The sequence below is a fragment of the Elephas maximus genome, chromosome 8 (assembly GCF_024166365.1).
Source record: "Elephas maximus indicus isolate mEleMax1 chromosome 8, mEleMax1 primary haplotype, whole genome shotgun sequence".
In the NCBI taxonomy this organism is placed as follows: domain Eukaryota; kingdom Metazoa; phylum Chordata; class Mammalia; order Proboscidea; family Elephantidae; genus Elephas; species Elephas maximus.
Window position 1 is genome coordinate 33,150,334 of NC_064826.1, and position 72,089 is coordinate 33,222,422.

Genomic DNA, 72,089 nt, shown 5'->3' on the forward strand with positions numbered 1-72,089 from the left:
GAACTTCAGGGTGAGAGAGATTCCAAGAAGACCCTTTTGTGGAATTTACTTTGGAAGTGGTGAACATACACTTAGTTAAAGACAATAATATACCACTTTGCATGGCAAAATTCAGTGCATTTCCCTCTGAAGCAAATTGTGTCATTTACCAAATGGGAATAATAATATCCATCACACAAGGTTGTTGGAGGCTCAAATTAGAAACTGCTATACAAATCCCTGTTATTATTTATAACTTTTATCTGAAGTAATGCTTGAATGACCTTGGCAGACAGATCCCACCTAAATGATTTATTTAACAGTAATTAAAAAGTGAAAGAACCTCCCCTCCCTGCAAACCCACTGCAAACACATACGTACACACTATGGACATACTTAACACACACACACACACACACACACACACGCACAAATCTGTTTCAGGGAAAAATAAAAAAGCTGACTGCTGAACTGTTAAACATTTTTATTGTGCAGACTTGTAATCTTTACGGGACATGCAGGATGAAAAAAAGGTGAAAAATATATCAGTAAGCCTATAAAATCTCAGCTGTCTTTTGGGCCAGCGGTTGATTTGCATGAGGGACTAAGCATCTATGTGGAACAGACATGTCTTAGGATACACAGTTTACAGATTGAATCAAGCAATTTCCAAAGTGATTTTCTTCCTCTAAAGATAAAAATATCTTTACTTTTAAAAAGTATGTAATATAGTACATTTTCACTTATGTACACAGTTTAAACGTAAAACTATGTCCATGCCAGTGTCTGTCTTAATGCAAAAAATTAAAAGTAGGTAAGGGTTGATAATTAAAGTGCCAGGAAAAATGAAAGAAGCCAAAAAATTCAGCAGAGTTCAAATAAAAAAAAAAAAAAATGCATAACTGAAGGTTAAAAAAATAATCCCCAAGGGCAGAATCACAATACTAACAGAAGGAATAAAAAGCTTTTGAATGTACCAGGCAGCTTTCTATATGACTCAGGTTAACAGGTAAAATTCCTCAGTTTGAGTTTAGAAGAATTTGAACTTATTCCAGCAAAAATTACCTTAATCTTTTATGACTGTCTCCTCCCCCATCTTCTTTCTCTCTGAGCAAAATGATGTTTGGATTAGGTCCAAAGCTCCTGGTGGGGGAGGGGCCGTGTGTCACAGCATAACAGATGGGTTACAAGTGCTTTACTTTGAAAGGGTTACATTTGCAACAACTGACAGTCTCACACAATGGCCTCCATTTTGACAGCCCTTCCCCGGAGGCCCGCTGATCAGCTGAAAAAGGGAACACAATGTTGAGCCACTAAACCACCCCGGTGATGGATTAGTTTGGATTCAGGAAAGGGTGATTATTCTTGAAAACAAACGAAGCTGAATAGACATGCTGATCTCATTCAGCTGATGAGAGGGAGGGGAAGTTGGCTTCTACCCTAGCCAGCCCAGAGAGGGCTCAACCCCATTCGTCTACCGTAATTCATTTTGTGGTGATATTGTGGACCATATTTGATATGGATCAAGATGCTGCATGACCAGGCACAGAAATGCGCTTCACTAGACTCTGTATCTCAGAGTCAGACACAAGCTTGGAGAACTAGGCAATGGGATTTGTAACTTTGGTTTTCAGGAAGGCTGCTGACCTAATGAAAGTTGATGAGTTAGACCGCATTTGAAAAGGCAAATGTGAGAAACAAGAAGGCACTTGGGTCCTTTTTATCTGTATAACAAATATTCAGGCACAGAGAGTATCATAGGTTAAGCTTTCAAGAAGGGTAAGGCATTAGTCGGATCAAGTGAATGCAGAAAATTGTTTGCTAACTTGACAAGGATCATTAGATCCCAGTGGATCGTTATAGTGAATGGCAGCAATCCACTAACTCTTCAGATGGTGAGTGAAGAGTTTGCTTAAAATCTGCCCACATACCTCTGTACCCAGTGGCCGTAGCCTAAGAGTCTTCTCTTATAAAATGATCAACATCTTAGAGTAGGCAGTTGAGGTTTGTTTTGTTTTGTTTTCTCCTCAGTTCTTCATATTTCTCTCAACTTATCTTTCAACAGTATGTCCGTATCTCAGCCGACAAAATACTCCACATGCAAATGAAAAGGCAGGGAAAAAATATAAATGAATTTTTAAAAATTCAGGCAGCCAAAAAAATAGATGAAATAGCTCAGAAGAGACAAATAATAGTTATGAAATCAGAGAAAGTGATTTCTTTGTTCTGAACCCAGATATTCATTCATAAATTGTTGCTGTACTAGCAACTTGAAACCTGAAATTGGCACCAAGAAAATTAAAAGAAAAACAAACAAAAAAAAAGATAGGTATACTTCTTTCCTCGAAATGTCACTTATATTTCTTTCTGCATGTTGATGCGGATACTGCTGAATATTTTGCCAATGGCCTCAAAGAGCGGGTCACAGAAGGTGTGGACGTAGATGGAATAGACACGGCTGATGCACTGGATCTCAATCAGGAAACTCTTAATGCATGGTACGACTGCCCAGATGTGCAGGAAGGAGAGAATGGCGAAGTAAATGCCCCAGATGAGCGCCATCGGGATGCCGAAGAGGGCAGACAGCAAGCGATAAAACCAGTATTTTGTCACAGTGAAGGTGGTGAAGCTGGCCTTCCAGATGCCATCGAAACTGTGTGTCCCTTCTGGTTCTGCAATCACATCTTCAAAATCAATCTAAAAAGAAGAATTGACAGAACATGAGCTTAGAATAGAAAAAAGAAAAAACACTACTCAGTATCCATAAATGTATATTAGCTTTCACATGTGGGTTCTGTATGAGATGCTTGAAGGCAAGGCAACTCAACCACTAGCATCAGCATCACTTGGAACTTGTTGGAAATACAGACGTTTGGGGCCCACGCCAACTACACAACAGTTAAGTGCTTGGCGGCTGCTAAGCAAAAGGTTGGTGGTTCGAACTCACCCAATGGATCCACGGAAGAAAGATCTGGAGATCTGCTCCCATAAAGATTATAGCCTAGAAAATCCTATGGGAAAGTTTTACGCTGTCACATAGGGTTGCTTTAAGTTGAAATCAAGCAACGGTATCCAACAACAGCCAACAATTTTATTGACTTTTGCAGGGTGGAGCCCAGGAGAATTTTTAACATGTTCTCCAGGTTTCTCTACCATGTGAAAGATTAAGAGTCACTGGGCTAGGGGAAACTAAATAGATATGATACAATTCCCTGCCTTAAAGTAATACCTGGCAACACAGATAAGCATACAAGGCACTCAGTTAAATGTAAACAACATGGCATAAGTTAGCTGCATTGGAAGACAGCTACACACAATATCAAAGGGTCGTTAAGTTCGAATCGGTAGCATTACTTCAGGAAATTGGATCATTATGAGGCGTGAGACATCAAGAAGACTCCATGCAGGTGGTGGAACTTGAGCAGGGTTTGAAAATTGGGTATGATTTGGAGAGGAAGGAAGAACGGACCTTGGAAATGGTGTGAGCAAAGTCCTAAGAACAAGGAAGGGGGTCCAGTGAGTGTCACAGGCCAAGTAAATCTGTGTGACCAAGGCTGGAATAACAGGTCAAGGCCAGACTAGATTTTATTCTACATACGTTGTTGTTGGGTGCTACTGTAAAGATGACAGCCTGGGAAACCCTATGAGGCGGTTCTCCTCTGTCTTATAGGGTCACTATGAGTCAGAACAAATTCAACAGCAACAGGTTTGGTAGTTGTGTGTGTGATAGTTGGAGCCCTGGTGGTGCAGTGGTTAAGAGCTATAGCTACTAATCAAAAGGTTGGTAGTTTGAATCTACCAGCCACTCCTTGGAAACCCCATGGGACAGTTCTACTCTATCCTACAGGGTTGCTATGAGTGAAATTTGACTGGATGGCAGTGGGTTTGTTTTTGTGTGTGTGTACATGTGTTATTTAGGGAGCCCTGAAGGGTTTGTTTTGGTTTTTCTGTGTCAGTTTGGAAAACCAGAGACTCCCCATGTAACCTAATGGAAAAGCACCCACGATAAATTACTTATCCAGCTCTCATGGCATAGCGGTTAAGTGCTACAGCTGCTAACCAAATGGACAGCAGTTCAAATCCGCCAGGCACTCCTTGGAAACTCTGTGGGGCAGTTCTACTTTGTCCTATAGGGTTGCTGTGAGTCCGAATCGACTCGACGGCACTGGGTTTGGTTTTGGTTTTGTTTAGCTCTCATGGGTACAGTGTAATAAAACAGATCAGTGGCACCAGAGTGCCACTCACCTCATTGATGGCTTGTATTACCAGATCGTATTTCTTAAAATCCATATTAACCAAAATGAAACCAAACCTGTTGCCATCCAGTGGATTCTGACTCATAGCGACCCTAGAGTACAGAGCAGAACTGCCCCATTGGGTTTCCAAGGAGTGGCTGGTGGATTCAAACTGCTGACCTCTTTGGTTAGCAGCCGAGCCCTTAACCACTGTGCCACGGTATTACCAACCAAAAATTTAAACACACTCAATTGGCAAGCATGCATTCCAATACCGAAAACACATGCCATCCAAAAAAAAAAAAAAAAAAAAAACCCTAAGGAGAAAAAATGTAGTAACTAAAGGGAAAAGGTTCATCTAAAAAATTAATTCTCAGGAGTTTTTATCCCTCTCTCAGGATTTATATAGTGTAAGCTGAAGCGTAGGACTAAAAACAACAACAAAAGGGTTGGACAGAGCCAGCTAAACTGCTTAGCAGCGTTGGCTATATGAAGGGATCCAATAAAATTCCAAATTCAAACAAGTTGATGACATTCCCAAGCTGAGGATCAGGGAATGAGGACTTGGATGCTTCCCTGGAGCCACTCAGTGCCAAGGAACCACCTTTGGTTCAATGCAATAAAACTTCTTTTGGAAAAAGAACACGATGTTACCAATTTTTAAAGTTCATGTTCTAGAACATTCTGTTTTTCCATCTATTGTCCAATGCCCTAATAATGTAATATGTAAAATTGATATGGCTGTAATTATGTAAACAAAGTTAAATAGATTTATTTTTCTTTCCCCTTACCCCCATTTAGATCTAGGCTCAGAGGGTAAACACTTCTGTGTTTTAAAAAGTCTTGCAAAATATGTGACAAATCACATCAATTATTTGATGACTTTTCTGTGCCATATATTTAATATGGGACTGTGTATTGGCATTGCACTCTTTCCCAAACCTATAGAAAATAAGGGCCTGAGGTTTCCCTTGCATTCAACTTGGAGATGCTCCAAGAATTTTATTTTTTAAAGATAGCTTTGTTGTTTGTAGGAGCATTTGGAGAAGTGAAAATTAATACATAGAACAGGCAACCTTAATCTGGAATCAAATGATAGGCAGTGGGTGGTCCATGACACCCTGAAATGGCACATATGTTTTGAGTATATAATGGAAGAAAGACCATCACTTTTCTTAGAAAACAGTCAATTATCAAAGGAGGTTAGGAAGTACTTTATTGGAGACAGGGAGGGATTCTGAGTTCTTTACAGAGCAAACTCTAGGAGCATGTCTGCCTTGAATTTCTTTTCTGAGGTAAGGGATAATTACTAACATCGGTTGACTGGGTACTGTGATCAGATACTGTTTTCATTTAACCCACAGCAACTTTGTAATATATTATTCCCACCTTACAGACAAAAAAAAATTGAGGTTTGAGATATGAAGAAATTGTCCAGGTAAATAAGAGGTAGAGTCAAGGTTTGAGCCCGATCTAGTAACAAGTATTTGCTCAATACTGCACCACTTTTGAAAAATATTTTTCTAATTTTCTATAAGGCGATTACAGTATTTCCTAATTCAAAGACAATTTATAAAAAAAGAACTTGGTGAATTTAACCCTTCTGGTAAATGTAATAATTTCCACAGCATAGTCTCTGAGGACAGTGTTACAGTGATGCCATATACAGAATTAGTCCTTAGTCAAGCTATCTATGAACATGAGACTGTGTGTAAGATTTCTTGACAATATATTTTTCTAAAGAAAAATGTAAATACTTTTGCCAGTGATCATACTGGAAATTCTTAAGCTTTCTTTTAAGTTGCTTAGAAAATTTCTGGTGTGGCTGTTTTTTTAATACTCTCCAGATATTGCCAGTGAGCATGATTTTTCCTGAAACATCCAAGTGAATTTAGAGCAGGTCTCCAGGGGTAGGCAATAATATGACAAAAATAACATGTTGTATAAATATATTCTGCCACTCGCCCATCAGTTCATCGTACTGTGGTGGCTTCTGTGTTGCAGGAAAATATGCCACCTGTATTTCAAATACCAGCAAGGTCACCCATGGTGGACAGGTTTCAGTGGGAGCTTCCAGACTAAGACAGACTAGAAAGAACATGGCAATCTATTTCTAAAAAACTGTCCAGATGAAAAGCAGCGGAACATTGTCTGATATAGTGCCAGAGGATGAGCCCCTCAGGCTAGAAGGCACTCAAAACACAACTGGGGAAGAGCTACCGCCTCAAAGTAGAGTTGACCTTAATGACGTGGATGGAGTAAGCTTTTGGGACCTTCATTTGCTGATGCGGCATGACTCAAAAGAGAAGAAACGTCAGCTGCAAACATCCATTAATAATCAGAAAGTGGGAGGTACAAAGTGTGAACCTAGGAAAATTAGAATTTGCCAGAAATGAAATGGAATGTTGGAAGATCGATATCCTAGGCGTGAGCTGAAATGGACTGGTATAGGCCATTCTGAAGTGGACAGTCATATGGTCTATTATGCCATGAATGACAAACTGAAGAGGAATAGCATCACATTCATTGTCAAAAGGAATATTTCAAGACCCATCCTGAAGCACAATGCTGTCAGTGATAGGATAATATCCATATGCCTACAAGGAAGACCAGTTAATATGACTATTATTCAAATTTACGCACCAACCACTAAGGCCAAAGATGAAAAAATTGAAGATTTTTTCTACCAACTTTGCAGTCTGAAATTGACCAAACATGCAATCAAGATACATTGATAATTACTGGTGATTGGAATGCAGAAGTTGGAACAAAGAAGAAGGATCAGTAGTTGGAAAATATGGCCATGGTGATAGAAATGATGGGGAGATCACATGATAGGATTTTGCAAGACCAATGACCTATTTCCTGGAAATATCTATTTTTCAAAAACATAAATGGCAACTATACATGTAGACCTCACCAGATGGAATACACAGTAATCAAATGGACTACATCTGTGGAAACAGATGATGGAAAAGTTCAGTATCATCAATCAGAACAAGGCCAGGGGCTGATTACAGAACAGATCATCAACTGCTCATATTCCAGTTCAAGTTGAAACTGAAGAAAATTAACACAAGAGCCAAAGTATGACCTTGAGCATATCCCACCTGAATTTAGAGACCATCTCAAGAATAGATTTGACACATTGAACACTAATGAACAAAGATCAGACAAGCTGTGGGATAACATCAAGGACGTCATACATGATGAAAGCAAAAGGTCATTAAAAAGACAGGGAAGAAAGAAAAGACCAAAGCAGATGTCAGAAGAGACTCTGAAACTTGCTCTTGAATGTAGAGTCGCTAAAGTGAATGGAAGAAAATGATGACGTAAAAGAGCTGAACAGAAGATTTCAAAGGCCAGCTCAAGAAGACAAAGTATTATAATGAAATGTGCAAAGACCTGGAGTTAGAAATCCAAAAGGGCAGAAAGAACATGCTTAGCATTTCTCAAGCTAAAAGAACTGAAGAAAAAATTTATGCCTCAAGTTGCAATATTGAAGGATTCTATGGGGAAAATATTGAATGATGCAGGAAGCATCCAAAGAAGATGGAAGGAATACACAGAGTCCTTGTACCAGAAAGAATTGGTAGATATTCAGCCATTTCAGGAGGTAGCATATGATCAAGAACCAATGGTATTGAAGGAAGAAGTCCAAGGTGCACTGGAGGCATTGGTGAAAAACAAGTCTCCGGAAATTTACAGAATACCAATTGAGATGTTGCAACATATGATGCAGCACTGGAAGTGCTCACTCAAGAAATGTGGAAGATAGCTACCTGGCCAGTCGACTTGAAGAGATACATATCTGTGCCCATTCCAAAGGAAGGCGATCCAACAGAATGTGGAAATTATGGAACAATATAATTAATATTACATGCAAGTAAAATTCTGCTGAAGATAATTCAAGAACAGTTGCAGCAGTACGTTGACGGGAAACTGCCAGAAATTCAAGCCAGTTTCAGAAGAGGACTTGGAACAAAGGATATCACTAATGATGTCAGATGGATCTTGGCTGAAACCAGAGAATACCAACAGATACTTACCTGTGTTTTATTGACTATGCAAAGGCATATGACTGTGTGGATCATAACAAATTATGGATAACACTGTGAAGAATGGGAATTCCAGAACACTTAATTGTGCTCATGCAGAACCTATCCTTAGAGCAAGAGGCAGATGTAGGAACAGAACAAGAGGGTACTGCATGGTTTAAAGTCGGAAAAGGTGTGTGTCAGGTTTGTGTCCTTTCATCATACTTATTCAATCTGTAGGCTGAGCAAATAATCCAAGAAGCTGACTATATGAAGAAGAACATGGCATCAGGATTGGAGGAAGACTCAGTAACAACCTGAGATATGCAGATGACACAACCTTGCTTGCTCAAAGTGAAGAGGACTTGAAGCAGTTACTGATGAAGATCAAAGACTACAGCCTTCAGTGTGGATTACACCTCAACATAAGAAAAAAAAAATCTTCACAACTGGACCAAGAAGGAACATAATGATAAACGGAGAAAATATTGAAGTTGCAAAGGATTTTGTTTTTCGTGGATCCACAATCAATGTCCATGGAAGCAGTAGTCAAGAAATCAGATGACGTATTGCATCGAGCAAATCTGCTGCAAAAGACCTCTCTCAAGTGTTAAAAAGCAAAGATGTCACTTTGAGGACTAAGGTGTGCCTGACCCAAGCCATGGTATTTTCAATTGCCTCATAAAAAAAAAAAAAAAAAAAATTTTTTTTTCATATGCGTGTGAAGGCTGGACAATGAATAAGTAAGACCAAAGAAGAATTGATGCCTTTGAATTATGGTATTGGTAAAGAATATTGAATATACCATGGACTGCCAGAAAAACAAACAAATCTGTCTTGGAAGAAGTACAGCCCGAATGCTCCTTAGAAGCAAGGATGGCGAGACTTTAATTCATGTACTTTGGACATGTTATCAGGAGGGACCAGTCCCTAGAGCAGGACATCCAAACCAAAAAACCCATTACAATCCAGTCGATTTTGACTCATAGCGACCCAAACTGCCCCTACAGAATTTCCAAGGGGTGCCTGGTGGATTTGAACTGCTGACCTTTTGTCATCAGGGTTTCATGCTTGGTAAAGTAGAGGGTGAGTGAAAAAGAGGAAGACCCGCAATGAGATGGATTGACACAGTGCCTGCAACAATGGGTTCAACCAAAGCAGCAGTCGTGAGGATGGCTCAGGACCAGGCAGTGTTTCGTTCTGTTGTAGATAGGGTCTATATGAGTTGGAACCAACTCAACGGCACTTAACAACAACAAAAACATAAATATATTCAGTTAGTTGCTACTTTAGTCTTAAAAATTTAAGGTGACTTAAAAGAATTCTCAAGTACAGCAAATTAGGTAACTGAGTCAAAGAAAGCAAGGCAGGTTAAGGACACAAAATGGAGCCAGAAATAAAGCTTTTCTCATCTGTAATAGAAAGAGGGTTTTTGTGAAGATTACCTGAGATAATTCAAGTGAAGTACTTAGTACTTAGCATGGGTCTTGTTAGCTGCCATCAAGCTGGCCCCCGACTCATGCACAATGGGATGGGATCATTGTGATCCACAGGCTTTTCATTGGCTGATTTTTTGCAAGTTGATCATCAGTCCTTTCTTCCTAGTCTGTCTTAGGCTGGAAGCTCTACTAAAACTTGTTTAGCATTCCATAGCAACGTGCAAGCCTCCACTGACAGACAGGTCGTGGCTGCACATCAAGTGCACCGGCCAGGAATCAAACCTGTGTCTCCAGCATGGAAGGTGAGAATTCTACCACTGAACCACCACTGCCCTTAGCATGGTGCTTAGAGAACTGCATATAAGTGCTCAACGAAGAGTAGCATTCAAAAATTCCCTTGCCCTGAGTAACTTAGCTGACAATTGTAATAACGGAAACTGTCAGCTGCATAGCACACAGGGCTGTGAGATCAAACCCCACCAGTGGCTCAAGAGAACTAACTTCCATTTGTAGTCATCTTCACAACCACCCTTTAAGATAAAACCAAAAACCAAACCCATTGCTGTTGAGTCGATTCCGACTCATAGCGACCCTATAGGACAGAGCAGAACTGCCCCAGAGAGTTTCCAAGGAGTGCCTGGTGGATTTGAACTGCTGACCTTTTGGTTAGCAGACATAGCTCTTAACCACTACACCACCAGGGCTTCCACGTCTTTATTTCCATTTTACAGATGAGGGTACTGCAGGAGGTTAATAAATGATCCAAGCTCACACATATACTAAGTGGCAAAGCTGGAGCTCCTTTTACTTTAAGTGTAAGCTCTTTTTGCTGACATACCCCTGGGGCTTACAAACCTTTAAGTAGTCTTATTTGCTTAAATTTCACCTAGACATATATGCTTCTTAAAATATTTGCATTTTGATTATTCAAGGAATTACTCTTGGTAACTTTTTCACTATGTCAGGGCATCTAGTAACTAGGATGTTTTGCTGATTGTATTTTTACGATCCTGCACAGTATGTTCTCACAATCCTGGGCATCTAGCCAAGGACTCTCACTCGAATCAGCAGATAAGGAAACTGAGGCACAGAAAGACTAAATTGGGCCGACATTCTCAAGGTCCCAAGTGAATCAGCGGAAAAGCTGAAATTAGAACTCTAACTTCCTGATTCCCAGGCCTATGTCCAGCCCTGCGCTCCATACTTTTCCCTAGAAACTTCCATCACACTCACTGTGCTCCTTTTCTGCCTACCCCTCTAGGGCTCACCTTAAGTCACTGACTTGAAAGATATTGACTTGAAAGCTATCTCTGTATGAGTTTAGGAGAAATCCTTTTCACAATGTGAACATGGACATTTTTGTACATCTATTTAGAGTGAGGAAATGTAGAGGAAACATTTTTTAAAATATTCTTATTCTACATTTTGGCATGTATTCACACAATGCACTGAACCCAACACAATTCTGCTAAATGCTAAGTCATCCCATTTAAAAGCAGCTCTTAAATTCCACATCAATCAAAGCACAGTTGTTTCAGGAGATTCAATTCCATTTAAAGCTGAAGGAGTCCTTAAAGAAATACAGCCCCATTTGAGATAAAGAAATTGGTGGCCAAAGCTGTCCAATGATGGTCAAGGATATCGTCCCATTTAATGGCAGACACAGGACTGGAACTCAAGCTTAGGAACCTCCTCGTCTCTCCCAGTATGTCTGCTGCCACCATATATCTTCCATCAGTTTGGCTGCTACATTTCGTGGCCAATGCAAAAGGCAGCTGGGGTTGGCTCTGAACTTGAACATCATCTTGCTTACAAGAGGTCCCATATGTCTATTGTCTGAATGGGTGGTGGTGCCTCTCTGTAACTTTCCCCAATGTGCTCAGCGTTCAAATGCATCATCAGTTTGATTTAATCCCTCTTGAAAAGTATCACTTTTGAGTCCCGATTCCTTGGGGAACCACTCTGCTTACCCTTCTTCAAGAGGGCTGGTCTTGCCTAGAATAGCACTTTATCTGTTGGCTTAGATTTGAAGCTGAACAGGAACTAGGTCTTTCTTTAAAATACAAACAAACAAAAAGAGATGCAGGGATGCCTCAGATGAGGTTGAGCTGCTCCTCCAAGGACTGATTTTCTGTTCTGTATCTATGGAAAAGTTGCCCTTCTGGCAAGAATCATTGTGCAGACTTCAAGATCAAAGGCATAAAAATGTGCTCCAGTGATATTTCTGTGTCTTAATAGATGCTTTATAAGGAGTCAACAGTTTACATTACTAGATTTTTATAAATGACATTAAATACCTTTCTGCAACATTGGCTTATGGTGCTATATTTTCAGAAACATAAGTTAACAAAAATCTAGCAGCAGACGTCGAGAAAAGCAATCTGTCTTGTTGTGTTTTGATAATACTTGGCTAGTGCAGTAAATCTCAGTAGATTTCATCCTGTTAAATGTATCTGAAGGCAATATTTTAAAAACAGTTTATATGTGGACAGGATTAAAAAAAAGTATGGGATCATTTATGTCTCAAAATTTGGACATTTTGTTTCGGAATAGGAACTTCCAAGAAGGAAGCTTGAAGTGTAGTTGGGATTTAATAAACAACGATGCTTGTGCAGTTTATTTCTATGAGAAAAATATCTTCTTAGACTGTCAGTGGAAACTGTGATTGTACTGGATATATCCACCACACATCTTGTCAGTTTGTCATACTCTGGTGGCTGGCATGTTGCTGTGATACCGGAAGCTTTGCTACTGGTATTTCAAATACCAACAGGGTCACCCTAGGTGGACAGATTTCAGCAGAGCTTCCAGACTAAGACAGACTAGGAAGGATTTGGCAGCCTCCTTTTGAAAAAATTGACTAGTGAAAACCTTATGAATAGCAGTGGAACATTGTCTGATATAGTGCAGAAAAATGAGCCCCTCAGGTTGAAAGGCACTCAAAATATGACTGAGGAACAGATGTCTCCTCAAAGTACAGTTGACCTTAATGACGTGGAGGAGTCAAGTTTTCGGGACCTTCGTTTGCTGATGTGACATGACTCAAAATGAAAAGAAACAGTTGCAATCATCCATTAATAATTGGAACGTGGAATGTATTAAGTGTGAATCTAGGAATGTTGGAAGTCGTCAAAAATTAAGTAGAATACAGAAATATCAATACCCTGGGTGTTAGTGAGCTGAAATGGACTGGTACTGGTCATTCTGAATTGGGCAATCATATGGACTACTATGCCAAGAATGACAAATTGAAGAGGAATGACATCATGTTCATTGTCAAAAAGAACATTCCAAGATCTATCCTGAAGTACAACACTGTCAATAATAGGACAATATCCATATGCCCTACATGGAAGACCAGTTAATATGACTATTATTCAAATTTATGCACCAACCACTAAGGCCAAATATGAAGAAATTGAAGATTTTTACCAACTCTGCACTCTGAAATTGATCAAACATGCAATCAAGGTGCATTGATAATTACTGGTGATTGGGATGCAAAATTGGAAACAAAGAAGGATTGAGTAGTTGGAAGATATGGCTTTGGTGATAGAAATGATGCTGGAGATCACATAATAGAATTTTGCAAGACCAATGACTTCTTTATTGCAAATACCTTTTTTCAACAACATAAACAGTGACTATACATGCGGACCAGTTAGGATACACAGGAATCAAGTCGACTACATCTGTGGAAGGAGACAATGAAAAGGCTCAATATCATCAGTCAGAACAAGGCCAGGGGCAGACTGTGGAACAGACCATCAATTGCTTATATGCAAGTTTGAGTTGAAGTGAAGAAAATTAGAACAAGTCCATGAGAGCTAAAGTATAACCTTGCATTGTGGAATGATGTCAAGGACATCATACTTGAAGAAAGCAAGTGGTCATTTAAAAAACAGGAGAGAAAGAAAAGACCAAAATGGATATCAGAAGAGACACTGAAAGTTGCTCTTGAACATAGAGTAGCCGACGTGAATGGAAGAAATGATGAAGTAAAAGAGCTGAACAGAAGATTTCAAAGGGTGGCTTAAGAAGACAAAATGAAGTATTATAATAAAACGTGCAAAGACCTGGAGATAGAAAACCAAAAGGGAAGAACACCCTTGACATTTCTCAAGCTGAAAGAACTGAAGAAAAAATTCAAGCCTTCAGTTACAATATTGAAAGATTCTATGGGAAAATATTAAATGACGCAGGAAGCATTAAAAGAAGATGGAAGGAATATACAAAGTCACTGTACCAAAAAGTATTTGTTGACCTTCAACCATTTCGAGGAGGTAGCATATGCTCAAGAACTGGTGGCACTGAAGGATGAGGTCCAAGCTACACTGAAGGCATTGTTGAAAAACAAGGCTCCAGGAAATAACGGAATACCAACTGAGATGTTTCAACAAACAGATGCAGTGCTGGAAGTGCTCAGTCGTCTATGTCAAGAAGTTTGGAAGACCACTACCTGGCCAACTGCCTGGAAGAGATCCATATTTGCACCTATTCCAAAGAAAGGAGATCCAAAAGAATGTGAAGATTATCAAACAATATCATTAATATCACACACAAGTAAAATTTTGCTGAAGATCAGTCAAAAGCGGTTGCAGCAGTACAGCCACAGAGAACTGCCAGAAATTCAAGCCGGATTCAGAAGAGGACTTGAAACAAGGGATATCATTGCTGATGTCAGATGGATACTGGCTGAAAGCAGAAAATACCAGAAGGATGTTTACCTGTGTTTTATTGACCATGCAAAGGCATTCGACTGTGTGGATCTCAGCAAATTATGGATAACATTGTGAAGAATGGGAATTCCAGAACGCTTAATTGTGCTCATGAGGAACCTGTACATAGACCAAGAGGTAGTCGTTTGAAGAGAACAAGGGTATACTGAGTGGTTGAGAGTCAAGAAAGGTGTGCATCAGGGTTGTGTCCTTTCACTGTACTTGTTTAATCTGTATGTGAGCAAATAATCTGAGAAGCTGGACCATATGAAGAAGAACACAGCATCAGGATTGGAGGGAGACTCTTTAATAACCTGAGATATGCAGATGACACCACCTTGCTTGCTGAAAGTGAAAAGGACTTGAAGCAGTTACTGATGAAGATGAAAGACCACAGCCTTCAGTATGGATTACACCTCAACATAAAGAAAACAAAAATCCGCACAACTAGACCAATAAGCAACATCATGATAAATGGAGAAAAGTTTGAAGTTGTAAAGGATTTCATTTTACTTGGATCCGCAATCAATGCCCATAGAAGCAGCCGTCCAGAAATCTAATGGCAAACTACATTGGGCAAATCTGATTCAAAGGATCTCTTTACTTTTTTTTTTTTTTTAAATAATTTTTATTGTGCTTTAAGTGAAGGTTTACAAATCAAGTCAGTTTCTCACACAAAAACCCATATAACCACCTTGCTACACACTCCCAATTACTCTCCCCCTAATGAGACAGCCCACTCTCTCCCTCCACTCTCTCTTTTCGTGTCCATTTCGCCAGCTTCTAACCCCCCCCACCCTCTCATCTCCCCTCCAGGCAGGAGATGCCAACATAGTCTCAAATGTCTATCTGATCCAAGAAGCTCACTCCTCACCAGCATCCCTCTCCAATCCATTGTCCAGTCCAATCCATGTCTGAAGAGTTGGCTTTGGGAATGATTCCTGTCCTGGACCAACAGAAGGTCTGGGGGCCATGACCACCAGGGTCCTTCTAGTCTCAGTCAGACCATTAAGTCTGGGCTTATGAGAATTTGGGGTCTGCATCCCACTGCTCTCCTGCTCCCTCAGGCGTTCGTCAAAAGACCTCTTTAAAGTGTTCAAAAGCAAAGATGTCACTTTGGGGACTAAGGTTTGCCTGACCTAAGCCATGATGTTTTCAATAGCCTCATATGCATGCAAAAACTGGAAGGTGAATAAGGAATACCAAAGAAGAAACTGATGCCTTTGAATTGTGGTGGTGGCGAAGAATACTGAATATACCATTGACTGCCAGAAGAACAAATAAATTTGTCTTGGAAGAAGTACAGCCAGAATACTCATTAGAGTAATGGATGGTGAGACTTTAATTCACATACTTTGGACATGGTATCAGGAGGGACCAGTCCCTGGAGAAGGATACCATGCTTGGTAGAGGGTCAGTGAAAAAGAGGAAGTCCCTCACAGAGATGGATTGACACAGTGGCTGCAACAATGGGCTCAAACATAACAATGATTTTGAGGATGGTGCAGGTCCAGGCAGCGTTTCGTTCTTTTGTATATATGCTACCTATGAGTTGGGACCGACTCAACGGCACCTAACAACAGTAACAACATTGGATTATAGAGTACATAAATAGCAACACTCCACAAATATGTTTACAGAAGACCTGTCTGTTGCCTACCCAATATCCAGAAGCCTTCTTCTTCTCTGCTAACAGAATCCTGATTTGTTCTGGTAATGGCAGTGAGTCTTTGATTTCAGTCATGGTTGGTTTAAATTTGTCATGGTAATATTTGTCTCTTTGGAGAGTGATTGGTTTAATGCAGACATGTGACCCAGTTCTGGCCAATGAGATCTAAGTAGAAGTGCTGGGTGGGACTTCCAGCCAGGATAGAATTAACCAGTAAGCAAGGTACCTAACAGCTTACAGCAAGCAAGGTATGCACGGGCTTACTTGCATTTACTTACTAATCGATAGTGCACAATTTCACACGTTTTTTTCACCACATCAAAGATATGGTGAAACCCATGTGAAATTGTGCACTATCGATTAGTAAGTAAGCACAGGTAAGCCGGCATGTACCTTGCTTGTTGGGTAATCTGTCCCTTCCTCCATCTGAAGGAAGAGCTTCCCCTTTCTTATGAAAAGAAGCAGAGGCCTCTGGTATGGCCCTTTGCCCCTTTCATCCTGCTCAGAATATCATGTGTTGCCTAGATGTAGAGAAGTCATCTTGTGACCATGAGGTGATATGCATGCTTTTTATTAAAAGGCCAAGAGAATAGAAAAGATGCTGCTTTTGCCATTAGCAAGCTATTGAAACAATGCCAATAGCTGCTCATCTCTGAACTTGTCCTTATGTGACACATATATACCTCTATTTTTTAAATAACTACTATTTGGATTTTCTGTTACCTGCAGCAGAAATCATTCCTAAGCTGTACAGTACCTAAAACTCTTTACTGTTGGTTACTGTAATAGGTATACAACTCCTTATTTAGAAACCAAGTTTAATTTCTAACTTCAACATATCTTTCCAATAATACTGGACTTTATTTCCAGAAAACTCTGCTTAACCTGTATCAGAAAATGTTCGCTTTATATTAACATTAAAAACCCACCAAACCCATTGCTGTCAAGTCGATTCCAACTATAGGATGGAGTAGAACTGTCCCATAGGGTTTCCAAAGAGCAACTAGTGGATTCGAACTGCCTACCTTTTGATTAGCTTAACCACTGTGCCACCAGGGCTCCTACATTAACATTAGTTTTAGCAAAACATAAATGAGATGATGTATTGACTATGAATGAAACCAATTAATGCATTCCTGTGATAGACGGCATCTAAGATGGCTTCCAACGATCTCTCCTTGATCCCTCCTCCTGGTATTCATGCCCTTGTGCCCTCCCCTTGAGTGTGGTCTGGACTTAGTGACTTACTCCTAAGTAATAAAACATGGCAAAAGTGATGCTTCTGACATTAGTTACAAAAGACCGTGACATCCATCTTGCTTGCCTCTCTTGCTCTTTCACTTACTTGGCTCTCATGGAAGCCAGTTACCATGTTATGAGCTGCCATATGGAAAGGCCCATTTGGCCTTAAGGACCTATGGGAGGCCTCTGGGCAACTAATGAAAAATGAGAACCTCAGTCCAACAGCCTGGGAGGAACTGAATTCTGTCATTGACCATGTGAGTGAGCTTAGAAGTAGATCCTCTCCCAGTTGTGCCTTGAAATGACTCTAGCTCCAACACCTGGATTGTAGCCTGTGAGAGACCTTGAGCTGGAGCCACTCAGCTAAGCCATACTCAGATTCCTGACAGAAACTGTGAGACGATAACTGTTTGCTGTTTTAAGCCACCTAAGTTTTCGGGTAATTTGTTACACAACAATAGATAACTAACACAGTTTTTTTTTTAAAAAAAAAAGAACACCTTTATTTTAATTATTTTTAATCTTGTATTTTATTGTTCTTTTCTATTATCATTAATTGCTGTCAAGTTAGCTCCTACTTGTGGCGATCTTAATATAGAACAGAATGGAACATTGCCCAGTCCTGCACCATCTTCATGATCGCTGGTATGCTCAAATCCATTGCTGCAAACACTGTCTATTTTGAATGTCTTCCAAGCAAGAGGGCTTATCTTTTAGCGCCATAGTGGACAACATTCCATGGTGACCCACGGAGTGTTTGTTGGCTAGTTTTTGGAAGCACATTACCAGGACTTTCTCCCTAGTTTGTCTGAGTCTGGAAGCTCCATTGAAACCTGTCCACCATGGGTGACCCCGATAGTATTTGAAATACTGGTGGCATAGCTTCCAGAATCATGGTAACATGCAAGCCATCACAGTATGACAAACTGACAAATGGGTGGTGCTTGTTTTCTACTAGATAATTTAATTTTTATGTTTATAGAAAAACAGATACAACGAATATATATAAAATATCCTAGAATTTAGACCTGGGGCAAAGTTCAGAAATAGATGAAAAGAGAGAAAACATTTTCAATTTTCTACAATTCAGCATAAAACAGAATTACATACTAGAAAAATTTTAGGCTATTGATAAGTGTCGGAATTGACTGGATGGCAACAAGTTTATCAGTCCATATAGCTAAAATGGATTGAATTTGCAACTCAGATATGCACTAAAGACTAAGATCCAGCTCCATCTAGAAGACCCCTCACGAAATCTGGACTCATGAATATCATGCCCCTAGAACAGGTATTCTCAATTTGTAGTGTGGCAAAAGAGCCTCGTTGGGAATCAGATCAGCCTCTCTGGGGTGCGACCCGGGAATCTGCATTTTAAACACATACTCCCTTCTTGGTCATACAAAAGACTATGCTTTGAGAAGCTTTAAACTAGAGTATACCATGGCCTTTCGGATTTAGTGGCGGCTCCCTTTTGTCCATACCACTTTTTCCCATCTGTGCTTTGAAGTCCTAGTTGGCTTCCTGCTTCTTTCCCGGAGCTTTTTGCCTGCTGGATGGCATCCAGACACTGGTGGATGCATTAGTGGAAATACTCTTGGAAAGGCCTTTCCTAATCTAACACTAAATATGTATTATTAAAAAAAAAAAAAATTTTTTTCACAAATAAATAATGATAATTTATCCCCATATTATTAGACACGGATAAATTATCATTATTTATCTGTGAAAAACACACACAATGGCAGTAAAGGTCTTGATTTATTTTCATTGTTCTCAACCCAGGATAAGCAATTGCATGTTTTAAAAAATCAATATGCACTCCTAAAATATGTACCAAGCCCAGTCATACGCAGGCCAATTTCAAACTCTCTTCACTCTTCCCACACATATTTCCAACAAGTTGAGCTCCCTTTGAAGTCAACTGAATAAATGTTGTGAGTGTGGGGGTGCAGAGGGGGTTGAGAACTAGCACAATTAAATGTTACCAGAACACAGGAGCTTTGCTCTAATAGTCGTGTTTTCTCAGGGGTGAGCTTTACTGGGCCAGATGGCACCTCTGGGGAGAAGGCTACAGAGCTCTTGCAGCCCCACATGAAACAGGAGCATGGACTGCACTGTAAATGGCTGCAAGTACTTGGATTCTCAGCAGAGTATGTCCACAGCCTGGGAAAAACGTAAACCCCTGGTGGAACTTTGTGTTCTTGGGCTACCTTGGGGTAGCAGGAGGAGAGAAGGGTACATCGCTAACCAGGGTTTCAAGCTGGACCAGGGTAGAAAGGTGGGTACTTTCCTACCTCTGTGAGTGAGTCAAAAGGGCTGGGGTCTGAGGTATGGTCAGGGGAGACCTGCAGCCCCTGACCTTGGCCTCCAGCTCAGATCCTACAGTCTCTCCCTTTGGATTGACCTCCCTGTTTATGCTTCCCAGTTATTATAAGAAGCCTCGGAACAATATGTCTTATTTAGCTTACCTGATTCTTTTCACAAACTTGTGGCATTCTAGGCTATCTTGATAATAAAAATGGTAAATAATCTCCTACCCCGCCCCAACTAAGGGAAGGTCTTGGTGCAGAACGGCATCATTTCGTTCTGTTATACAGAAGGTCTCCATGAGTCAGCATCCATACGATGGCAACTAACAAGAAGAGGCGAATGAACTAATAATGCCTGGACCAAGGCCAGGGCTCGGGACAAAGCCTGGGTCTGTTTCAACTCCATAATACTTAGTAGTTCAATGCACATGTTAATTAGCAAACAAATATTTCCTCAATAAGGATAATATTTTAAAGGAGCCATAAACGTCAATTGAAAGGACATAGGCACATATAATATTTCACTAACCATAGAAGTCTCTCTTAGGAGTTCTTTGCCTGGCATCACAAGTGCGTGCATGCTTGCTTGCTTGCTTATTTATTTATTTCATCTTTTACTCAAGATTATGTTCTTATTAATCATAGCTCCTCATCATGCTGCTTTCAGGCTAAGTCTACACAACTGTAGTTATTTAGATCATTGGGGTAAAACCCAACCAAGCAAAAACATACTTCAATTTATATTTTCTAAATAGTTTTTCTTTAGAGGTAAACACTTCCGAACTAACAGAAAATGCCTTCCGTGACTCAGCAAATAACCATGTCCAAGGAGAGGGCACGTGATGGGAGCAAGAGGGCATGGTGTCAAACCTCCACTTTCAGCATTACCCTTGGCCCGGCAGCAACCCGGGTCCTCTCTGGCCAGTACCCCTGGAACATTTGACTGACTATTGGTTACTGGGGTCCCCACTGCCTTGTCATCTCTCTCTCATTTTTCCTGGTTTATCACTGCATCATGCCTTTCCCTTATTCTAACCCTTCAGGACCTTAATATACTTAAGATTTTTCTGGGGATGCTGGTTGAATGCAGATTCCTGGGGCCTGAGATTCTGAATCAGTAATTTGAGGGTGTCCTAGTGTCTGCACAGCTGTATTTTTTTTTTATTGTACTTTAAGTGAAAGTTTACAAATCATCAGCCTCTCATACAAAAACTTATATACACCTTGCTATGTACTCTTGGAAACCCTTGTGGTGTAATGGTTAAGTGCTACGGCTGCTAACCAAGAGGTTGGCAGTTCGAATCCGCCAGGTGCTCCTTGGAAACTCTGTGGGGCAGTTCTACGCTGTCCTATTGTGTCACTATGAGTTGGAATTGACTTGACAGCAGGGGATTTGTTTTTTTGGTTTTTTATGTACTCCTAGCTGCTCTCCCCCTAATGAGACAACACATTCCTCCTCTCTATCCTGTATTACCTGTGTCCATTCAACCAGCTCCTGTCCCCCTCCACCTTCTCACCTCGCCCCCAGACAGGAACTGCCCACATAGTCTCGTGTGTCTACTGAGCCAAGAAGCTCGCTCCTCACAAGTGTTATTTTCTATCTTATAGTCCAGTCCATTTCAGCTCACTGATGCCTAGGATATCGATGTTTATGCATTCCATTTCATTTTTGACGACTTCCAATTTTCCTAGATTCATACTTCATACATTCCAGGTTCCAATTATTAATGGATGTTTGCAGCTGTTTCTTCTCATTTTGAGTCTTGCCACATCAGCAAATGAAGATCCCGAAAGCTTTACTCCATCCATGTCATTATGGTCGACTCTACTTTGAGGAGGCAGCTCTCCTCCAGTCATCTTTTGAGTGCCTTCCAACCTGGGGGGCTTGTCTTCCAGCACTATATCAGACAATGTTCCGCTGCTATTTCACTAGCTAATGCTTTTCAGAAGTAGACTGCTGGGTCCTTCTTCCTAGTCTGTCTTAGTCTGGAAGCTCGGCTGAAACCTGTCCTCCATGGGTGGCCCTGCTGGTATCTGAATACCGGTGGCATAGCTCCCAGCATCACAGCAACACACGGATTGCCAAAATAATGAACAAATCTGTCTTGGAAGAATTGCGGCCAGAATGCTCCTTAGAGGCAAGGATGGTGAAACTGTGCCTTACACACTTTGGACGTGTTGTCAGGAGGGATCAGTCCCTGGAGAAGGACATCATGCTTGGCAGAATACAGTGTCAGCAGAAAAGAGGAACACCCTCAGCGAGGTGGATTGACACAGTGGCTGCAACAATGAGCTCAAGTATAACAACGATTGTAAGGATGGTGCAGGACCGGGCAGTGTTTTGTTCTGTTGTGCATGGGGTCGCTATGAGTCGGAACCGACTCGACGGCACCTAACAACAACAAAAACAGTCCAGTCTAATCCCAGTCTGAAGAGTTGGCTTCAGGAATAGGTCCAGTATTGGGCTAACAGAAGGTCTGGGGACTATGACCTCTGTCCGGGGTCCCTCTAGTCTCAGTCACTCAGTCAGACCATTAAGTCTGGTCTTTTTTCGAGAATTTGAGGTCTGCATCCCACTGTTCTCCTGCTCTATCAGGAATTCTCTGTTGTGTTCCCTGTCAGGGCAGTTATCGGTGGTAGCTGGGCACCATCTAGTTCTTCCTGTCTCAGACTGCACAGCTGTGTTTTTAAGGAGTACCTCCTACCCCTGATCTTATGCAGGTGGTCTGGTGAGGACTTCTGGAGAAATAAAAGCTGCCTTAGCCTTCTGTGATAGCTAAGATTGTGTGTCAACTTGGCTGGGCCATGACTCTCAGTATTCTCTGCTAAGTGAGAAGATCGGAAAAATTAGACCCTCAGATCTGAGAGAGTGTGATAATAAGTGACTGTGCTGCTCCCCACTTTGGAAAGTCAATAGGGTGCCTTGGTGAATGGCACGGAGGCTGGGATTTGAATCAGTGCTAGTTCACATAAGCTACTACCACTCTGTGCCTTAGCTTCTCATCTGTAAAATGTGGATAATAGTGACACCAACTCAGAGGTAGTAAAAGCACCTACCTTAGAGTAGAAAATGAGTTAACTTATTCAAAATGTTACAACAGTGCTTGCCTGGCACAATAGTCAGTGCTGTATCAGGAACTTCTGGCCCAGGTGTCCTGACCAGGAGGAGTGGGGACACGGCAGGGACTCCATGTCCCTTAGGAGGATGGACGAGATACTTTGAAAAAGGGGAACCTTTTGGCATTGCTGAGACTGTTCCATGCAGGTGGCTGCTTATTTTGCATTCTGCCATGAAGCCAGCAAGAAAGATTAACTGTCTCTAGCAAGTGAGTCAGCCTTCTGGAATTTATTACCATGGGCCACGCTTGGGCCAAATATGCCCTTGGGGAGAAGACTGCCTGACGAGTGCCTGGATGTGTCAGAGAAAGTTGCCCCAGCACCAAGTAAATGGGAACCTCTGCTTTGGATTCATTCCTTCTTATCTTTATTTTTTACTTTCTTTTAAAGGCAAACACCAGGTTTCTTCATCTTTTGCTTTTCTTAGCATGGAGTGTGATTACTCTGAGGTTCTTATATTTCAATAATTTAAAATAAATCTCATGAGGGCAGTGATGGTTCAGTGATAGAATTCTTGCCTTTCATGCCAGAGGCCCGGGTTCGATTTCCAGCCCATACACCTCTTGCACAGCCACCACTTATCTGTCAATGGTGCCTTGCACGTTGTTATGATGCTGAACAGGTTTCAGCTAAGTTTCCAGGCTAACACAGATGAGGAAGAAAGGCCTGGCAATCTAATTCTGAAAATCAGCCAATGAAAACTCTGTGGATCACAATGGTCTGACCCATAGGACAGGGCAGCATTTTGTTCCATTGTGCGTGGGGTCACCATACGCCATTTTGATGGCAGCTAACAACAACACTGTGTTGTAATAGAAAAGATGTACATAGTTTACAGCTCCTTTGAAATTGCTGAAAACTTTCCTCAAGGATAAGATGATCCTGGCTTCCAAAGCATTTCCATATCTCCTCACTTAGACTGTCTACCCTTTCTTACGGGGATCCCAGGCAGGCATCTAAAACCACATTTGGGGTCCTTGAGACTAGTTGGCAATGAGCCTTTGAGAACCTGAAGTCTCTCCTGTCTTCATGGCCTCACATTTTCATCATCACAAAAAACACCTAGTTGTGGATGGCTCAGTACAAAGCAGGCTGCACATCTTTTGATCCTCTTTTTTCCCTCTCAGGCTTCTGGTGTCAATTTGATGGCACTTGTTGATGTTGAGTGTCACCAAACAAGTGACACAGGGCAGGGCACAGTGTAAAAATAGGCCAAGCAAGGGCCAGCGATAGGAGCTTTGAGCCGAGGCAGTGAGTCAGTGAACTTGAATAGAGAGAAGCCTTGGGGTACTTACCCTTGCCACTCTTGAGAAGAAATAACTGCAGATCTTCAAAATAATGGACGTTTTCTTAAAAAAAAATTTTTTCTGCATCGTTCAATGCATGTAAATCTGATTTTATCCAAACACATTATTACAAGGATTCAGCCAGAGGCCTCCCTCACTGAATTCTGTGTTTACACTTGGGAGTTGGTTATTCTTTAACCTGCTGGGCGCGTCATGGAGCAGATACGAACGATCCCCACGCTTAAAAAACAAAAGTGCTTTCTCTTCTAACAAAGACACCAGGATGGGAAATGTCTTCGCCATTTTCAGGCTACCCTTTGGTTCGCATACTCATTTGTTTGAACCACAGCTTTTAAAACACTATTAGCTTCTTTTCAGTTTCTTCAATACACTTCCCGACGGCGGAGGTTGTTTCTTACCATTCATTTAATTCTGACTAGGGTCGCTAATAGCTTTAGTCTTACCTCACTGCCGGAATATTTTTCCCTCCAGTGCTTCGAGTCTGTTTATTAAACAAATAGTATGAATGAAATACATCTCCGCAGGTTTGAGCACTGCTTGGCAAGTGGGGAAAAGGATATGCATTAGGGTTCGGCAAGGTCTAAACAATGATAACCACAGCCCGCTGTATACAGAATGCTTGGTGCTCTACAAAATGTGGTTCGCAAGAGACAGCCACCAACAGGGTTTCTCCACCTCATCACTATTGGCATTTTGAGCTGGTTAATTCTGTGTTGTGGAGGTGCTGTCCTGTGCATTGAGGAATCTTTAGTAGCATCCCTGGCCTCTACCCACCACATACCAGTACCCAAAACAACCAAACCCAGGGCCATTGAGTCAATTCCGACTCATAGGGACCCTACAGGACAGAGTAGAACTGCCCCATAGAGTTTCCAAGGAGCGCCTGGTGGGTTTGAACTGCCGAACCTTTGGTTAGCAGCCATAGCACTTAACCACTAGTAGCACCCTCCAAATTGTGACAACCAAAAATGTCTGCATACATTGCCAAATGTCCCAGTGGGGTGAAGGGGGCGGGAGGCAAAATTGCCCTTCGTTGAGAACCATTGCTCTAAAAAATCAGAATATGATGTGATCAGACGGAATTGGAAGGCTAGAAGTATTTATTGCCTAGAGGAAAAAAAAACAACGAAGACAACAAACCAGTTGCAGTTGAGTAATTTCCAACTCATGGCGACCTCATATGTTTCATGATACAACTATGTTTCATAGGCTTTTCATGACTGTGACCTTTCAAAAGCAGGTCTCCAAGCCTTTTTTCCAAGGCACCTCTGGGGGTCAAATTGCCAACCTTTCAGTTAGTAGTGCAACGCTTAACTGTTTTCGCCATCCAGGGACTCTTTATACCCTAAGGTGCTTGCTTATTTATTGCTTTGTAGGCACTTTTGGTTTGCAGTATTGTGAATAAATGAATAAATTCATTCATTCATTCAATATTTATTAAGCACCTACTTAGTGAGGATGGAAGAGGGGAAATGAGGAAACAGGGCCAGGTCAAGGTCAGTGAGCTGGCTATGGGTCACTGAAAAAGGGAAATGCAAGTAGAATGGCCTCTGCTTGCTAAGGCTGCTCAGAACTCATTATCACAGGCAAGGAGATGTTCTGGGCACTCCCATACTTTTAAGGTAGTACAGGGAGTAACATCCTCGCTCCCTCCTCCAAATCACTAGACTCTTGAATTTCAACTGGAATCTTGAATAATTTTTCCCAGGACAATGCCCCAAGCTCTTTCCTGCCTCGGGCCTTCCCATTTGCTGGTTTCATTTGGAACACTTCTCACCTGGTTAACTCTGAGTTATTCTTAATGTCTTAACTTAAGTGTTCTTTCTTCAAAGAGTTTTTTCTGGCCCCCATCACCCCACTCCCTTTTTCATGGAGCCTCTCACACACTACAGGGTCGCTATGAGTCGGAATCGACTCGGCACTGGGTTTGGTTTGGTTTTTCTCACATGCTCATTTAATGATGTGATTTTGTGTGTGTGTGCTTTTTATTACTCCTGCTTCTCAACTTAAACTCCCTGAAACGTAGTAGATACTAAACTAATATTTGTTGAATAAATGAGTTAATGAATTCTGCTATTTGCTGAATTATATTTCTATCTTCTTCCTGTTTATGAGAGCCCCAGTGCTTAAATCGCCCTTAGGAAGGAAAGTTCTGAATGTGTTATTATCCTGCCCAAGGGTTAGTAATTGTATTCATTGATTGCATTCATGTATTCTAATCCAGCTGTAATTTTGGTGAGAGATTGAACAAAAGATACAAGGTTGAACAGACAGATCAATTTTGCTTTTCCTTATGGAATTTGGGGTCAAGCCTACAGGTTTTGACATAGGTCTGCTTAGGGAGCTAACGAGTTTCCTACGAATGTTATGGTGGTCTGGAATTCAAACAACCTGATGTTTGCCGTCCGAATTATATGAATTACACAGCTTGGGGTGCCGAGTAAAGGGAGTGAAATCATGCAGGGCCCTAAATGCTAAACTTAATGTGGCCACAGAGAAACTCTACAGCTGGGTCATGGGAAAATCTGACACAAAGTAATAATGCTTCTACCCTGTACCTCTTAGTCATCTGATCCGATTGCTCACAGATGGACTGTTAAAGAACTTCAGAAATGTGGCCACATGAACTAGGTGAATTTGACAACTGTCAGCAACCTGGCAAATCTGAGCATTTTCTATTAACCAGGCTTTTTAAGACCGTTGCTCTAACTGAAAACCCAAACTGAAGTGACAAGTAATTAGACATTTCTCTGTTATGCGAACTAAGATGAATTGGCTGCTTGCAAAAAACGAACAAACAAACAAAAAAAAAAAACACTGAAAGTTTTCAACCAACTTTGGAACTGATTTTCTGATCCATCTTGGAACACAGTCAGCCAATTTGGAGGTAAGGGCAATAAAGGGGGAAGACAGCAGTGTTTTGAGTCCAGACCAGAAAGGGAAATGAACTCCAGATCTTTGTCTTCAGCAGCAAATGTTTATTTGTGGTACATTTGCTTTCAGCCTGCCATCTGTTGAGAGCTCAGTATTTCAGAGATGGTTTAATTAAACCCCACACCCTGCATATTAAGAGTGAGGGCGCCAACTGGTAATATCTAGGAAAAGGTAATAAAAATACTATTTATGAGGAGTCTTCCACCATTCTCTCTGAAGTGGGCTTTATGGATTTTTACAGTATTCACCTCTTTTATGAATACCGGCCAACTGGAATCACCGAATTTTAGAAATGAAAGTGACTTAGAGATTATCTCTTGACTGTTATAGATGATGGTACTGCTGACCAGAAAGTTTAAGAGACTTTGCCAAGGCCCAAGTAACCCTGGAGGTCAGTGTCAGAGAAGACTGGAGTTCGGATTTCCTGAGGCTCAGTTTCCCCACCTGCTTTGAGGAGCAGGTAGCATCAGTAAAGCACCTCGCAGTGACTTCGTGTCCCTTCTCTGGGCCAGCCACTGGGCAAATGAGTTATGCCTGCTGGTCCCCATGTCCTGTGACGCCCCCGTGGCCACTGGCAATGCAGGGATTTTGCTGTACCCTTAGGAGAAAAACTGGTGCATGTCATCAGCTCCATCCTTAGTATGCTTGAGCCATAAATCCAGCTATCAGAAAGGGGATGAGGATCACATTCTAACACTCTCTAACCAGCTGATCTTCTTCTTGGGGGAACAGAAAAAATGGCAAAGGAAAGGGAGAAACAACGGAACTGGATAACGTAAGTGATGTAAGATTCATCCTATGTACAAAATATATCTTATGCAGTTGATAATAGCAGAATTAGCACTTTTTGTTAATAGAAATTTGAGTGACAAATATTCTATTCCAATAAAAACACTAAGGACCCCAAAAGACGAGGACTTGGAGAAGTAACAGTTTTCCCACTGTGGCACTTAGGGTTCTTTTGCTCATGGATAATAGTTTTATTATTAAGAAATTCTGAGAGTCTACATCAAACTCAATTCTAGCTGTATATTAGCTCACCTGAGGATCTTAAAAACAAAACAAAACACACACACACAGGTCTGGCCCTGACTGTAGACCAATTAAATCACAATTTCTGGGGATGAGGCATCAACAACAGTATTTTTAAAAAAGTTCACCAGATGATTTGAAACCAGGGTAAAGAACCACTGGTCTAAATTCACAGCAACAGCTACTCTTTGCAGAAGCCACACCCTCTCATGAGCTCAGATCACAATAGGGGTTTATGCGAGCTGCAAAGCTGGGTGAATATGCAATGCGTAGGAGGGAGTGGATGGGATGGCTTGCCATAAAAATAATATTTCATACTGACCTTTTTGGTCCATACAATGCATGCATTTTGCTGTGTTCTACTTTGAGATGTTTACCGCTTGCATTCTCAACCACTGTTTAAAACAATGTCAGGCAACTCCTCTTTGCTCCCCAAACAAACAGGTATCTTGTTTCTAATAGAGAAGTGTGTTGTGTTTATATGTATGTATGCTTGTGTTTAATTACGAGGTTGCCTGTAAAGGCTGTTATACACCAAATTGTAATCGCAGAGGCAGACAGGTTTGAGAAGTTCTAAAAGACAAGGAAGTTTAACACACAGCTGTTACAAAACAACCCTAGTGACACATTTCTGGGATTCAACAATATTATCACTTGGAAGTTAATCTTCCATATAACCCTTTTTTTAAAAAAAAAAAAAAATAAGCATTTCCGGTTGCCACGGAGTCGATGCTGTCTCATGGCAACCCCATGTGTGCCAGAGTAGAACTGCACTTCACAGGGTTTTCAATGGCTGATTTTTAGAAGTAGATCACCAGGCTTTTCTTCTGATGCACTTCTGGGTGAACTTGAACCTCCAACCTTTTGGTTAGCCACTGAGTGTGTTAACCATTTGCGTCACCCAGAATAAGCATGCTTTCCCCTTTTTGTCCCGAATGGTGATTGTGTATGAGCAGTGCTTTACTTCTAAGTCCGAGAATAACCTGGCAATAACCAAAGACAGTCGTCGTTCTGTGTTCCCTTCCAACCTTCACACAAATCTTCCAGACAAAACAGTCCCTACATAGTCTTACGACATGGGTTTCTCTTCACCTGTTACTCCTTTCCTGTTGCTTTTCTCTAGGACCTTTCTGGCATCTCTACTTCCTCCGTAAAATAAAAATGAGAACCAATTCTTAATAAGTCTGAGCAACAGCAAATTAGATAATCTTGTAAGTGATAATCCTTTTGAAATATTTCACCCTGATATTTCCTTTAGGAGATCATTAAATTATTGAGATGTTTAACCCAAACTAAACCCAGTGCTGTCGAGTGGATTTGGACTCCTGGTGACCGCGTAGGATTTCCAAGGCTGTAAATGTTTATGGAAGTAGACTGCCACATCTTTCTCCTGAGCCGTTGCTGGCGGGTTCAAACCACTGACCTTCCGGTTTGCAGTTGAGCGCTTTACCCACTGCACCACCAGGGCTTGAGATGCTTAGGGTTCTGGAAAAACTGACAGACTCAGGTTGGGTCTCCTATTGCCCAAGAGGATTAAAATGTGGATTCACTGAAGATGTGTTTACACGAAGATCTCAGTTCCCTGGGGGCTGTGAACCTACTGCAAGGGGTTTCCATAACCATTATGCTCACTAAGCATTGTAGTTTCCCACATCACAGGCTCCAACAAAAATAACAGCCCTGTCCTGGTATATTCTTATTTTTTGTATGCTTACCTATTTGCTTCACACATGGTGTCTATGCATTTTATTTCTAGTCCTTTAGTATAATCTCATGTTGTATTGGTCTTCTACCTTATTTTGATGTGCTATTTGTAATTTGTCAAAAACACATTGACATTATTTTTGTCACAGCTGTTAACAAGGCCATCGTAATTGTGTGTCATTTGTAAGCTGAGAGTCCTCTTAACTCAGTCATTCCAGTCAGCGATAAAATACCTAATGTACTAGGACTGTGGTCCTAGTTCTATACCAGATAGCAAGCACGCCTAAAATTAATATTACACATTGTCATCCTTTCTTGATGGGTACTTCCTAGTCCTAACTATTCTTAATTGAATAATGATTCTGATATTTAATACTTAGCTTGTTGTCAGGGAAACTATTTGGAGCCAAATTGACAAGTCTTACTTTATACGTATTACTGTAAATCCACCTCCAATCACAGGAGACAAGGGAAAGAAGCATACCTGGGAAAATACGTAACCCGTGTTTCACTCGACAAAGGGATCAATGATGAATGACATCTGACCCCTTCTAGAGTCATTTAAGTGCTCTTCCTATTTTTTTTCTCCTCGGAGACAAGATTTTAAATTGATGAGAGACTACCTCTGAGGTACGTCTGCTTTGGAATAATGAGTAATGGACACCACTTCCCAGCAAGTAAAATTTCACAGCTCTGTGTTTAACATCTACAAGTAGTAAAGCCAAAGAGAAGGAGGCAGAAGCTTCAGTTTCTCAAAACTGTTGGCTTCTCCAGGCGTGGAAGTTTTGGTTTTTTTCTTCAGGGCTGTTGCCTGAACTAGTCATTTCTTTGATTCTCTCCACTATCCAGGGAGAAATGGGGAGCTTGGTCCTCCTCTTTCTTGCAGGGGAGTTCTAGTGTGGCCTGAGCCTCATCCCCAGCTTCCACACTTCTGGCACTAGGGGGCAGTGCTAAGCAGCAGCCGATGGCATCTCTTGGCATTCTGGGAATTTGCCTGCCCTGTGTGCCAGACACTTTAGGAGATTAGTTTTTATCATCCTGGGCCCTGGGAAATCGTCCAGAAGGCTCAGGAGAGATGTAGTTGTGTCCTCCTAAAACTGGAGATTAAAACAAATCTTAATAAAAAATATTTTAAATATATCTGGTGGTGTAATGGTTAAGAGCTTCAGCTGCTAACCAAAAGGATGGCAGTTCGAATCCACCAGACGTTCCTCGGAAACCCTATGGGGCAATTCTACTCTGTCTTATAGGAGTGCTATGAGTTGCAATTGACCTGACAGCAACGGGTTTTGTTTTTTTTTTTTGGTTACATATTAGAACATGTTTTATCTTTACCTTAGTAAATATAGTGAATGTGTTCGATATATTTTAATTTTTAGCTATATTTTTTCTTACAAGGTTTGAAATGTGGCCAATATAGAGAAAGAGAGTAAAGAAAGTCAGTAATGTAATCCTACTGTCTTTTCATTTACCAAAAACAAAACAAAACTGATGAATCAATTCTGACTCAGCAACCCTACACAGTAGACATTAAATAGGAGCCCTGGTGGCACAACAGTTACGCTAATGGTTGTTAAAGTTGGCAGTTCAAACCCACCCAGTGGCTCCACAGGGGAGAGGTCCTGGCGATCTGCTCCCATAAAGATTACAGCCTAGAAAATCCTATGAGGCAGTTCTACTCTGTCCCATGGAGTTGCTGTGAGTAAAAAATCAACTCAACGGCACCCAACAACAACAATAGTAAATTACTTAAAATGAATTTAGAGTGTCAATTGAATCTAGCATTCATTTTCTGCTGGTCTACTCTGTGTGGGGCTGTGGTGGCTACCGGGCAACCACAGAAGCGAGGAGGACACTGTCTTGCTCTGAGGGACTGAGGCATGAAGCAGGGAGCCAGTGGGGAGAGAGGCTGCAGACAGTGAAGCAGAATACTTGGAAGGCTGTGGTAAGTGCTACAATAGAGATAAAAACAAAATGTGGAGGAGCAAAGCAGAGAGATGACTGATTCTGATGATGGCGATCAGGGAAGGTGGGCAGAGGCCAGGATGTCTGCGGTGAGCCCTGGTGTATGGAGTGAGGTTCCGTGGGGCAGGGACACACGGAGTCAGACTCATGACACTTTCCCTGCCTGGTGCACGGTAACCTATCAGTCAGTTGCCTTCCAGTCCACTCCTGATGACCCCTTGTGTGTCAGAGTAGAACTATGCTCCACAGTGTTTTCAATGGTTGATTTTTTGGAAATAGATCGCCAGGCCTTTCTTCCAAGGCACCTCTGGGTGGACTCGAGCCTCCAACCTTTTAGTTAGCACCTGAGTGCGTTAACAGTTTGTGCCACTGAGGCACAACCCTGTGCGTAGTAGGTGCTTTGTAAATATTTGTTCATTTGTTGAATGGTCTTTCTGGGGAGCACATTTATATGTGAATTATATCCTAATCTTTATAACTAGAGAAATGAGGGAATTACAGAAAATATTTTGGTGAATTGGTGGTTATTAACTTTTTTAGACAAGCAATTTTTCTCCCTATTTAAACATCTGACTCTCAGGAATGAGCAAAGAATGATCAGTTGACCTAACCCAAATAATTGGTGAGGGAACCCAATTAACGCAATTACACATCCTTGGCATATTTTGGTAAGCACGTTTCCAGCCAAATATTGTTACTGCTAATAATATAGAAAAGGCAAACTGTGGCCATGACCGATGGAACATTTTAATTGTTCCTTTAAGAGGTTAATGGTGCCTTGTAAAACACACTGTTAAGTTTGTTCTTTATTTCTGGCATTTGTTTTTGAGAACAAGTACGTAATTACTAGGGAGGAAGTCTCAGAGAAACTACGTTCAGAATTAACTGGGCATTTCTCCCACCAGTACAAAACTAATGTTTTTTTCAATTGTTTCCTGTTTTTACAATGTATTGGTGTGGTGGCAACAAAGTCCACAGAAATCAAACGGACAAATTGAGAACCTTTAAAAAAGCTGTTAAATGTAAAGTGCTTGTCAGGACCTGCTTCATTCTTTCTCACAGTTGCTCCTCTCCACACACCCCGGGCAGGATCAGCCCCACCCAGGTTCTGTGGCCAACTTTGGTGATCATGGGTGCTTTAAAAACTCAGATGATTCAACATCAGCCAGCATCGTAGCTTGTCTGGTTCTGAGCACTGGTTCCACTTCCAATAACTGAGGTTCTCTCTTGGCCCTGAGACTATACCCCGCCTTGGGATCCCACCTTTCGTCTTTAGGACTTGACCCACCCTGCCTTGTTGGGCACCTGTCCAATATTTACATTTCTTGAGGCCTGGGGTATTAGTATTACATTGGTCTTGCTCCCCGCCCCCCGCCCTCACCACCTCCGCCAGTATCTAGAGTCCAATCTTAGAACTATAGGCTGTCACCCCAGCACAGATCATGTCTTTTATCCTAGCCATTTGCTGCCACCCACCATCATCTTTTTCTGCACAATGGCAATGCCAACTATCTGCTTAGAATATTATCTATCACCAGAGAGGCACTGCAGCTCAGTGATTAAGGACTCAATCTCTGGAGTCTCACCATCTGGGTTCAAATCCTGACTCTACCACTTTCTATCTGTGCAACTGATGACGAAATTGCTAAGCCTGAGTTTCCTTATCTGCAAAGGGAATATGATGTGATAATAATAATAATAATGGTACCCACCTCCTAGGGCCACTGGAAGATTAAGTGAAATAATTCACTTAACCAAGCCGGCCTGTAGGAAGTGCTGAAGGAGGTATTGCATCCCTGCTCCACTCCCACCTGTACACCTAGCGCCCCTTGGTCCGCCTCATTTCATGGGATTCCATTACTAAAGAATTTCAGGTCACTTCCTGGCCTAAAAGCCCCTTTTCAGGCCCTGCCGATCTGGCTCCTGCTTGTTTCTGCCACTCTGGTCACACTAAACTGTCGCTGGTGTCCAGAGCATGCCAGGCACCCTCACTCCCCTGGACTTCTGCTCCCGCAGCACCCTCTGCTGGGACCCCTTTCCTGCCGCGTGTGCCTGGTAAATATGCGCTCAGCTAAGGAGACTGCTGGGAACTCTGGCCACCTGTGCTTTGTCCCTGAGTTACATGACCTCACTCAGATTTGCCTACATATCTGTGTCCCCATTAAACTCTACACCCTTGGGGCTGTGATTTAACTGCTCAAGTGACTCCTGAGCTTGACTATGTCATCAGACATGGCAGCAGTGTGCAAAACAATGGATGTGGGAGTACTGGAGTTGGGATGGGCACAGCCCAGACCAGCACTGAGGGTGTGGCAGGACAGGGAGAAGGGCCCTTAGGGTACTTCTTTATCTTTGCTTCTTTTCCTCTCAGGCTCCTACTTTCCCACTACTTGGGTTCAGAAATTGACTCCCTTTCCTGTTATTTATTGTAAATGAGAAAGTGTAATTGTGTTTGAGACCTGTAACATAAACCAGATGATCCAGTGCAATCTCTAGACACAATTTCCCTTTTTACACCAAATCTATAATGTCCATTTGAATTGTAGTATCCTCGAGGGGCTAAGGAAAGGTTAACATATTGAATGCAGCTTTTTAAGTTTTCACTTTTAAATTGCTATGGCATAAAAAAGTAAAAACATTGCATATTCCATAAAAATTAAATTTTATCTTAACTATTTAACCAAAACGTAAATATTTAATTAAAATTTAATTAGCTCTTAATTAGCTAAACAGCTAACAGTGGCTAAGGGGAAGCTCCGTTGTGTCTTTTGGAATATGTACTTCCCGTGCCGTGCGAAAAATGACCAAGAGATATCTTCTCAAAGTACAATAAAGAAAACAAGATGCATTTTATATCTGAAACATCAATGTAGTTCCCGTGAGAGGCAGGAAATATGTATTCTGTGCAGGTGTCAATCTTTTCTACCCATTTATTCCCTTGGTAGTTTCATAGTACATGGATCGTGCAGATTTCCTTTAAGACAAAATTAAAAACACTTCCCCACCCTAGACAATAGCTCCTATGAAAGCATACCATTGTATGTTTCCTGGACTAACTGAAAAATAGTTAAAACTATTTTAAACATTTTTATCTTTGAACGAGTAGCTGACAAAATATGTGATAGAAGAATGTCAGTTTTGTTAACCCTGTGTTTTAGGCCGAGAAGTGAAGGTTCTTGGGGCAGAGTAGACTGGAGCTCAAGAGCGCCTCTATCAAGTTATAGTGCAGCTTTATGGCAGTGAGGAAGGACAGGAGATGGTGATACTGGAGAATGAAGGAGAAAGAAAGGCATGGCATGCCTGTCCTGCCAAAAGAGTGTGAGTTGGGACTTCCAGGTATAGGAATCAGCAACAGGAGGTCATCACCAATCCATTTGTGACGATATAATCTATCTTCCAAATTGAGACATTACTGAGTGTGAAAGGGGACACTATTAATAGTTATGCAGGGCTGACCAGTGTTGACTGAGGCTAGATGGAACAACCTAGAGCAGTTGGTCATCTCATTCCTAGGTCACCTTGAAGCTCTAAGCTTGCATTGGCCCTAAGCCCAAGTGGCCTCAATGGATGGAGAACCACGAGTAAGGTTGATTTGGGAACCCTCTGTGGCGTTTCAAAACTCTCTGCCAGGGTTTAATCTGGCCTGACCCTCAAGTATTCTTATGGCAGGAAGGACATCTAGAATCACACAGGGCGACCATCCATTCTCTTAGGGTGGAACCAACCAATGTGTATAACTCTCTAAGCCAACCTTTGGTACAATAATTTCTAAATCTGACTTTCCAATGTAGTCATCCAGAAGCTTTTAAAAATACAGCTTCTCAGGCCACATCCTTAGCTGCACTAATTTACAGGCATTTGTATTTTTAAAAATTCCTCTGGTGAATCTGATACCCAGACAAATTTAGGAGCCTTCTTGGGTTTTTAAAGAGGCTATAGGATTTAATAAAGGCTCCACATTTCAAACTTCCAACAAGAAGATTAGAAGTTAAGAGCCAATATGGGAAGAGAGAATATTAGAGAGAAAATGAAATAGTCCCCATAATTTAATTACAACTTTTCATAGGTCTGAAATGGGCAAATTGTTTTAAAAATCTATGTCCCTTACTTTTCTGAAGCCTTGTCTACAGGCTCAGGAACAGTTTGAGGCATTATATATGAAGGGCTTTTTGAACTAAGACCTGAAGGATGCAAGATTTTAACAGACGGTAGAATTTGGTAAAAGTATTTCAGCAAAAGTTTGCAAAGGTAATTGCATGAAGAAAGACAAGGAGATAGGCTGTAAGCTTAGCATGGGCAGGGCTCATAGCTATCTTGTTATATATCCTATTCCCTGGCCAACAATTAAAGAAAAGAAAAAAAAAAAGCCAAGCCCATTGTATGGAGTCATTCTGACTCATAGCAACCCTATAGAGTAGAGTAGAACTGCCCCATAGGGTTTCCAAGTAGTGACTGGTGGATTCCAACTGCTGACCTTGTGGTTAGCAGCTGAGCTGTTAACCACTGCACCACCAGGGCTCCTGGCCAATAACATTAGATGCATATTAATTATTTATTGAAAGATAAATGGCTTTGGGAGGAGGGACTATTTTATGAGGACTCTCATTTCTTTATAGTTAGAAAAAAACTGAAGCACAGAAACATAAACTAGCATGCCCAAAATCTTTCTAGGGCTAGTGTTTATTAACTGCTTTTAGCCAATCAATTTTGCTCCCTATTTATAAGCCCAACAACTCTCAGGGACTATGGAGGCAGAGAAATTTATTGATCTAACACTCTCTACTGCTTCCATCTTCCTTGGTGGGCTAGTCCCACATTAGTGATAGAAGAGAGATGAGTGCCAGAATCTCTTTTCTCCCCCCTGACACCACATTCTTTCCGCCATATGGTGCCTCTGGACACCTAGGCATTAGGCACAATTCTAGAAACTGAGGGCTTCCTTTTTAGAAACTTCTTTTAAAAGAAGTATGGCATGCAAATCTTGTTCTCCAGATCTTAGAGTACAGTAAGAAAGATAATATATGCAAGGTCTCCAGAGCATGGAAGAAGGAAGAGTATGTGCACCTTGGTGTAAACCATCTTTGTATGAAAACAGCAGCCCCGTGCCCTTTCCCCACTGCAAACCCAGCCAGAAGAATCATGAAAGGGCCCAGAGCTCCAGGGATCAGTGCTCACAGCCTCATTTTTTTTTAGGGACTGGCTCTCTCTGGGCATGTCATCATAGAGAACTTTTGTTCAAAAGTAGGACAAACTAAAAAACAGTTTGATTTGGAATATGAAAGTGTCCTTTATGGACGTGAGTGGGCAGGACGCATAAGCAGGTGGTTTTTGAAATTACTGGACTTTCCAGATGTTGCATACTGTTGCAGCTGTTCGGACTCTAAGCCCCTTAAAAATGTAGCCAAGACTGCTGCTAACTGGAAGGAAACCCACCTCACTAACCTTTTCAAAGTTCAAGAATATTTGGTGTATCTTGTCTTAAGTTTTGATAAATATGAAATCATATTAGGTTAGAAGCAAAGTTGAGATAATTCCTTAATATTTTTTGACCACAGATATGAAATGGAGGGAAAAAAGACTTTCTTTTCATAAGCATTTAAAACATTTATCATTGTTGACTGAACTTGAAAGCATTTCAGATGCTGAAGAATGAGTAACAGCCCCCATTTTTGTATCATTCTTTGCCCAGTTATGTGAAAATAACTTCGCACAAAAGATGACCAAAATGCTATTTTACAAGGAATTCTGAATTCTATGCATGATCTCATACATGGCAGATATTAATCGCCATCTTGTGAAGCTATCTCCTCAACAAACAAACAAGCAAAACTGATAGCAATTCCAACAGGAGACTCTTAACCTGGTGGTGAATGCTTTAAGACAATCTGATCTTTTAAATCTACTTTTTATCACATGTATGTCAAAAAATGTAATTAAAAAATTAATATTGACATTAATCACTAATTGCTGTAGAATGTTTTCCAGTTGAAAGGGAACATAGAGGCATTGAGCTGATCTGATTACTATGTGTTATGGATTGAACGGATCCCTGGTGGTGCAGTGGTTAAAAGCTCAGCTGCTAACCAAAAGGTCAGCAGTTCGAATCCACCAGCTGCTCCTTGGAAACCCGATGAGGCAGTTCTACTCTGTCCTTTCCTATAGGGACGCTATGAGTCGGAATCAACTGGACAGCAATGGAATCTGATTCTTAAGGATTGAATTGTGTCCCCCCAAAATATGTGCTGTAAATCTTAACCTCTGTGCCTGTGGTCATAATCCCATTTAGGAATGGGTTTGCTTTGTTATGTTAATGAGACAGGATTAGTATAGGGTGTGTCTTAAGTCAGTCTCTTTTAAGATATTAAAAAGGCTAAACAAACAAGTGAGAGAAGCAAAGATGGGGGGAGGTAGATGCCACACCACATGAAAATCACCAAGAACAAGGATTTTCCTCCAGAAGCAACAGAGAGAGAAGCCTTCCCCTAGAGCTGGCTCCCTGATTTTGGACTTCTAGCTTCCTAACTGGGAGAAAATAAATTTCTGTTTGTTAAAGCCACCCATTTGTGGTATTTCTGTTATAGCAACACTAGATAGCTAAAACATAATTTGGTACCGAGAAGTGAGAGTACTGCTCTAACAAATACTTGCAATGTGGAAGTGCTTTTGGAATTGGGTAATGTTTTAAGGTGCCTAACAGTAAAAGCCTAGATTGTCTTGAAGAGACTGTTGGTAGAATTATGAATGTCAAAGGCAATTCTGGTGAGGGCTCAGAAGGAAGTGAGGAGAGCTATAGAGGAAGTCTCTATCATCTTTGAGAACACATATGGCATCAGCAACAGAATGTTGCTAGATATATGGACATTAAATGTGCTTTTGATGAAGCTCTAAAAGAAAATGATGAATACGTGATTAGACAATGGAGGGGGGTGATAGTTTTTATGCAGTGGCAAAGAACTTGTCTGAATTATGTTCAAATGTTTGGTGGAAGGTAGAACTTGTAAGTGATGAACTTGGATTTCTGGCTAAGGAGATTTCTAAACAAGGTCTTAAAGGGGCTTCTCCTTGCTGCTTATAGTAAAATGTGGGAGGAAAGAGATGGACGTAAAGATGAACTGTGCAAAAATGAAAACAGAACTTAAAGATTTGGAAAATTCTATTGCACAAACTAAAGACACGTATCCTAGAATTTTCAGCGATGTGGCTACACAATCTTTTGTTAAAGGGATTAAGCCTGTGACTGATGGATCTACCAAACTACTGTAGCAGAAAATCCATCAGCTTAGAGTGAAGGGGACAGAGAAAGAATGAAAAGAGAAAACATTTTCTGCCTCTTGGAAATCTACAGGCAAGAAACAAGCCAAAGGAGCCACATCTGTTGTCCTTCAAGAAAAGAAAAAGGACCATTCCTGGAGCAGCTCAGAGATCAGCAGAGCTGTTGGAAGGAACACAGGAAGCAGAGTTGCCTCAGTCTCAAAAGGTGGGGCCACAGCCTCTGAAGTCTAAAAGGGTGGGCTCATAACCTCTGGGGTGTCAAAGAGTACAGCTACAGGTTTCTAAGTTTCCAAGAGTCAGATCTTCACCAACTCAGTTCCACAGTGTGTGGCTGCCATTTAGTTTGGCCAAGAGGATGGGGCTGCTGCCCCCAGTGGAGGGGGTGGGGCTGCCATGCCCAAGGGGCAGAAGAATCAGGCCATGGAGGTAGGGTCGGCACTCAGATGGAGTAGGAGAATGAGGCCACCCAAAGCCAAAGAAGCAGAGTTGCCATTCCAGTGGGCCTGGACGGCACAGCTAAAGCCCAGGGCTGAGAGAGTGTGGCAACATTAAGAGTCTGGAAGACAGGGCCATTGCCTAGATGGTGTCAGGGAACAGAGGATTGTTTTCAAGCCTTGAGAGCTAATGTAAATTGTTCTGCTGGGTTTTGGATTGCTTGGACCCCATTATCCCCTCTTCCCTCTGATTTCTTCCATTTGTATTGGAAATGTCTACTTTGTGCCTGTTCCACCATTGTACTTTGGAAACAAATAACTCGTGGTTTAGATTTCACAGGGTCAGAGATGAAGAGGAATTTTGCCCCAGGATGAATGTGCCTAAAGTCTCACCCATATCTGATTTAGAAAATTCACAAGATGAGATTTTAGATTTGGAGTTGACTTAAGACTTTTGGGATGTTATGATGGGATGAATGTGTTTTGCCTGTGGCAAGGACATGAATTTTGGGGGGCCAAAGGATGAAATGTTATGGATTGAATTGTGTCCTCCAAAAACGTGTGTTGTAAATCCTAACCTCTACACCAATATCCCATTTGGGAATGGGTTTACTTTGTTATGTTAATGAGACAGGATTAGTGTAGGGTGTGTTTTAAATCAATCTCTTTTGAGATATAAAAGAAATTAAACAAATGACAGAAGCAGAGATGGGGGAAGATAGATGCCACACCACATAAAGATCACCAAGGAGCCCTGATTTTGGACTTCTAGTCTCCTAACTGTGAGAAAATAAATTTCTGTTTGGTTGAGCCATCCATTTGTGGTATTTCTCATAGAGCAGCACCAGATAACTGTGAGACACTATGTGAGTACATTTTCTTGACTACTAAAGAAAAAAAATTATGTCTGTCCATATTTAGTAATCATCACATCCCAGCTGTGGAGAAGAAAGTTATACATGCATATTTTTATTTTCCAATGAAGACCTTCTCCCTAATGTTCTGATTTATCTCAGTCTTAATTTTAGAATCATCTAAACTCATTTCTCCCCTCATGACCATAATCCATGATGCATCATATATCTTGTCTATTCTTCCTTTATGATACATTTTAAAAATATCTGTTTTGGGCCATAACTATGGGTACATTCTTAACCTTCATTAGCTCAAAGCTTCTGCAAATGTTAAAAAAAAAAAAAAAGGAATTGGAAGTTAGCCTAGTTACTGTTATGATCCCTTCCAGTTCTAAAATTTTGCCATTTTGTGCTTACATGGTCCTATTCCCAATGCCCCATACACTGTCCTTCTCGTTTTGTATCTGGACCAACGCAATTCCATCTTAACTGCTGTCTGCTCATCCAGTCTGGCTACCTTCCATCACATCCTGTACCTTTATCAGACTTATCTTCCAAAAAATTCACTTTCATCATGTCATCTCCATGCTTGAAGGCTTCAAGGCTTCCTACAGATTACATGATAAAGTTCAAGCTTTACCATGAATCCTGGATTCAGGACTCTGCCACCTAGCCATGATCAGCCCTTTCATTTTGATCCCCTGACTCTCTTTCTGCATGTGAAAGTTGGACAATGACTAAGGAAGACAGAAGAAGAACTGACTGACGCTTTTGAATTGTGGTGTTGGCGAAGAATATTGAATATACAATGGACTGCCAAAAGAATGAACAAATCTGTCTTACAAGAAGTAAAATCAGAATGCTTCTTAGAAGCAAGGATGGAGAGACTACATCTCACATACTTTGAACATGTTATCAGAAGGGATCAGTCCCTGGAGAAGGATGTAATGCTTGGTAGAGGGTTAGCGAAAAAGAGGAAGACCCTCAACGAGATGGGTTGACACAGTGGCTGCAACAATGGGTTGACACATAGCCACAAGTGTTAGGATGGCGCAGGATTGGGCAGTGTTTCTGTTGTGCATGGGGTTGCTATGAGTCAGAACTGACTCAGTGGCACACAACAACAACAACAACAACACTGTTTCAGAAACCCTGGTGGCGTAGTGGATAAGAGCTACAGCTACTAACCAAAAGGTTGATAGTTCAAATCCACCAGGTGCTCCTTGGAAACCCTATGGGGCAATTCTACTCCGTCCTATAGGGTTGCTATGAGTTGGAATCGACTGGACAGCAACAGGTTAACACTCTTTCATACACAATAAAAACGGGCCACCAAACCTCTGGGACCATTCCCATCTCCATGCTTTTCTTATTTAGAAGGCTCTCTTGTGCTATTTGCACTCCATCTGTCCTTCTGGACCCAACCCAGGTTGCACCTCCTTCATGGCCTTCTGCGTCAGATATCTACAATGCATCCTCATTCTCTGTACCCCATTGTCCTATCCATGGCAGGGTCTCCCTAACACTTAGTATCAATGCTATTCCCTTTCAGAAAACTTTATTACACAACATTCAAGAATATTTACTTTTGATTTGTAAGACCACGTAAAGAGTATGCCAGTAAAAAAGAAAGTGAAAATACAAAACCTTGTGTAGAAAAGAATAAGTAATATGTGTTAACTTAAAATTTAGCTGTAAGTTTCCTTGTCGTCAAGGCACCAAAGGTCCTTTTATCATTTGGCAGTGATTTTACTGTGTGTATGTATGTGTGTGATTTTTTGGTTTGTTTGTTTTTCTTTTTATGTGTATGTATCTTCACTGACCAACTCTATTCTTTGTGATGGCTATAACTCATTTTAGTAATTATCCTTTGTAATACATAGCACAGTGTCTAGTTTAGCATATGGTTAAGGGTTTAATAAATGAATTGACTGATGGTAATGGAGCCCTGGTGTCACAGCGGTTAAGAGCTCAGCTGCTAGCCAAAATGTCGGCAGTTCAAATCCACCAGCCGCTCTTCAGATATCCTATGGGGCAATTCTACTCTGTCCTGTAGGGTCGCTATGAGTCAGAATCAACTTGACGGCAACCGGTTTGGTTTTTGGTTTAATGTTATATCACAAAATTTGAAGCCATTTTCATTATTTAGAAAACCAAAATAGTACATAATAAATGTATGAGTAAAAATGTGAGTATAAGGGGAAGACATACTCTGATGGAGAATGATCCGCCTGAGGTTGTGACCACTTTAACCAGATGAAATTTAAGAAGACATTCATAATCTCCTTAATATTTTTGGATAAATGTCTATAAAATATTTCATAATATGGAGCAGCATAATTTAGTGAGGTAAGAAACCATTTTAGTGCAACTAAAATGTATACTTTATGTCATTATCACTAGTGGAATAGATGATGACCCTCCACCTCCTCAAAATACAAATTCATGGCACACATGGCTTCCGTGTTTTCTCTCCCTCCCTAAGTGACTGTTCTATGGGACTGAAAGAATACTGTGTAGATATACTAACTTTGTTGTTTAGATTTCACACCAGGGCTTCATTTCTTCTTCATCTAGAGTTACTTATTTAGACATGGCATGGGGACTTTTTTTTGTTTGTTTGTTTAATTCAGGGAATACCCTAGTTCAGCGCTGTCCAGTAGGAGTTTCTGCGATGATGGAAGTGTTTTATATCTGCGTTGTCCAATACAGTAGCCACTAGCCTCATGTGCCTAGTGAGTACCTAGTGTGATGGCGGGACTGGATTTTTAATTTTCTTTACTATTAATAATTTGAAATTGAAATAGCCACATGTGGCTAAAGACCACAGTACGGGAGAGAGAAGCTGTATTTTGTAGAGTTGCTTGCTTTTAGAACAGACCTTTCCTTCGGTTGGCCATTGTTTATTATCATGTGGGGTTTTAAAATTACCAGGCATTAACAGTAAAGTTTTGAGTATCTTTATTATTTTAAGAAGCGTATTTTGGAAACCCTGGTGGCGTAATGGTTAAGAGCTACAGCTGCTAGCCAGAAAGGTTGGCAGTTCAAATCCACTAGGCACTCCTTGGAAACTGTATGGGGCAGCTCTACTCTGTCCTATAGGGTCACTATGAGTCAGAATCAACTAGACAGCAACCAGTTTTGCTTTGTTTTGGGTATATTGTCAAAAAGTCCCTGGGTGGTGCAAACAGTTTGCACTGGACTACTAACCTAAAGGTTGGTGGTTCAAACCCACCCAGCGGTACCACAGAAGAAAGGCCTGGTGATCTGCTTCCGTAAAGATTACAGCCAAAACCAACCTTATGGAGCAGTCTCCTCTGTAACCCATTGAATCTCCATGAGTCAGAATCGACTCAGCGGCAATGGGTTTATATTGTCAAAAGTAAAATTTAAGGACATTTATTATTTACTGTCACGGTAACAGGGAGAGGACCATTCCTGTTTCTATCATATTTGTGCTTGGACCCAAAGGAAAAAAATACATAAAATAGGAGTCTTTCTAGTGTGTAGACTCTTTCGCATGCCGTGCTGGGACGCTGGGGCTTTGGGAACCAAATTCCCATTTGCAGCCGCTTTGCCTTGGTCCTGGTCTCACTCTGCAGGGCATTCTCTGAAGTTCTCTCCAGATGGGGCATCTGAGTAAGCGGGCCTGCCAAATTCTACTGAAGGTGGATTTTCTGTTTCAGTCTTGTTTTGCTCACAGTTCTATGAGCAAGTGGGCGGGGTTTGCTTTCTCTAGGCCAGCAGGAGCTTGCTGTGGCTCTTCCTGCTAATTTCTTTAATTTGAGGATCCCAACACTTGCTCTTTGAAATGCTATTTTGTAAACTGCTATTTCCTTGAGCCTGTTATGCGTTTTTTCCATTTGGGTTGAAGTCTCTTTTCCCAGTGAGGCCTCTCTTTCTCAACTTAGTCATGCTATGTGGGGAGACCCAGATCCACACTGCTGGGCCCTCTGACTCATCCCGAGAGGTTGAGTTGCTCCAGGGAATCCCACTCACAGCACAAGGGAACAACAGGGAGGAACCAATTAAGTGAATCCTTTCTGAAATCTGCCTCTTTTCCTGGCAACTCTCCTCCTTGCCCAAAGCTAACTGAGGAGGGAAAAAAGCAAAGATGCCCTTCCCCCTTTAAAATAATGTTTTTAGTAAACCATTTTTAGCAATTCTAATTTCCAGTTTACAAGGTACTTTTGTCATTGCCGTTGCTGCTGCTGCTTTTAAATGTTCCATAATCAGGCTAGTAGAAAAATCTTTTATACTCCAATTTTCCTTTTCCTCCACCAGCAAGCCAAGAGAGTCAATTCTGACAGTTGGGTTTCCCTTCCAGCTACAGATTGAACTGTTTCCCCTTTGGAAATATATTATTCATAAATGTGAGTAGGCTCTGAACTCTAGCTCCTCCCATCTGCAAATAGGAGGCAGGGGATGGATGGAAATTGCTCCATTTCTGACCCCCTTGGCTGCTCTGGGGCTGTGCAGGACGGTGTCTTCATACTCCTACCAAGAGGTCAGGCCTTTCCTTGGCCCTCGATGTCCCTCAAAGAAAGCCCTCTGCCAAGGATGGCTTAGGCCCACGATTTCTCAATTCAGATAGATCCAGACAATAAATTCCTCTGACTAGATTTGCTAAAATGGGTCAAAGTTGAATAACATAATAGTAACCAAAAAACTGACCACTGAGCCAGCTATAAGTTTGCGCATAACTTATTCAATCTATTTTTAGTCTTACTAAACATATCCTGAAATTACAAGAAGGAACCCCAACCCCAGTATCCCCTTAGCTCAGGGCAGGCTGACCTGTTAGCCACTAAAGAAGCATCTTTCCATACCTAACGAGGGGTGTCTAGAGGAGAAATCAAGAGGTGCACAGTAGTTTGTTTTTGTAAAGTTGCTTAGCTGTGCACAGGCGCCATGCTTTTCTAGTTGAAATACCCTTCCCTCAATTATAATTATAAATGTAGTATATACAGAAATATATGTGTATGTTTGTATATATATGTGTGTGGAAACCCTGGCGGCCTAGTGGTTAAGTGGTAGCCAAAGGGTCGGCAGTTTGAATCCACCAGGTGCTCCTTGGAAACTCTATGGGACAGTTCTACTCTGTCCTATAGGGTTGTTATGAGTCGGAATCGACTTGAGGGCACTGGATTATATATGTGTGTTGTGTGTGTATATACGTGTATATATACGCAGTAATATATATATTTATATATGTTTTGTTTTTGGGGGGACCTATTTATATATATATATTTTTTTTTATATATTATTCCACTTTATTATTTTTAAGAAAATCACTTCAGGGTATTTAGCAGTGGGCTGCCCATTCTGTATTCTGCTCTCACCTTTGGCACATGACCTTACACAGTTATCTTACTACCTTAATTCCATGTTCGGTGGGTGTCACCCTTCACTAGATTGCACTAGACTCCGACCTGGAAATCGAGAGGGTCTCTTATAACGTGGCCATCTCACCTTCCCAAATAATCTGAGCCTGTCTGTTGCTGAGGTCAGGAGGCTATTTACCAGAAGAAAAGCGCAGTTATATGGGCTACAAAACTCAAGTTAACTAAATTCCAGCTGAACTAAGCAAGGCGGGGGGTGGTGGGGAGGGGGGCGGGGAGGATGTGACATTTCAACATTTCTAACAACCGCACGCGCTCCCACACATCCAGCCTAGAAAACGGCGTGTGTGGCAAAGCTAGAAAAGAACGCACAGGCTGATTGCCAGGGGTGGGCTGTCCAGGCCCTGACAGCGGCCCCTTAGGGACGTCCCCTCCCCTCTTGCCGCCTCCGCTTACCTTGACCACGTCGTCGTTGAGATGCTTGGGGTCGCGATTGACCAGGTCGATCTCCTTGGTGTGTGCGTCGTACACTTGCTTCTCGTGCATCTCCTCTGCCATGTCCCTGTTGTTGGGCTTGTAGATGTTGCCCTGTTCCCGGATGGGAGCGGTATAGAGATGTCCCTGTGGAGCGCGGACGGCCAGGAGGGAGAGGGTGGCACCAGTGGTGGCAAGAGAATTTAAAAAAGAAAAACAAGCGAGCAGAAGTTAACCTGGCTGTGAGGAAAACCTCGAGGATTGAAATCGAACTAACCGCGTCGGCAGCGGCGGCTCCGCGCAGAGTCAACTCTTTGGCGCCGCAAGCTTTTTAAGAGGATCCAGGCGAGGACACCACACCCCTCAGTACCAGGCAGGGAGCGCCAGCCTCCCCCGCCCGCCGCCAGGGGTCAGGGCGAACCCCACGGCCCGGTCCGCCGTGGCCCCCGCCCCGCGCGCACCCTGCGTGCAGTACCCGGTGGAGACCCCTAGCTGGGAGGGGGCCCCCCAGATCTCTGACTTGGCTCCAGCCCCTCTCCCCGTCACACCACCCTCGCCCCGAAGGCTTCACCTGCTCCAATGCCCTTCCCCAGTCCCTCCATAATCCCCGTCTCTCCATAATCCCTTCCAGTTTCATCCTTAAGAGTTTATCCTCATTTTCGTCTTCGCATTTTCGTTGTTTCCTGACAGCTCGCACCTGCCCACGTGCCCCACCCTACCTCTGCCCTCTGTTGACCCCCCCCCCAAGTTTTCCCCTTCCTTTATAGTGGTTACAGTCCCGTATCCCCTCGTCTCTGGGCCGAGCCACGTGCCGAACCCCCGAAATTCCCCATCCGAGCAACATCTCACTCGCACTCCTCCCCCGACCCACCCTCAGGTAACTCCTAGACCGCAGGCCTGTGACTGAACCGCTTGTGCGTTTGGGAAAACGAATTCTCCACACCCGGGAGGATGCGGGACGTGGGGAGGTGGTTGCAAGCGGTGGTGGTAGTGGCGGAGAGCGCGGTCTGCTCCTCTCCAAACACCCCTGCCGGGCGCCAAGATGCAGGAAGAGTTCTTGAGATAGCCCAAGAGCTTTGGAAAGTGCAAATACGGCAAGCGGTCCGGGCGCCTGGCGGGGACTCTCGGGGACTGTCCCCAGGCCTGCGAGTAAACGACCTCCTCCCGCCCTCTCCATCCTCCCGCCCAGTGCTCCAGCTCCCCGCCTCGCAACAGGTAGGGGCCGGTTCGTGGGGGCCCGAGACAAGGGAGCGTCCCAGACACATCCAGAAAATGCGTTCTCGGGCCGGCAGACTCAACCTCAGGACCCCGACCCTCTTTTCCGCGTTCCCCTAGCTCAGAGGCCCCGCTGCCCCCTGCCCCACAGGAAAACTTTCTTGGCTCCTCTTCGCCTCCCCCGCCCAGGTCCATTCCTTAGCCGTGCCAACGCGCGAGGAGTGCCCCAAAGTCAAGAGAGGGCTGGGGCTGGAAAAGCAGCTGGAATATGTGGAGTAGGACATAGCCGGCACAGGTACTACACGTGCGCCCCGCGCCCAGGACCGCAGCCTACCTCGGAATCTACGTATTTGCCCCCAGACATGCTGGCCGGTGGCTGGATGAAGGCTCTCAGGAGGCTTCCCTGGGCTGCGATTTAAGGGAACTGAGGAAGGAAGATCTTGTATTGTATAGAGGGAAAAAAAGGCACTGGCGGCGGGCGGTGGCTGGGAGCGCGCCTCCTGGCCGCGCGCCAGGAGTTTGTTCTGCTCGCGGTTGGCCAGGACGTGCGCGGCGCTGGGTCTAGGCACATCCCCAAAGTTCTGGCAGCAGAGGGCGGGGAGGGCCCGCAGGGAGCGGAGAGCGAGTGGGAAAGCTTGAGCGCGCGGAGGGCTGTTTGGGCAGATGTTTTAAACCTGGGGCAACATTTTCCTAGCTATGAGCCACCGAGAGGCATCTTGAGGACAGCGAATGCTTTCGCAGTGCATCATCCGAGCAAGGGTGGGGGTGCACGCAGCCGACCGGCCTGCAGAGATGCCCAGAATGGGCACTCGAGCCGTCGGAAGGAATTCTCCCCTCTTCCAAGCCCTTTTTCGCCTTGCCCACTTTTCATCGCCTCCTGAGAAACATGGCTCCACCATTCAGAGGAACGGGTGAAGAGTGGCTCGAAACCTTTAGGTGTATTTCACATCGAGACACAAGAAGGAATTTAAGTGGTGCACGTGTGTGTGCTTTTGGTGACACTTGTTTACGTCTAGGCGGCGTGGATAGCAACTTGGATAAACCGGCACGCGCAATTTGATGTTTCACGACCGCTTCTGAAATGTTTCCCAAATGCTTTGAAATGAATACAAATGTTTGACATTTCTCTAATTTTACTACTGCTCTTTTCTTGAACAAAGAAAATTCATGCCAATAGATTATGCCATATTTACAAAATATATACAATATTTAACGGTAAAGAAATGTTTAAAGCTTGGAATTTATTACCAGACAAGAATTTAAAAAAAAAAAAAAAACGTATCGGGCTGTGAGCTAGGGGGAACTTGGGTTTCCTAGTGTTATGGATTGCATTGTGTCCCCCCCCCCAAAAATGTGTGTCGTTTTGCCTAGACCATGATTCCCAGTATTGTGTGATTATTCACCATTTTGTCATCTGATGTGATCGTCCTTTGTGTTGTAAATCCTACCTCTAAGATTTTAATGAGGCGGGATTAACGGCATTATGTTAATAAGGCAGGACTCAATTTACAAGATCAGATTGGCTCTTAAATCAATCTCTTTTGAGATATAAAAGAGAGACTCCGTCAGAGAGACAGGGGATCTCATACCAACGAGAAGCAAGAGCCAGAGGAGCAGCAGTCCTTTGGACCCCATCCCTGCGCTCAGAAGTTCTAGACCAGGTGAAGACTGCTGACAAGGACCTTCCCCCAGAACCTACACAGAGAGAAAAAGCCTTCTCCTGGAGCTGGCACCCTGAATTCGGACTTGTAGCCTCCTAGACTGTGAGACAATAAACTTCTGTTTGTTGTAGCCGCCCACTTGTGGTATTTCTGTTAGAGCAGCACCAGATAACTGAGACACCTAGTAACTGATACGGGAATTTTTAAAAACTTGTCAGCAATTAAAATATTTTATCTGTCCCCCAATTGCGACTTCTCTTTACCTTATCATAAGCAGCACAAGATGAATTAAACTACTCCTCATTTTACTTTTTGGCTATAATAAGACAGGAAATAAACTATCCAAAAATGGAAAGAACTTTTTCCCTAAGGTTACATATGTAATTAAAAGTCAATTATATACGTGTGTATTTACTTCACGTTATAATTGACGTATACATATATATGTCGATTTTCACTTAAGGTAAAAAAGCTGGGAATACACCTAAAAGGTCACAGGTTAATTAAAAACACTGGCAATCTAGAAAGGTAAAAAAGCTGGGAATACACCTAAAAGGTCACAGGTTAATTAAAAACACTGGCAATCTAGAAAGGGGAATAAAGGAGTGGGCAAAAGGAGGAGGAGAAGGGAAGATACAGAATAGAATCATAACAAAGTAGATTATCTAGTTGGAGAGAAAAAGGTATGAACATATGAAAAGGAAACCATAAAGGACAGGCTATTGATGGTAGCAAAAAGACAACACAATATTTAATTAAAAAGATCTATTTCAACCAGGAATATTAGGCAAAGTGTCACGAATGTTGGCATGACTTTCGGTATGCTGGTTATTCATCACTAGAAGGCTGAAGATCTTTTAAAAGTTGGGTTTTCTTCATTTTATTTCTGCCAAATTGCATTTCTAAATTCTTTGAACAAATCATGTGTTAAAGAACATGATATGCTAGCAAAGGATGGTGCCAGGTTTAATATGCTGTGTAGTGACTAGTCTACCTCTACTGATTACTGTTGGCTTAACTCTTTCTTCATAAATATTTGCTACAAAACAGTTGGGGTTATGGTCTATGGAAAAATGTCCAAAGCATTTCCCATCTATTGTTACTCAGTCTTCAGCTGCGGATGAGTAATTTTGACCGTGGGGGGAAAAAATCAAGAGGAACACGGAGAGAGCTTGTCCTGCATTCCAGCAAGGAAAGGACTTTCTTGGGAGGCTGTTGAGTGAATGCTTAACCAGCACTCCACTGAGGGAAAGCCAAGCCTGCTGGGGTAAGTCCACAGAGACGGTGAATTAACAGCTGCAATCGTGATGATCAGTGAAGCGTTGTCAATGCCAAATGAATTCCTAATGAAAGGAAAAACCACAAACTCCTTATTAACCTGCCTCAACAAGAAGCTGGCACCAGAGAGAAACAGATCTAATTCTGGTTATAATAACAAACTTTGAATAATAGCTCCACCTTTATGAGAAAGAAAAGACGAAGAAGAACATTGTTAGCATGAGAACACCATTTGAAATGACTACATGATATAAAAAATAAAAATATTGTTTCTTTGATACTCACACAGATAACTGTATGCTTGGAGGTAAGTTAATAGCTTTCTCCAAATCATTTACTAAGAATTGGGTAGATGGCAACTCATTTCTCATTACTTTTTTTTTTTTAGAAGTAGGATTAAAGGTCAGTTCATGTATCAAAGTTTACGAGAAAAATGTAAGGGACACAGATCAGCTGGTCCAACCATCCTAGAGATGAGGAAAGTGGTATTGAAATATGTTAAACTGTTTGTTCTTTAGAAGGTTTATTGGGTAATGAAACATTTTAAAGTTGATAAATGACAACAGCAGCAGTTAACTTAAGGGATGTATTTGACTATGTACAGCAGTATAAATTTGATGATATTTAAATAGCACAGTAGTATAAATTTGACTGTATTCAAGTAGTATAGTCAGGGCAAAATTCTGACGTGAACTTAGCTGTTTTTGTGTTCTCTCATCTCCTTCTCTGAGCCCGCTTTCCCCCTGTCACGACTTCCTCTTCCCATCCTTCCCATCCTGAGTTCTTTTTTACTTTCCAATCAGTTTCCCTGGAGTTGGCTCCTACTCATGGTGACCCCAGGTGTGTCAGAGTAGAACTGTGCTCCACAGGGTTTTCAATGGCTGATTTTTTGGAAGTAGATCACCAGGCCTTTCTTCCAAGGCTAACCTCGGGGTGGCCTGAAATTTCCAACCTTTTGGTTAGCAGCTGAGTGTCCTTAACTGTTCGCATCACTCCTATGTTCAGCTAAAAAAAAAAAATGTTTAGCTAGCTTCATCTAATTCCCACTCTAGGATTAGGTGATAAGGAGTCCAAGTTTTGACCACTTACAATGGTATTAGTAGTTTTAAGAAACAGATTTCTTTCCAACAATTTCCAAATACGTTTTTGTCAGTTAGTCCAGAAAAGAGATTATAATAGGGGCTATCATGTGGAATGATAGGAAACACCTTTAATAACCAGTATGACAGAGCCACTGATCAGTCATTCTGGACTGTAGCTGTCTTGGAATCCTGCTGGCTAGGCATTAGTCCTTCCTTTAGTTGCTGGATCATGGGGTGCAGGGCTCAGGAGAAGGGCTGCAGGGAGGTGAGGCATTTTGGAGCAGTGACTGTTTACATGAAGGCACATAAATCTGTCCGTATTTTTACAACCTATGTGTTCAGCTGAATCTTTACTCTGTTTGTCACCATTAGCACCCCACACACCTTACACTATTCTTCACACCCCGATTCCCCCTTCCCCCACCACTGAATGCCATTTTAAAGTGGGAAAAACTGGTTTTCTAGGGGAAGGCTTGTCACACCCTTTAAGCCTTTCTATCCTTATTCAAAGCGTCCTGGTGGTGCAGTGGTTTAGTAGCTTACCCACTAGAGGCTCTTCGTGAGAAAGATGTGGCAATCAGCTTTCGGAAAGATTACAACCTGGGAAATCCTATGGGGGCAGTTCTGCTCTGTCTTATGGGGCTGCTATATGTTGGAATCAATTCAATGGCAACAGGTTTTTGGTTATCCTTATTCAGGCTTGAAGGTCCCATAGCATCTTCTCTGGTTTGGATCTTTCCACTTTGAGTATTTTAAATGATTTTTTTTTCTGTTTCTTTTCTTAAAAGACATAAAAACAACTATTTCTACTTTAAAAAGAATTTCTAAGACAGATGAGAAAATATTCTTTTCGTACCGTTTCTTTAAATTTGCTTCATTTTCCTTATGGGTAAAATGGAAAAAAATAATTGACATCCAAAAAAAAAATTTTTTTTTTTTTTTTAATCCAGTTGGGGTGCTGTGGACATTAAAAGAGAGGATGCACTTAGAGCACCAAGGATACTGCCTAAATCATAATAGATTCTAGGGTTAATAGATTCTAGATTTCAGCCCACAAATTCGGGTTTGGAATAAATGTATTTACTTTAAAATATTTTTATTATAAAATGGTTCAACCATCCAAGATACAGCAAATAGTATAACGAAACCCCACCTTCAAGCTTCGTCAAATATTATCATTTTGCCTTATTTGTTTTGAATTTTTTAAAGTCAAAAATATTATAGTCTGTTGCTGTTGAGTTGACTCCAACTCATGGCGACCCCCACGTGTCAGAGTAGAACTGTGCTTTGTAGGGTTTTCAATGGATTTGACTTTTTGGACGTGGATCGCCAGGCCTCTCTTCTGAGATGTCTCTGGGTAGACTTGAACCTGCAACCTTTCTGTAGCAGCTGAGTGTGTTAACTGTTTGTGCTCCCCAGAGACTCAAGAAAACATTATAGATACTATCAAAGTCCTTTGTGATATGTAACTGTCTTTTTTCTACAAGGGAACTTAATTTCATTTATAAATCCCTATTCCTTCAGGTGGCAGAGCCTTCAATTCAGTCCCTGTTTTTTTTTTCATTTTTTAGGATTGCATCTAAATTTCGGGGGCTTATCGTATGTTGTTGTGTATCAATAGCCAAGGAATGTAGAGGTGGATCTGTGGAAGACAGCCTCTTCTTTAGCTGTAATTTTCAAAAAGAAAAAAAAAATTTTTTTCCTTTTTTTTTGTTGATATGTACATCACCGTCTGTGTCTTCGTCATTGGTCCATTGAGGAGACCGCTGCGCTGTCCTTTGTGCCAATTCGGTATGCCCCTTAAGACCGGAGGCACTTCGTGCTGTGTCTGTCCCTTTCTTGGGGCTCTGTGCCAGTCTGATGAGTCTGGACAGGTAGACATGGGAGCCTCCTATTGGTGAGTCTGGTGTTGAGAAGAGAATAAATCCCTCTACCCTGCCATGGTGCAGGGACACTCCAGGCTCAACTCCAGGGGCCCCATCTAGAAACAGGTGGCACAAGTAATTCTGCTCTTAGATCCTCCTAACTTATCTGGGGCCTGTGCTTAGGGGCACACGTGTCTAAATTTATTTTGCTTCTTTTCCCAATTTCCTCTCTCTTGAGCAGGATATGTTGCTCTTATATCACCCAATGATTTTTTTTTTTTAAAGAACCATCACAGTACTTATTCTACATGGCTGTAGTACCTGAATTCCTCTTCATTTCCCAGGACAGAATTCTATTACCGATGACATGAAATAATGACTTCATTTCTGCTTACTGGCTGGCTGTTCACACACAGCCCCCAAGGTCAAGGCTCAAAGAAGCCTGTGACTATCATTACTACTATGTCTTTGCTGTATTCTTTGCTGTTTACTTTCATTCTTTTTCTTGGTTTAATTATTTAAGTCTATGACATCTCCAGACCAAGCCAGCTTCTATCTCACATTTTTAAGGAGTATACTATGTCAGGTTTTGAGTTAATGTATGAGAATAAAATGAAAATATAATTGCATTATCTTTTATTTTGTCAAAGTTTAAAGGCTCTTTTTTAATCTTCTTTCCTGGATATAAATTTTTTCTTTTCTAAAAAAAGAAAAAAAAAAAAAAACAGCTGCCATTGAGTCAATTCCAACTTATAGTGACCCTATAGGACAGAGTAGAACTGCCCCCAAAAGTTTCCAAGGAGCGCCTGGTGGATTTGAACTGGCAACCTTCGGTTAGCAGCTCTAGTTCTTGACCACTACACCACCATGCCCAGAATTCATCCTTTATACATGGAGGTAGATAGCCGGTGGAAGGCTCAGGGGAAACCAGAAAAGGACATCAGTAAACATTTCAAAAGTTTTGTCCTTCACTAGTTTTCCTCCTTTTCTCTTCAACCAAATCCTGCCAGAATTTTGTCGATAATATCTCTAAGATTGTCTGGTATCTCTGTACCATAGACACACCCTCAAACTCAAATTCCACTTATATAATTTTAGAACTTCTGCCAATATTTATACTTTGTTTACCTCCTTTCATTAAGGGTTTTATCCTTCTAATTAACTCAGACTTCTCCTGGTAGCAGAGTAATATGTTTGGCTCTTACTTTTTACCGTGTCAGCTGACCTTACAATTTCCTCATCAAATCTTTTGTTAAATCAATTTGACTGGTTATTTAATATGATTGAAACAAGGTTAATCTTGGGAAAAACTTTAGATTAGCTAATCTTGTGTAGTAAGTGCAATTTTTTTCTGTGTCCTAACAGAAATTCTTGGTGATATAGCCATACTGGAATTACCAGATCAGTACAAATATGACTTTGCTGCTATGTCTAAATTATACCCCAACAGCTAATTCAAAGTGGCAAAGGAAGTAAGCTAAAGTTTTGTTTTGCATTTTTCAAGGGCCAAAACTTTATATTTCAGTATTTCCCCAACAATACCACTCTTTTAAAAATGTATGTTTCTCCCCCCTGGATTTTAAAAGTTTGCTGAGCACAGGTGGGCTCAAATTTCAATGGTGTATTGAAAATTCTGGAGTCTTCTTCCAGGTATAACCCCATCACCTTTTTAAATGAAGCTCTGTGGAGACGCTGCCTGTAGCCAGATTTCGAAAATAAGCTTCCAGGTCCAGAAACTTCCTGAATAGTCCCACTAGTATTTGTGCTAAGGAGCCCTGGTATTGCAATGGTTAAGCGCTCGGCTGCGAACAGACAGGTTGGCCGTATGAACTCACCCAGTAGCGTCCCAGGAGGAAAGCCCTGAACATTTGCTCCAGTAAAGATTATAGCCTAGGAAAAACCCTATGAGGCAATTCTGCTCTGTCCTACAGGATTGCTGCGAGTTGAAAATTGGCTCGCCAGCACCTAACAACAAAGCATTTGTGCTATAAAATGCAAAGCGACATTATTATTAGTGTTAGAACTAAATCTGATGATGCTTATGAAGACCTTTGAAAATGCAGCAAAATTTTCTCTAAAAGTAGGAATTTCAAAATTTAAAGTCATTTTTTTAACTTGAAAAGTGTTCTCTGAGTTGATATTTTCTTACATTAAAAACAAAATCATAAGAGCAATCTCATTTATTATCAGCATGAAAGTAGTACCCTAGTGTTCAGAAAATGCTAAATGATAAGCAAAGGCACATCACATCAAGATCTTTTTATGGACACTTAAAGTCCTGGAAAATTTCCAGGTTCACTTCATTATTTTATCATGATGAGATGTAAGAAATCAAGCTAGCTGCGGCAGAATTGGGTCATCTACTTACCTTGACTGTCTATGTAACTAACTTATATTTACTTCTGCAGGGTCACCACTATGAGTCACAATTGACTCCACTGCTACGGGTTTGGATTTTTTTATAGGGTCTCAATGACTCCGAATCAACTTGATGGAAACAGATTTTTTTTTTTAATTGCCCTCCAGTAGATTCTGACTCACAGCCCTACCAAAATAGTTATTCTAGCATTCTTTAAACATAGGAAGTTTTAGTCCAAATTTAGAGCCAATACAAATATAGTCAAGGAATAATATATTCAGAAAGCATGAAACGAGAAGTAAATAACCACTTGGCTTATTCTATCACCGTTGTTGTTGTCATTAGGTGCCATGGAGTCGATTTCAACTCATAGTGACCGCATGTGACAGAGTAGAACTGCCCCTTGGGGTTCCCTAGGCTGTAATCTTTAAGGCACTAAGCCCTGGGGGTGCAGCAGCTAAGCCTAGGCTGCTAACTGAAAGGCTGGCAATCGGCAGTGGAGTCGCTAAGGTTAGTATCAGGCAGTGCAGTAACTCATTGTGTCACACCCTCTCCCCGCCTCCCCATGGACCTCCTCCCGTTACCAGGCCATACAGAATCCTTCAAAACCAAACCCAAACCCATTGAGGTCGAGGTGATTCGGACTCATAGCGACCCTATAGGACAGGGTAGAACTGCCCCATAGGGTTTCCAAGGAGCACCTGGTGAATTTGAACTGCTGACCGTTTGGTTAGCAGCCAAGCGCTTAACCACTACGCCACCAGGGTTTCCTAGTGTTGTTTGTACTGATGTTACCGGTAAATCATGATTCCGGTATATCACTCCTTCTTTTCCTTTAATTACTACTTTATTCTTAAAAAAGTTACTGATATAGGCTCACAAATACTAATTACCACAATATTATACTGAAACACCAGAAAATTTGACAAAATCAGCGACCGTAAAAACAGCAGCAACAAGGAAAACAACAGCGCGCTTGTTGAGCATTCAGATAAAACCACGTGATTTGAAACGTCATTGTAATTGGGTAATAATGACAGCTTTTTTTCTGACTCATGAGAAGATTCAAAAAGTAAATTAGCATAGAGTTTTAGCCTTGTAGGTACATCGATACATGCTAGCTGGTCTTAGGAAAAATGTTTTTGTTATAACTGACTACAGGGACATTTTTATTAAAAAAATAATAAATTTCTGGTGTAACACTGCACAAAAATTTTATAGACAGTCATTTTTGTGTCATCCCCTCTCCCCTCTGACAGTGTCATCTGGTGCTATCCGCACGCCCCTCAATGCCCCTAGCGATAACCACCCGCCAGCCACTCCTCCTGACAAAGATGTGGCAATCTGCTTCTGCAAAGATTACAGCTTTGGAAACCATGTGGGGCAGTTCTACACTCTTATAGGGTTGCCATCACTGGACGGCAACCAGTAGTCTTTGTTGTTGCTTTTGTATGCCTTGGAGTCCTTTCTGACTCATAGCAACCCCATGTTACAACTACCCCATAGGGTTCCCAAGACTGTAATCTTTACAGGAGCAGACTGCCACATCTTTCTTCTAAGGAGCAGCTGGTGGTTGGGAACCTCCGACTTCCGACCTTTCAATTAGCAGCGTGGTGCTTAACCACTGCACCACTAGGGGTCCTTGGGTGATCTTTATGGAATTAGATTGTCAGGTCCTGCCTAATCCAACGCTGAAGATATATAACATAGGGCTTGAGTAGAACAATTTTAAAAAAAATTGGTGTCAAGTGGTGAACCAGATTACTACATTACATCCATCTGAAAGAAGTAGAATATTTAAATATGCCAACAATGACTATATTTCCTCCCATTCAACCCAAACAACTCTGTGACCACCCTTAGAAATATGAGAACTCCGTGAGTCTTATCTAGTGTACGACTAAGCTCATAAAACCTATCGGACCAACAAAATATGATATGATATGATATAATATATGATATGATATGATGTATGATATGATATGATGTATGATATGATATAATACATAACATGACATACATCTGAGATATTTGTTGTATCTAGTATCCTGATAGATCTTTTTCAAACATCACATATTTTTAGCAAATAATTAATTTTAAATTATATTTTTACTATAAGGAAATGATAAAGAATAAAAATGACATTAGTCTCTGAATACTACCACGAAATTATAAGGAGATAATGAGCTTCCACATATTTCTTAAGTTAGTGTAAATATTTGGGAGGAGTCCTCCACAAAAGCCCTTTGTTTCATAGTCTACCCATCTGGCTTTAAGCCAGAGCTCCATTATTTAACAAAGGAAATTCTCTTTCCTTTTGGCTCTTTCCCTACTAAATAAACTATTTACCAGGAGTTGCTTTTACCTGGGGGAAATTTATCTCTCTACCACTCCCTTCGAAGCAATAATGCTTAATTGTAAACATCACACACTTTAAAAAGTATACCTAAGTACATATTTAAGCCCCTATTGGCCTATCATTAAATGTTCTGGCCTTCATAGAGTACTTTCTTATCATATAATGAGTTGGTTTTTTCTCTAATTCCAGAGAAAATTCAGGATTGCAACATCAGCTTTTGTGCAACTGAAAGGTAGGGCCTAATTCTGTGCTCCTGGCTTTGCCTTCAAGTTAGCTTACTTCAGAAGGGATGTGTTTTAAAATAGATGTGGGTGATTATAGTTATCGGACAGCCCTTAGAATCTTCTCATAGGGCCAAACAAGTGATCTCTGTCAGTTTCTTCTCCGTCCACTGCTACTTCCTCTTCACCTCTTTTCAGATCTTACCTAAGCTAATTGCTAGAGCCTTGCTATTCAAAGTGTGATCCAGGGACCTGCAGCCACAGCATCACTACCCAGTAAAAAAAAAAACCAAAAAAAACCCACTAGGTTGTTAGAAATTCAGAATCTCAGGCAACTAAGACCTATTGACTCAGAATCTGCATTTTCACAAGACCCCCAAGTGATTTGTATGCACATTAAACTTTGAGAAGCGGTGATTTAGGGGAAGGTTGAAAATGCAGACACTATGAATCCACACAAAAAGGCCAAAGTTAAACTAGCAAATGCCACTGTCCTATGTAAGAACCTCAGTTGAATAAAAAGAAAAAAAAAGCCTTTACATCATTGGAACAGCAGTTGACTGCAGCCTGGATGACCTATGGGGAATCCCTACTCAACAAGAGGAAACAGCATACTGTTAAAGAAATATTTGTAAGCAAATTGAAGGAAACATCATTTAAGGGGGAACCCTACAGGCTTAGTTGGCCAAGTTGCTTGCAGGGAACTGGCAGTTCTTTCCATTTTTATAAACTGAAGGCTTCTTGGAATGTGAAATCAGGAATTACGAACTGGGCAGCAGCCAAGATGATATTTCCCCTACTAGGAAGGGCCTGAGCTATATTAAAGTCTTCCATTAGCCACACCCAAAAGGTACTGGCCAGAGGCAAGAGTTAAGGCAACATCAGACCCATTAACTTTACAAGAAGACAGAGGAGTTTCTTAGGGGCTTCCTCAGAACGCAGCCCACACCCATCCTGCACCCTAAGAGTCTTATGCTGGGAGGACTTTTAAGGCCAGGGATTTTCTTTCTCAATTCTGAATAGTTCTTCAACTTAAAATCATGGAAACTTTCAAATGAATCCCCAGTTCGTCATGCAACCTAGCCTGTCCTGAGTCTAATCTGTCCAAGGGAGATTAAAGCTCAGCATTCCCAAAGTTCATTTGGGAAAAATCAGTTACAATCTTCTTTTTGCCATTTTCCCTTGTTTGAACATATTTATGGTCACAATTTTGTGGGTGCCTGCTCTAATAAAAACGTTACGATAATACCATTCACACCTTTTCTCCCTCAGAAATAGTTTATAAAAATTGTATTTTGCACATATTTTTTCACATTTCATATACCTTTCAACTATTTCTAGAACAAATAATGCCAACAACTTTGACACTATTTCAGCCCTGGCGGCACAGTGTTTAGCAAGGTTGGAGTTTGGACTCCACCAGCTGCTCCTTGGAAGCCCTTGGAAGCCCTGCTCGGTCCTCGAGGATTGCTTTGGGTCGGAATTGACTCTATGGCAATGGGTTTGGGTTTTTTTTTTTTTTTCTTTTGGAATGTCCAAATTGTTAATTACCACAGGATCTTCCTCTTGTCTAAGTAAAACATGTATAAATAATTTAGTTGATTGCTCAGTTGTTTCTTCTATAGCGATAACAGTTTTTTAATGTTTTATTTCCAATATTTGGATTATTTCTCCCATTTTGAATACTACCCCCTGCATGATCCCTGTACATACATACATATGAAATTGATTGAATATGCAGGGTATTCTGTGGTGATCATCTAAATGATATGTGTTATTTCTGTGACTGCCTCAACAAATACATATCTAAGCTGGTGAGGCAGGGTTAGGTGCATGTTACACTTCTTTTTTATATTCCAGTGTCATGATTTCTTATTTTTGACAATGCTCATGATTTTGATATTAATTAATTTACCACTGGAACTTTGTGAGAAAATATGTATGTCAGAAGCATTTTCCATTGCGGACATGCTTATTTGGTGATTCTTTCGGTGTATTGTAGTCTACAGGGTTTCAATAAGAAAGAATATTAAACTTTGTTAGATCATGTGCTGAAGACAAAGTTCTAAAGAAACCAAGATCATATTGTGTGGTCCGGTTAGATTTCTTTTGTCCTGCAGCAAAACATGGAAACCCTGGTGGTGTAGTGGTTGAGTGCTATGGCTGCTAACCAAAAGGTTGGCAGTTCGAATCCACCAGGTGCACCTTGAAAACTCTATGGGGCAGTCCTACTTTGCTCTACAGGGTCGCTATGAGTCAGAATTGACTCTATGGCAATAGGTTTGTTTGTTTGTTTGTTTGGTAGCAAAACATTGTAAACACTCACCGTTCAAAGCCATCTAAAATATCCAATTCTCTGGCCACAAAGAGGAGAGAAGGAGGAAGAGAAGAGGAAGCGTAAGAGAGTGGACAAACCTGTGCTAACCATTGCCAATAGGGGAAGATATCAACGGCATGCCCTACTGATAGGGGTCCAGTGTAACCATTACTGCAAAGCACAGCATTACTATATCAGGTGGGAATGAAAAATTAGGGAAAAGATGAGCATGAGTATCACAATATTCATTATCACTGTATAAAAATATTTATTAAATATTTCTGTGTGCAAAATAGACATAATGTTCTGTAATACCACTAATACCTTAGCAAAAAATTGTATATATACTAATTGCTAATATACATGTATACATACAAATGCTGATAATGTACACAGAAGTCATCACAAATATGCTGCTGTCGCAATTATAAACTTTACAACCCTATTGAAAACATGTCAATAATACAACTAAATTATTAATGTGATTATATACTTCTTTCCAGTTTTTCTGCTTTTTTGAAAATTTATCATGAACAAATTATGCTTTAGAAGGAAAACACATTTATATGTGATTTTCCCTGGGATTTCCAAGATAAAATAAATGACAATAAGATTGGATAACATATTAAAAAATATCCAAATTGACAAAAACTTCCAACCAAATGAAAAGAAATACAAAGTATGGGCTCTGTTGAGAAAATTTATACTCGGTCTAGAGAGAAACTTATAAAAGATTGGAATACTGGCATTTGGGGAAACATTTTCCTGACATTAGCTAGAGTGGAGGGCCTAGAGCATAGCTAATAAAGGGAGGAAAGGGCATGTCCAGGAAAGCAGGGGATAGGGCTGGGGCAGGGGCTTAGGGACTAGGAGACGGCAGAGTAAGGAGGGGGTCAGGAGCCCAGATGCTAGCTTGCGGGGAGGTTTTACTAGTAAGGGTAGAAACTGACTGCATTGATGGGAGAATAAGAGTAAAAGGTGCTTCTCTATAATGTAGAGCAGGAAAGGTGACATGAATAACGGAGTGAATGGTGGATGAAAAAGGAAGATTTGGGCTAAAAGGGAGAACAAGAAGGTAGACATGCATGCACACATCCTAGAAGAAGCAGAAAATCATCTCTCTAGTGATTAAGAGTTTGGACCTGGTGTCACATTCTCTTGGTTCAAATCCTGACTCCTAAGGTGAGCTTGGGCAAACTATTCAACTGCTGGGCATCAATTACCTCAAATGAAAAGTAGGGATGATAACAGAACCCCTATTGTAGGGTGACAATGTGTAGATTAAATAAGTAGCTAGCTGCTAATAAGTGCTTAACAGATATAAATGCTACCATATTGCTAGAATTCTCCCATTGATGTAATGCAGGAAGAACTCAAGCCAGTTTCCTCTTCAGTAAAATAAGCATGTTAATCTTTGCCACTTGCCTCACCAGAATGTGGTGTGTGCCTCCCTGCTGCTTTCCCAATGACTCCTTGTTCCACTGTCCCAGTTAGCTGAGACAGCAGTTGGCTGGAACTGGTGCCTCATTCAGCTAGAGAAGCAGGTCCTGCTTGCTGCCCTTTTCTCCCCTTTTGTTAAGATTGGTGCTCAATGACAGGAGACTCCCAGGCAGGGAGAGAAAAGAATGCTCCCACGATGACCTGTTGCTCCCATCTCTTCCTGATCCATTTATGTCTGAGAGAAATATTTGCCCTTGGCTACGTGCAGTTTCCCACTCTGAGTCATGTGTCTTCCTTTCTCTCATCATTCTCCACCCCTACCTTTTCCTATAATGGCCAAACGACTTCTCCAGCCATGCCGCCAAGCTGAGTGACCTAACGCATTCAAGCGCAGGCAGATAGGTGCCCCTGCCCTATTTTTAGATCATTGTTTAAGTGGTGTCCTCTGATTTCTCTGACTGCTTCGCGATCTTCCTTTACCACAGACGCACTGCAACAACAGCGCAGAGGCAAGGCCAGAGAGACACAAATGATCACAAGTTATATTTCAGCTTTCGTTTTAAGTTTTGCTCTTCTGCGTTGTCTTTAGGGCACAGGCTTCCTCCAGAGCCCCCAGGCCTCCTCGTAGGTGCCTTTTCACTCAATGAGACAAGGGCAATTTTCCTTCGTGGAGAAAAAGAAAATCCTTGAGCGGACTTCAACGCCCTCCACCCCGGTTCAGTTTCCATTGCCTCTTTCACTAGGGAGTTGAGGCAGGGCTGTCCAAAAGCAAAACTGTGAAGAGTAAAATTGTGTCATTGGAACCTCCTGTTGGCTCTTTTCTGTCCTAGCTTTCTCTTTGGTGGAGTCTCTTTTAATCAGTATATGATGCTGTCATATGTCCGGCAGGGCCCCCGTGCTTGAGTCCTTTCCATAGTGTTCAATACTCCCTTCTGAGATCCTCCATTCATACTAAAGTAGATGATACTCCACCTAAGGATATTTTTCGCTTAAACAAGCATTAAGTTGTACGATTCCGATGGCGGCATTTCATATGCAGCCCAAAGAAAGAAGCTGAGGAGTCAGCATAAAGATAATGAAAAATTACAAGAAGAGGTGCCTTCTTTGATCGTTTCACTATTTGGCAGTGGATAGGGAGAGGAAATTAGGCTGATAGATTATGTAAGCCCAAATAAATTTTATTCCCGTAAAATATAACTTGGATATCTAGTATACCCTTATCCTCTGCTCCTTCCTCCTCAAACCTTCCTTTCCCCATTCTCCCTTCACACATATATACCTTGAAAGGAAGAAATCCTGATTTATGATAAATTTTTTTAGTGGTGGTAATTTTTCAGGTAGCTCTTCCTACTATATATGTATTTTGTTTGTTTCTTGAAGTAATGTGTAGCCCTGTGAAAATTCTGTAAGCTCTTGTTATCTTAAATAAACACATTCTAAAATGATAAAATTGCAAGTTAAAAAAATCTAAGCCATTATTTATATGGTTTCTCCATGATACTATTTAATTCATCCTAGGACTCAAAGGAGAGAATGTATGGGATTATGTTTTCTAAAATGTAAAATTTTATAAAAACAATGTTTTATTTTTACAAACTTCAAAATGGGAAGCAGAAGAGCAAAAGAAATAGCAACATTCTAAAATGCCCCGAAAGTATGTTTCCAGACAAGTTTCTAAGAGCAAGGGCTTCCTGCCCAAGAAGATTTGAGAATAGGCTTCAGATAAGAGAACTGTGACTTAAGACAGGCATTCCGCTAAAGGATGAAATGCATCTGCTATGCTTTATGTACCTTTTAGTTTTTCCAGTTTAATGATTTGTAAGTGAGAAAATGGTGAGACGAAAAATTTTATTAGCATCGGTGCATCTCAAGTCCCTCTTGAAATGATTATTATGCAAATTGACTCCATCTCTAGTTCTGCAAAAATCCCAAGTTTGCTTCAATTATTTATTCATATAGCCATCCACTCAGAGAGTATTGGTTGAAGACTCATCAAGAGTGGGGCACCATTTCAGAATCCCAGGAAGCAATGATGAAGTCGTTTTTTTGTCCTCAAAGATCTAACTAGCAGTCTAGGGGGTTTGGTAAACAGGGTTAGCTTTACAGTGTGGTAAGTGATAATTGGGGTTTGTACAAGAATTCATATGAAGATATTTACTTCATGATCACTTAACGTGAGTGTGAGTGGTTGGGTGGGAAGACTTCCCAGAGAAAGTGAAGTCTGGGTGGATTTTTGGAAAGAGGTGGGAGTTAGGCAGACCACTAGGGGAAGATAGTGCCATTCTAGGGGCAGGTGAGAGCAGGGTACACAGGAGCAGCACTGACAGTTCAATAAGGCTGCAGCAGATAGTTGATAAAGATGACAGTGGGTTGACAATGAAGGACTTGTATATATTGCTCAAGAGTTTGGATTTTATTCTATGGGCAATCACATACAATTGATGGCTTTAAGCAGGGAAATGATAGGGGAGTCTTGATATGATTACTTTTTTTTTTTTTTCCCCAAGGAAAGATGGATTGGAGAGAGATCATATCGAAGGCTGGGAGTGAGGTCAGTGCCAGATAGCTAGGCCTGGATGAAAATGGCCATGATTATGGTAATGTAGCAAAAATTTTGGTAAAAATCTCCAATACAATAAATGGTAATTAAAGCAGAAAATTTCACAATAATAAAGCCAGAGTTGTTAAAATGTTAGGAATCCTCGTCATGAAGAGGGAAAGCAACATAGTTTCACAATCAGAGAGTGTAAAGTACATGCATTAATTGTATTTATATAGCATAAAAAAAAGCATACCAACTCTCAAATTGATAGTCTATTGATTTTTAAAAACTCCTAAATGGAAGAGCTACATTGGATTGTATATACATAGTCAAATGGTCATCCTATTGAAGTTGCAGAAAACAATGAGATGGGGAGTTCCTTAGAGGTCATTTGGTCCAATCCTTTCATTAAAGATAAGAAAACTGAGACCTAGAGATTAAACCATTTCCTGGAGGTGACACCCCTCAGTAATAGCATTGCTGAAACTGGTACGTCTGACCCCTACGGCAGGGCTGTTTCTACTGCACTCTAACAGACTCCCAAGAAAGGCATCAAAATAAACTAATGGGATATGGATCCCTATCCAAAAAAGGGAGTTTTAAAGTTCTCTAAAGCTAGAAAACACATTGAAAAAGGCAAATACCTGCTTCATATTATTAAAGGTTGGTCATTTTCCCAGATTAACTGACACAAGAAACTGTATGCCAACATCAGCAACTACTCTTCACATACTCACTTTCCAAAAATAATTTTGGACTCTACTCTGGCTTTATGGTACCGGTATCCAAGTGCACGTGATTTATACTGTTACTACTTTATCATTTAAAAAATTGAAAACAGAAATGTAAGTTTATTTAGGATTAGCAAAAAGAGACTACTTCATAAGAAGATGAAGTATTGTGGGTCTGTGAACAAACCATTTCATACCAATCATCAAATGATGGAAAAAATTTATATGGAACCTCTTTAAATGTTGGGAAAAGAAAGAATTAAATTACCAATCTCACAATTTTCCATAAATACATTTCCAAGTTAGCATTTACTCATGTATTTATTATGTATTAGGAGTTTTAAATAAGGTAAACACTAGATTGAAAAGGTTCTTATTGATCAGTTACATATTAATGAAATAAAAGCATTCAACACATCTTATGTGTTTTCAGGAAGTTTATTATGTATACTGAGGAAGTTTCCTCATTACCTCCCTCTCCCCACAAATAGTAAAAAGAACCAACATGAAACCTGGATCCACCTGGTACAAAATTTGAGTCTTTGAAATAAAACAGTTATTAGCAAATCTCAATAAAAATACATTTTGGAAGTAAGAAGTAAGGAAATCATATGTAATGTTAAGTGGTACCTTTTGTTATATGTGAGCCTACTTAGGTTTTAAAACTTGCCAGTGGCTATTTGAAAAGATAAAAGTTCATGATTTATTAAAGCAGATATTTGATTCATCAAATACTTTTGGCCAATCAATACATCTAAACATTTTTATAAACCATTTTAAATACAAGCTGTAACTATACAGTCACAAGACTGGTTGACTTGTTAAATTAACATAACAGAATCTATGCAGCCAAATGAGTGGTATTGCTATAACAATAGGTAATGATCTTGAGTGTCTTTTCAAGGATGCTACAGTGGCCTAAGGCAGTTTTAAAATGTCTCTCGTAACTACCTTCAAAGCGATACAAGTTTCATAATTTAATCATTTGCATGCTTTGGTCCCCAGTAGTATTCTAGTTTAATCATCTTTTTTATACTGACCAGTTGTGGCTATTTTGAAAAATCAAATTAATCTGCATTGGATGAAGATTTCTTACCTATGAAGATATTCCAAAGGAACGTTAACTCAGGTTCCAAAATTTGAGCACTTATTTTTTTTTTTTAAGGTACACACTTTTAAGAGGTGTATATTATAGAATGTTTGTTTAAAAGCCACTCACATGCCTCATAGACATTTTTTTGTACATGCCTATCATTTTGAAATAATAAGCCTTTTTAAAGCAACAGTGAATTATAACACTGAAATAGGACCTTGCAGTTCAAAAATGATAAGAATAATTTTACACTGTGTTACAAAAGTCATATTATACAACCTGATAACAGTTTGTAGCATTATATAACATCTTAAAGGTTTGTAGCTGTCAGTTTTTAATTTATGCGTGTAGCTCAGTAGCATGGATCTAATAAGTTAACAACTCTCAGTGTCTGGTTGTATCTTAAATTGTACTAACTGCTAGAAGTAGCCTTTATTGGGAAATGTTATCAAATAGCACCAAAATTACTTGAAGGTGAAGTGAAACATTAATAGGACATAGAATACAGGTTTAATTTCTAACTACAAGACAGAAAGTATCTCCTGGACGACAAAATACTGATTAGATATGGATTATTTTACGATTGTGGCCAGATACATATCATTCATAAAACTTTGAAGATTTTGCTTGGAAAAGTTACAAAGGAAAGCATTGTATTTGGGTCTTTTACATTCTATTCCAAAATAATATATATATGCTTATACAATCAAGGCAATGCAATCTCATCGATGAAGTTCCTTGCGGGAGATACATTTACTCATTGTATATATTAAAAAAAAAAAAAAAATTTTTTTTTTTTAATATATACAATGAATATATTAGTTCAACAAAATTACAAATATAATAAAAGTGCTTTAAAGCAATCTGATTAGAGCAACATTTACATTAAGTACAAAATATACAGTAAAATGAAAAATCTTGTTAAATAGCCCTATAGGTTAACAATACCTTATTTAAAGGAATACATTTTCATATTTATTCATTTTATTATACTTGATAGCTAGTGTCACCACCATATTCTTCTGTTACTATTTCTAGAGTCTTTATATGGCCTATCTCTAATTATTCTCAAAAATGTATCTGTAAAGGCAATTTAAAAAGTAATACTCCATGAGTTAAAAAAAAAAGTAATAAATCCCATATTTTCATTAGCAGTTGTGCACAAAACTGTTGTAGTATTTTGAGAGAAATGTCCCTTGAGCATTATAAATTCATCACTATAAAATTTATATTTTTATTTTTTAATACTTTTGTATTAAAGCAGAAACTGCCTTTAACATGAAAGTGTTGCCAACCTACTGTATAATTCTGGCTGTAAAGTTGGATAGGAAATCCTTGGCTATTAATTATAAAAGCATCAATTGAAAAGACCTGCCAATAAACATTTCTAAATGTGGTTGCCCATCTGAACAGTTTTCTTACTTAGAAGAGATGAGAAATGAACAGAGCAGTAATGCTTCTGTGTTATAACCATCAAGAAGTATTAACAGTCTCTAAATCTCCAGACCTGGTGTCCAAGTGTTCAATCGTGGCTCAGCTGCAGGCTGACAGAAGAGAAGCTTCGTCCTACGCTTGCACACAATGGCGCAATGACAACATCTGTCACAGTCTTCCATACTGTCTGCACTGAAGGCAGGACCATTAGGCAGGTCTTTACAAAAGGCATTATAATCCTGGAATGGAGGGAGAGAGAGATATGTAGGGATTATCGGTGTTACAAAATAAACCCACTGACTCTTGTACTTGCATGGAAAGATATAATAATGACTAAATTCACCTAAGTTTGTTTGACCTTTTGAAACAAATAAATGAACAATTACCCTCACAGTGCTAAGATGTACAAAAGATATGCTGATTGAAAAATTGGCACGTAGATGATAAACAGTAATCTTCTTCCCTTGGTGCATGCTATGTAAATCAGTAAAACACAACTAAACAAAACAGTACATTTATCTACCTGCTTCCTATCCCTAATCTTTAAATTGCCTAACTCTTCATATTTCCTTGAGATTCTACTTTCTGGTAGCCTTTCCTGTTGTCTCATTCCACTTCTGTACCCTTTGGACCAGGATGGCTTAGGTATTCCTTTTTGGTGGTTCCAAAGTTCTGGAACAAACTTCTTAATCCTCAAATTTACCAAACTGTATCATAAATAGACCCATTGCCGTCGAGTCAATTCCAACTCATAGATGCTTATATTTCCATGGTTCCTGCTAGAATGTAAGCTCTTTAAGTGAGAACATCTTTGATCTATACTATATGTTCAAACTGAAATGAATTTAGCATTCTGTTATGCTTTGTATCAATCATTTTTCATAGTAATTATACATGTTAAAAAAAGCTGTGTGGTGTAGTTAAAAGAGCCCTGCAATTGATGCCAAAACTCTTAAGATAAACTAGGTTTTCCTGAAATAATATTTCCTCTATGCCTTTTCCTAAGATTAATGCATAAATTATCTTCCCCTGTCTGGTTAACTTCCAGTGCAATCCTCTTTTTTTTTTTTTTTCCTAATATTTTATTGTGTTTTAGGTGAAAGTTTACACAGCAAATTAGATTCCCATTCAACAACGCATACACAAATTGTTCTGTGACATTGGTTACAATCCCTGCAACATGTCAGCACCCTTGCCATTTCCATCCATCCAATTTCCCTGCCCTTCCTTGCCTTCCCATCTTTGCTTTTGGGTTAATGTTGACCATTTGGTTTGGTATAGTTGATTGTTTAAAGGTGCACATTCCTCACAGGTGCTGTTCATTTTATAGGTCAATCTATTATTTGGCTGAAAGGTGACCTACAAGAGTAGCTTCAGTTCCATGTTAAAAAGTACCTTAGGGTTATAGTCTCAGGGGTTCCTCTAGTCTCTATTGGTCCAAGAAATCTGGTCTTTTTTTTTTTTTTTTTATGAATTTGAGTTTTGTTGTACATTTTTCTCCCATTCTAACCCGGACCTTCTATTGTTGTCTGGTCAGAATGGTTGGTGGTGGTAGCCAGGCAACATGTAATTCTTCTGGTCTTGGGCTAGAAGCTGTGGTTTGTGTGGGCCATTAGTTCTATGGACTAATTTCTCCCTTGAGTCTTTGATTTTCTTCACTTTCCTTTGCCCCAGATGGAAAGAGACCAATAGTTGTATTTTAAATGGCCACTGGCAAGCTTTTAAGACCCCAGACGCTACTCACCAAACAAGGATGTAGAGCATTATCTTTATGTATCAAGTTATGCCAACTGACCTAGTTGTCCAGGAGACTATGGTCCTGAGCCTTTAAACCCAGTAAATCAATCCCATGAGATGTCTGGATATGTCTAGGAAGTATCCCTAAGTGTGCCCTCATGTGCTTTACTATATATATGAATATATATGCAGCACATACAAACATGTATATACATATGCCCACAAATATACCCACATACGCACGTGCATCTACTCCCATTTGCCTTCCCACATCCATACAGCATAGGTATCTACCTATGTAACCATTCACATATTTTTGGTTTGTTATTACTGTTGTTGCAAACTTGTGTATGTGATAGCATTTACTGTAGTTGTCCTTTATTTTTGTGTACCTCTCAGTGTCTTCATTTATTTGGTCAAGTGCTGACTTCCCCCATATAGTGTATTGCCTTTCCCATCACCAGAATTAACACGTGCCTGCTATCTAGTAAGTGATTCCCCCACCCTCCGCCTCCTATCCCTGGTAACCATCAAAGAACATGGTTTTCTTGTGTATACCTATTCTTGAGTTTTTTTTTATAAAAGTGTAATCCTCTTAGTAACACTCTCTGTTGTAGTGCTCTTTGGGCACAAAATATTTATGATTTCTCCTGTAGTGCTGGTGGCCTCAATGGAATCTTTATTATTACCTGGTGGGTTGGGGGGGGAAGCACAAAGGAGTAAGATTGATTTTCTTGAATTGCTGTTAAAATGTGACTTAAATAAAGATCTGCTGATATATTTTTAGTATACTGAATTATTCATATTGACTGTCTACACAGATGATATTTATCTTGTGTTTTGTTCTAAGTGCTAGAAACTTTAATCAGTTTTATAAGAAATTGATGACTGGGTGTTTCAGAACTAAATGGTCTGAATAGAAACCTGAATGATGGCAACTTTCAACTTCTTATCCCGTTGTAGTTCTCACTTGATGTGTAGCCTTGGGAAAATTGCTACAAGTTAAGGTGAGAACAGAAAATCATATAGATACTGGCTATCGGGATTGATTTACTATGCACTCTGGAAATGTCCATATCGTGCTGTCATTCTAGTAAGTGGAACTATCTTGAGGTCAGAAAATAGAATGAAAGTAATTATAACAAAATATCCTCAAATTGACGTATTAAAAGACAGAAGTTTAGATTAGAGAGTTTCGTAACAAATCCTCTTCAGCCAGAGTATACGCCCTTTCCACTCTACCTTAGGCTAAGAACTTTCCTATTCCCATAACTCTTTCCATCTCCATGTCCTAAAAGGGAGTTAAGCATATGACAAAAGTGGATTTTCCAGTTCAGCAAAGTGCAGCTGCTCACATTTGAGGACTTCAGTTCACAGGCCACGGTGAAATCATTTTAATTTTATTCTCTTTAAGTGGTTGTTCTCTCACTTTGGATCAGAGGATATCAAACCCAAACTGTGTTCTCATCATCCCAGTGCTTTCCCTTCAGAAGCTCCAGGCAATTTGGACTGACCCAAAACTTGGTTGAGGTTCAGTGTGGTCAATCCAACACTTCTTCCGTAAATCTTATCCTCTATAAGATTATATATTCCTCCATTGGCTGATAAAGCTCTCGGGGCAGATTATTTTATTCAGCTTTGTATTAACTATAGTACTACGTAGACTGCATTGTCTTAACAGTTTCCTGTATTAAAAATGATGTCTTCTAGAAATGAGATTGCTACTACTGCATTTCTACCAGAAATATTACTTATATTACATCCCAGAAAAAAATAAGGGGTGTAGGGGCTCCAACCCCATTTCTTTGGTGTGATCACTATGTTCAATAACATGCAGTTGCCAAAAGGCAGCTATCTCAGTCTGACTGTGGTATGGGATCAAACAATTCACTGATCCCTATATAACCTGTACTTCCAGCCTAGGATCCAGTATCACCAGCCTGGGTTCTGTTTTCTTGTTTGTTTAAAGATTTTAAAATCGGATTCGTCATAATGTTGTAGCTTGGTTCAAAATTCCATTACTTTGTACTTTCATAGCTTTGATCATCAACTTCTTTGTAAACAATAAACAATCTTCTCCTCCCAGCTCCCTACCTCTCCTACCACCCCACCCCCCAAAACAACAGCAACGAAAGTCTTTACTCAGATGGGTCTGCCTTTCTATAAAGCTTCCTTGAGATGGTCTTATTGTATCATTGGAATGTAATCTATTAATGATACCCTGGTTTTATCATGATTAAACTAACTTTTGATTTTTTTTTTCTTAAATTACTCCCCTTACTTGCAGTCACAGCTGCCTGATGACAAATGTGTGGCAGTTAAATATTAATGTACCACATAAATATAATTTGAAAAAACAAGCTGAAGTTAAGTAACACATTTTATGTGGCTAAAAAAGAAGTGGTTTGACAATTCACCAACGGAAGCACTGCACAAAAGCACCCCCGAGTTCTCAGAAGGGCCAGGTGGCGAGAAACATCATTTGGTGAATTACAATTTTACTTCTATCTTTCCACTGCTTGGTAAATGAAGACTTTTTTCCCCTCCAATTCTTCCACAAGAGCTTTAGGAAAGCCTACTTTGTTGACTATAAATAGGGCACTTTATATTTCCAAATAGCTTCATAGCCAACATTTCCCAATATGCTATGTGGTCACTCTGTTTTTCACATTTTTGAACATGAGAACAC

The 72,089-nt window shown here is 40.7% G+C and overlaps 2 protein-coding genes across 4 annotated transcripts in view; both read right to left on the reverse strand.

The window, feature by feature from the left end:
• Positions 1 to 426: 426 nt before the first annotated feature.
• CAV1 (caveolin 1) lies at positions 427 to 47,739 on the reverse strand. Of its 2 annotated transcripts, none has more exons than XM_049893679.1 (3): positions 47,616 to 47,739; positions 46,049 to 46,213; positions 427 to 2,676 (listed from the first exon to the last, which is right to left on the reverse strand). In XM_049893679.1, exons 1-3 carry the CDS (start codon positions 47,643 to 47,645, stop codon positions 2,335 to 2,337), a joined length of 537 nt encoding a protein of 178 aa, XP_049749636.1. In that variant the 5' UTR covers positions 47,646 to 47,739; the 3' UTR covers positions 427 to 2,334. The 2 variants fall into 2 exon arrangements, with proteins under 2 accessions (XP_049749636.1, XP_049749634.1); XM_049893677.1 differs by lacking the exon at positions 47,616 to 47,739 and adding an exon at positions 46,938 to 47,135.
• A 17,788-nt stretch (positions 47,740 to 65,527) lies between these two features.
• CAV2 (caveolin 2) overlaps positions 65,528 to 72,089 on the reverse strand; it is an 8,578-nt gene continuing 2,016 nt past the window's right edge. The window contains exon 2 of one of the 2 annotated variants that reach the window (XM_049894194.1): positions 65,528 to 67,902. In XM_049894194.1, the coding sequence (XP_049750151.1) occupies positions 67,723 to 67,902 (180 nt within the window). In that variant the 3' untranslated portion in view covers positions 65,528 to 67,722. The remainder of the gene's footprint in view (positions 67,903 to 72,089) is intronic. The other variant, XM_049894193.1, reaches the window with a different exon arrangement.

Bases quoted from the DNA above. Each gene is read 5' to 3' on its own strand.
- CAV1 (XM_049893679.1), bottom strand. From the start codon at position 47,645: ATGTCTGGGGGCAAATACGTAGATTCCGAG. The intron at 46,214-47,615 runs GTAGGCTGCGGT...CGCGCTCCACAG, and splicing joins GCAAATACGTAGATTCCGAG to GGACATCTCTATACCGCTCC. The intron at 2,677-46,048 runs GTAAGCGGAGGC...TCTTCTTTTTAG, and splicing joins TCAACGACGACGTGGTCAAG to ATTGATTTTGAAGATGTGAT.